The sequence below is a fragment of the Physcomitrium patens genome, chromosome 5 (assembly GCF_059467195.1).
Source record: "Physcomitrium patens ecotype Gransden chromosome 5, ASM5946719v1, whole genome shotgun sequence".
Taxonomy (NCBI): domain Eukaryota; kingdom Viridiplantae; phylum Streptophyta; class Bryopsida; order Funariales; family Funariaceae; genus Physcomitrium; species Physcomitrium patens.
In genome coordinates this window covers 19,246,551-19,310,252 of record NC_143414.1, presented here as the reverse complement: position 1 = coordinate 19,310,252, position 63,702 = coordinate 19,246,551, and the positions used below count along the sequence as shown (strand labels likewise).

Genomic DNA, 63,702 nt, shown 5'->3' with positions numbered 1-63,702 from the left:
AAACAGAAAACCATGGTTATTCTAAAATAAGTAATGGCTAATAAAGGCAAGGAGTTTTGAATCTTGAACAAATATCATATGATTATACAAAGACTTTGATTGCCTTCCATATTTTAGGCGACTAAAATTTTTTCAATATTAGCTCCTAAGTCTTGTTGTATCCAAAATATCTAGTTATTTGAAAGTCGTGATAAGTTTAAAGGAGACATAATTAAATTCCACCTTTTGGAATGTATAATCTTTCCTCAAAATAAAATAAGTTATTCTTAAACTTGAACTTAAAAGTATCATGAGACTTAGAAGAATTATTTTTAATATTATAGATAAGATGATTAAAGGACATACTTGATTGAATTTTCTTTACAAACATTGAATCAATAATCAATGTTGATTTTGCTATTCAAAAGTAAAAATATTTTGGCTCCTAAATAATTATTTTTTGTTGATCAAAAGTTTCATCTCTTTCTTTTGAAATAAGATAAGTATGTTTAAAAATGGCATCTAATAAACCTTATTTTTTTTTAGATTGATAAATGATCTTGAAATCAAATCTTGATAAGAACATGTTCAAATGAGCTTGACAATAATTTAAAATACGTGTCGACATAAAATAGTTAAGGTTCTTATGATCTATATATATATATAGTGACTCGACTTGAAGCGCTTTTTAAATAATGAGGCTATTCTTGAAATGAATCCATGATTGTAAGGAACTCTTTGTTGTGGATTTCATAATTAATCTCAGTTGTTAAAAATTATGTGGAATGAAAAGCTATTAGATGGAATTTATAATTTATTCTATTTGTGATAATATTACATCCAAGGCAAAGTGTGATGCATCTATTTCCATAAAAAATGTCTTAAAAAAATCAACATGATATAAAATTGGTACAAAAATAAATTCTTTTTTAAAAGCATCAAATGATGCTTCGGTTTCTTTATTCCACTTAAATTTGTCTTAACAAGTCAAACATATAAATAGAGCTGAAACTTGAGAAAAAATCTTGATGAAGATTTGATAATAATGAACAAAACCCAAAAAGTATTACACATCCCTTATTTTTCTTAAAATCTTCCAATCCATGATAGTCTGGACCTTTTTTAGATCTATCATTAGACCATTGGAAATGATGTATCCTAAGAGTTAACTTGAGTAGTGTGGAATACATACTTTTCTAGCTTCACATATAATTCTACATCTCTAAAGTTTTGTAATACATAATAAACATAAAATTCATGCTTTTCTAAGTTCTTAGAGTAGATTAAGATGTCTTCTAAATAACTGTCACGGACACAGAATACAGACTTGATATGTACCAAGAAGTTCAAGAAGAACAGATAAGAACTAGATTAATCAAATGAATACAAGAACAATATCAGAGAAGTGAGCTAGAGCTCCAAGAGATGTGTTGTCGAGACTGAAGAACTCTTCAGCCTCGATCCCAATATATACTCCTATTTAGGAAGCTTCTCAAGCAACTTCTACCAACTAGGAAGCTTCTAGAAGGTTCCAGAGACTTACTTCTAAAAGGTTCTAGAAACTTATCTCTAGAAGGTTCTAAGGACTATGTCCCTAACATCTTCTACTAACTAAGAAGCTTCTAGAAGGTTCCAAAGACTTGCTTGTAGAAGGTTCTAGAAGCTTGTCTCTAGAAGGTTCTAGAAACTTGTCTCTAGAAGGTTCTAGAAACTTGTCCCTAGAAGGTTCTAAGGACTATGTCCCTAACATCACCCCCTCCTTTAGCTTCGAGGTCTCTGAGAAGCAATGTTGTTGTCAATGAGTACCAACGTAAGAAAATGAAGATCTGTCGCATAACGTCTACTATGAACTCCAACTGTTGTTCACGAGGTAAGTAGTTTATCGGCCCTTGAAGCCAACGATAGTGGCCCACTCCTTCAACTTCTAACCAAGCATGAACTTCCGTATCTTCATTGTGAAATTGTCCTGCAAATATGCCTTCTGGTTGACCATCGTAAGCAGGCTCGGACTCAAATACAATTACCAGTGATCGGTTATTTGGTATCCTCCATCGTCATCGTGGTGCAGGTGGTTCTTCATCTCGGGGTCGCCTTCGTGAACTAGTTGGTTGAGATAATGTAACTGGCATAGTATCTATCTCTTGGCTATCCATATCAGAAGACCAAACTATGGCTACTGAAAAAATTCTATTTTATCTTGGAGAAAATAACTACATCAACTACGAATTTTGGTGGTGCTCTCTCCCTTTCTTATATTCTTCGATGAGCAAGCTTCAGAAAGAAGCTATTGTCAAACCGGCTTAGGTTTATGAGGATGTTGTTGATGAAACTCTTGTACCTTTTGTGGCGCATTGGTGAGATTTTCAGCTGGCTCCCACGTTCGCTCATTAATGTCATAGCCGCACCAATGAACAAGATACTCCAACTTGCCCCACCTTCGCCGAGAATCCAGCACCTTTTCAACCTCGTATTCCTCGTGGTTCTCGATCTCAATACTAGGTGGCGGACATTGCACTCTTCCAGGAAAAGATGACTCTCGATAAGGCTCCAACAAAGAAACATGAAAGATTGGATGTATCTTCATAGAAGCCGGTAATTCCAGACCGTACGCCACTGGATTGATTTGCTTTTGGATGATAAATGGTCCCAATCTTCGATAGTCCAACTTATCACATGGTCGCTTGGTCTTGATATTCCATCGAAGAAGCTATGCTTTATCTCCAATTTTGAAAGTAGGGGCTTGATTCTGAAATCTATCTGCAGACGCCTTGTAGGATTCTTGAGCGGATTGTAATTGAAGCTTCAACGTATTTTGAAGCTCTGATAGTTGTTTCGCAAATCTTTCAGCTGCTGGATTGTTAATTGTTGATGGATTCAATAAATCAAGCTTTGGATGATACCCATAGTTGGAAAAGAATGGTGTGTATTGAGTCGACGCATGGAGGGTGTTGTTATATGCAAACTCGGCTAGCGGTAGATATGTGGTCCAATCGTCTTGCTGATAGTTGATGCTGCATCGTAAGTATTGTTGCAAGACTTGGTTCACCCGTTCCGTTTGACCGTCAGTTTGAGGATGAAAAGTCGAAGAAAGTTTGATATCCACCTTCAGTATCTCAAAGAGAGATCTCCAAAACTTTGATACGAACTGGGTTCCTCGATCTGATACGATATCATCTGGTAGTCCATGATATCGATACATATTATCAAGAAAGAGCCTTCCTTTGACTTCACTGGACGATATCTTCTTATAAGGGATAAAGTGTGCCATTTTTGTAAGCCGATCTACCACGACAAAGATGCTGTCAAATGAGTTCGATGATGGCAGGTCTGTGATGAAGTCCATGGAAATTGAAGACCATGGTCGACGTAGAATCGGCAATGGCTGTAGGAGTCCATAAGGGCAATGCCAAGGATTCTTGGATCTTGAACAGATGTTGCAGGAGAGGACAAAATCTTTCACATCCTTCCACATTTGGGGCCACCAAAAATCTCGAGAAATAAGCTCCAAGGTCTTGTTGAATCCAAAATGTCCCGCAGCTGGAAAATCGTGGCGAGATTGAAGAACTCGGAGTCGTGCTGGTCCTTTTGGGATATATAACCGCTCTTCAAAGTATAAAAGTTCTCCCTCCACCTTGAACTTGTTGTCATTGGCATGCTGCTTAATATCAATGGCTACTGAATCTTCAATGGTTATGGCACGTACCTGATTCAGGAAGTCAGCATCAATTGGTATAATAGTAGCGCAAAGCTGAAATTGCTCTGGCTTCAACAATATCGTACATTGTTGATCAAACGTTGCTTTTCCAGTCTTTAGTACAAGATACGATCTCCTCGATAAGGCATCAGATAGTCCTTGCTGCTTTTCAGGTCGATAAGTGATAATAAAATCGAACCTAGATAGCAACATACTCCATCGAGCTTGACATCGATTTAGAACTCGAGCCGACATGAAATACTCCAAATTCTTGTGATCTGTATATACGGTCACTGGATGTGCAGCTCCTTCAAGAAAGTGACGCCATTCTTGGAAAGAATCCACTATAGCAAGAAGTTCCTTATCGTAGATCTCATAATTGATTTCAGTAGCAGAGAACTTTCGAGAATAGAATGCAACCGGATGGAGCTTCTTATCTTCTCTTATTTGTGAAAGTACAGCTGCCAAAGCAAAATCCAAAGCATCAGTTTCTAAATAGAAGGCCTTTGTAAAGTCTGGATGTATCAAGATTGGAGCTGTAGTAAATGCGGTCTTCAGGTTTTGAAACGCCTTCTCTGTTAGAGGTCCCCATTCCAGCTTATCCTTGCATGTCAACTGAGTGAGAGGAGCAGCAACTTGAGAGTAATTCTTGATAAAGATCCGATAGAAGTTGGCAAAACCAAGAAAGCATTGTACATCTCTAATCGTCTTCGAAACCTCCCAGGACACGATTGCTTCCACCTTCTTGGGGTCCATCTTCAAGCCTTCCGTAGTCGCAACGAACCCCAGAAACTCCATCTCTATTTGGTGAAATAAACACTTCTCCAACTTGGCATATAGTCCTCACTCACGTAGTTTCTCTAATACCAAACGAACGTGTTTTTCATACACTTCCTCATTTTTGGAGAATATCAAAATATCATCCAAATAGATGACAACAAAATCGTCAAGGTACTCTTGGAAAATGTCATTCATCATATGTTGAAAGATCGTTGGAGCATTGGTAAGACCAAAGGGCATGACATTATATTCAAAATGGCCATACCTTGTACGGAACGCTGTCTTCCACTCATCTCCTTCCTTGATTCGTACGAGGTTGTAAGCTCCCCTTAGATCAATTTTTGTAAAGATCCTTGCACGTCGAAGTTGTTCTAAGAGACCAGAAATCAAGGGTAACGGATAACGATTCTTCTTTGTTACCTTGTTGAGGCCTCGATAGTCCACCCACATCCGCAACGAGCCATCTTTCTTCTTCACAAATAAGATGGGTGTTCTAGCTGACGATTTTGAATGACGGATGAAGTTCTTGGCTAGATTCTCGTCGATGTACTTCCGTAACTCCGCCAACTCCATCTGCGATAGATTGTAGATTGGGCCAAGAGGCAGTTGTGCTCCTTCTTGTAAGTCTATGGCGCAATCATATGGTCTGTGTTCCAGTAGCATGTCGGCATTTTTCTTTTGAAACACGTCTTTAAAATCCTTATATTGCTCCGATATACTTGCTGTCGAGATCTTCTCCCCGGTAGTTGGAGCCGCATAGATGACAAACGGTGTGCCTCCCTTGGACAATCTTATAAATGCTCTTGCTCCAATAAATAAGGATTTTTCTATTTGGGGTTTTTTACTAGGCTTGCTCTTGGGTGGTTTTGTGAGAAAGGTCATCTTCCGCAACTTCCAATCTATGGATGGATTATGCTTTTTCAATCAGAAAAGACCAAGAATAACAGGATTTGATGGGGTTCTAATAATATTGAAAATAATATGACTACTATGGTCCTTAAACATCACTTCTATAGGTTCTGATTCATGGGTGACACTACTAGACAATAAAGGTCGTCCATCTATGACCTCAACGTGAATAGGTTTGGATTTTTGTACTAAAGGGATCTTATGACGCTTTGCAAATTCTTCGTCTAAAAAACAAGCAGATGCTCCTGAATCTAATAATGCTAAGGTTCTCAGTTTCTGAGATCCAATAAGCAAAGAGATTGTAAAACAAAAGGCAGGTTGAGCGGAAAGAAAGGAACCTGATTGTTGTTGCGATATTTCACTGTCCAGCCGCACAGTTCCTATTGTGGCTGGACATCCTCGTTTTCTTGAATAAACGCACCCCTAGTCTTGATAATACGTCGATTTTGCTTCTTGGGGCAGTTTCCAACTTTGTGGCCTTCTTCACCGCAATACAAGCATAGACCTTCCTCCATACGTCGCTTTTTTTCTTCTAGAGTAAGAGATTTGACACGTACCGCATCAATTTGCATGTCTTCTACCTCTAAATGTGAATTCACGCTACTTGTCGACATAGTTGGGGTGTGGCGAATCGTATGTTGTCTTGAACGTTGATCTTGGTGACGTTGGAATAAGCGGTTATCACACTTCACAGCTTGGCTAATAGCTTTGTTGAGCGTTTGCGGATCAGGAAGAGTTAATAGCAAATCCTTCACATCGTCCCTTAAATCCCAATAGAATTGACTCATCAACGCTTCTTCATCCCAATTGATGTCGCATGCTAATTGCCTGAAGTCTGATGCATAGACTGATGTAGAACGCATTCCTTGTCGTAGTGACCGAATCTTTGTTGTAGCCCATCGAACCTTATCGTGTTCACCAAATGTTTTCGCAAATGCCTCCAAAAAGGTTTCAAAGTTGTTTAGTATGGACGATCGTTTCTCAAACAAAGGAGCAAATCATGATAGAGCTTGTCTTGTAAGTAAGGTTCCAACAAGCCCAATACGTGACTCCTCCGTTGGATAGCGTTCGGGCTGTAAAACTGTTATCAACCTGATTTGGTTGACGAATCCTCAAAACTTGGAACGTATACCATCGAACTTGTCTGGAAGGCTAACTCGGGGTTCCTTATGTTGTAGAACCAGCGGTGCTTGTCGAACCTGAGGCAAAGTTGCTTCTCCAAGTGTAGAAGTTTGAGGCTGGTGCAACCTAGATTGTGCCATCCCACATGCTCCATCATTATGAAGCCTTGCCACGACTCCTTCAATCTCTGCAGTTCTTTGCGATAACGTAGCAAGGGCATTCATGATAGCATCTAACTTGGATTCTGAACTTTCCATCATATTAATGTCTTGGCCCCCGACCATTCTAAGAGAAGGACAGAAATGACTCTACAAGAAGACAATATTGGTTTAGAGGAGGGTACTCCGCAACCTCTAAAATGCCTTAAGAGCTTCAAGAAAAGGGGTAATCCACTCTCTCCAAGAAGAATAAGACTCCAATATTGTAACAAAAGAAGTATCAGTTTAGAGGAGGGTAATTCGCAACCTCTAAAGTGCTAGTACACTTCCAAGCTGAGGGGTAATCCACACTCTAACAAAGAAGAAACTAGCTCTGATATCTGAGGTGAGTGAAGTCTCGACAAACTGTCACGGACACAAAATACGAACTTGATATCTACCAAGAAGTTCAAGAAGAACTGACAAGAACTAGATTAATCAGATGAATACAAGAACAATATCAGAGAAGTGAGCTAGAGCTCCAAAAGATGTGTTGTCGAGACTGAAGAACTCTTCAGCCTCGATCCCAATATATACTCCTATTTAGGAAGCTTCTCAAGCAACTTCTACTAACTAGAAAGCTTCTAGAAGGTTCTAGAGACTTGCTTCTAAAAGGTTCTAGAAACTTATCTCTAGAAGGTTCTAAGGACTATGTCCCTAACATCTTCTACCAACTAAGAAGCTTCTAGAAGGTTCCAGAGACTTGTTTCTAGAAGGTTCTAGAAACTTGTCTCTAGAAGGTTCTAAGGACTATGTCCCTAACAATAACAGATAAAAAAAACATCAAAAAACTCTCTAAAGATATCATTCATTAAATATTCAAAATGAACTAGTATATTTGTGAGTCCAAAAGGCATGACATTATATTCAAAATATCCATATGTAATTTAAAATATAATTTTCTATTCATTTCTTTTATTTAATGCATATCAAATTATATGCTCTTCATAGATCTATTTTTATATAGATCTTTGCTTGATTCAATTGACCAAAAAATCCTAAAATTAAAGATAGTGGATACCTATTCTTGATGTTGATCTTGTTGAGTCCTCGATAGTCTACACATATCTACAGAGATCCATCTTTTTTCTTTACAAATAAGATAAGAGCTCTAGTTGGAGATTTAAAATGATGTATGAAATTCTTAGCCAAGTTCTCATCAATGTATTTCTTGAGTAGAAACAATTTTTTTTGTGATAGGCTATAGATTGGTCCAAATTATAGTTGAGCTTCTTTGTGAAGATCGATAGAACAATCATAAAGATGATATTTTATAAGAATATCTACGTTTTTTTTTCAAAAACATCCTAAAAATCTTAATATTAGTTAGAAATATCACTTGACATCTTTTTATCAATAGAAATAGACATGGCATATAAAACAAAAGATAATCATTCTTTTGCGGTATGCATAAAAGCTCTTGTATCTACTAGTAAGGATTTGGATATACTAGACTTATGTATTTCTACTTAACTAACAAAATTTTGGATTAAACTATCAAAAAAATTAAAATTATAAAAAATCCAATCTATTTGAGGATTATACTTTTTGAATTAAGATAATCCTAAAATAATTATATTAGACAATGATCTTATTATATTAAATATTATTATGCTATTATGATCTTTAATTGCTACATTTAAAGGAATAGTCTCATCTGTAACATCTCCAAAAGATAGTAAATAACCATCTATGACTTCTACATGTACATGTTTAGTTTTTTTGACTAACAATATTTCTTATTTTTTGACAAAATCTTTGTTTATAAAACAAGCTAAGGCTCCTAAATCTAACAAAACTAAGACTTTGTGATTTTTTGGTCCTAAATAAATTTCTATTATAAAACAAAGTGAAGAATCTAAAGAAGGAATAGGACCTTTATTAAGAGTTATACAAGATTCCAACTGCTTTGTCCCTATTGTAGTTGAAGAAACTTATTTTCCAATAGATTGTCTTCTTTGGCAACCATGCTTCTCATTTTGTAGTTGCATTATTTCTTTGGACAATGTTGAGAAGTGTGTTTAGCTTCTTCACAATATAAGTATAAGTCTTCTTATCATTGTCTAGTTTTTTCTTGCTTTGTGAGGGATTTAAAACGTACTATATCAATTTACATTGGTTTTGGTATTTAAAAAAAAGTTTCTGAAAACTTGACAGCTATTGTCATTATTTGATTTGTTCCTCTTTAGTCAAAAATTTATTATTATTATCTTTTAAATAATCAATTGTTGCACGTAATGGCTTGAGGAATAAATTGTTTTAAATATTCTACCTTTAGCATTGTCAATAACAATTTTTTGACATTATCCTTCAACTAATATCAAAACTGATTGATAAGGGCTTTGTCATTCTAGTCCATGTTGCAAGTAAGGTTTTGAAATTCAGCAATATATATGGTCGCTGATTGTGATTTTTATCATAAAAATAAGAGCTTGGTCTTTTTTATTCTTTTTTAATCACTTTCTTTGTATAAAGCCATAAATACTTTAAAGAATGAATTCAAATTATAAAAGAATTATAATTTTTTTTTCCATTAAAGGTACAAATTAAAAGAAAGCACTTCTTGATAGAAGTGCATCTATGAATCCGACTTGAGTAAATCCATTGAGGTATTGGAAGGGATGCAACCTTAGATAGAACTTAAGTTATTGCAAAAATCCTCAAAATTTTGATCTTGTTTCATCAAACTACTCAGGCGTACTAATTCTTGTCCCTATCATACTTATAGAAGCAAAACTCCTTGGATTTGGTTGCAAGGTTGATCTACTTGCTTCCTTCAACTACACAACTTCTTGCCATAGACTCTAAACTTCTTCCATATGCATAGGTATAGTATCTCCATGATTCACATTGAAAATACATGAGATTTCTATCCTTAGAGTATTGATAAGCTCATGAAGATCTACAATAGCTGCAAATCTATTCTCACTTTTGCTTAGAGAAGCATCCATAATCTTTCTTTCCGTAGACAATTCAAACAAATTCAAAAAAGATAAATTAGAAGAAGATAATCTACAACCTCTAATACCAAATAAATTTTTTTACAAAGAGAGCTAATCTACTCTCTTCAAGGAAAAGATCAATGTTAGAAAATAAAAAAAATTATTTAAAGATAGATAGTCCGCAACCTTCAAAAAATAATAATAGAAGTAGGATAATCCACTCACTTCTAAAACAAGATAGAAACAATAAGTTAACACTCTTGTCAAATTGTCAAGGACATGAATCTCAAAGAAAGAAAATCCTTAATACACTCTTGTATCACTGAAAAGAACTAAAAAATCACTCAAATATGATATAATATTAAACTAGAATAGCTATTGTCAAAAATAAAAAGACTAAAAAGACTTAAAATAAGATTAAGGACTAGAAAGGCATAGACAAGAGTGAAGAAGGCTTCATTCTTGCTTGCTTATATATTCTTAACTAGGAGCTATATGACGATGTCCTATAGGACCCTCAAAACATGTTGATTTTGTAAAACATGTATCTTAATTTTCAATGGAAGTTTTCTATATGTGTGCCACATAGTTATCTTATTTTGCAAGCTATTAATACATGATTAACTTGCTGACCAAGTTTCTAACCTACCAATCAACTACAAACATATGTAAAGTCAAGTAGTATCTATGAAGCTTTTAAAAAGCTTTTCTAAAAGGTTTTATAAAATTAACTTACTTTTATCTATATTTACCTACTTCTACCTAATCATATAGGTATTTGTTAGATTACCTATGTATATCTGTGATACATTCTTAGGATCTATCATGAGACCTTCATTAGAAATGATGTATCTTAGAAAGTCAACTTGAATAGTATGGAATATATACTTTTTCATCTTGACATTTTTAATACTGATCTTATTAAGCCTTTAATAGTCTATGCTTATCTACATAGATTCATCATTTTTCTTCACAAATACAATAAGAATTCTTATTGGAATTTTTGAATGGCATATATAGTTCTTGGCTAAGTTCTCATTAATATACTCTTTTAGTGCAACCAACTTGTTTTGCAATAAGCTATAGATTGACCCAAATGAAAGTTGAGTTTCTTCTTAAAGATCAATTGAACAATCATAGGATTGATGCTTTGGAAGAATATCTATGTTCTTTTCAAAAATATCATAGAAATCTTCATACTAGCTAGGAATATTACTTGATATCTTTCCACCATCAGAAATGGATGTAGCATATATATTAAAAGATGATCCTTCTTTTATTGCATGCATGAAAGCTCTTACATTTACCAGTAAGAATTTGGATGTATTAAACTTATGTATTTCTACTTGACTATAAGAATTTTGGATTAAACTACAAAAAAAAGTTAAAATTATGAAAAATCTAATCTATCTTAGGGTTGTATTTTTTTAACCACAATAATTTTAAAATAATTGGATTAAAAAGAGATCTTATTATATTAAATATTACTATGATATTATGATTTTTAATTGCTACATCTAAAAGAAGAATCTCTTGGGTAGCATCTCCAAAAAATGTCAAATGACTATCTATGACTTTTAGATGTATGAATTTAGTTTTTTTGATAAAAAATATTTCTTATTTTTTAATAAAGTCTTTGTCTATAAAACAAGCTGAGGCACTTAAATCTAATAAAATAAAAACTTTGTGATTTTCAGGTCCTAAACATATATCTATTGTAAAATAAGGTGATAAAATAAGGTGATAGATCTAAGGAGAGAACAGAACCTTTACTAAGTATTGCACATAATTCCAACCACATGATTCTTATTATAGCTAGAGAAACTCGTTTTTTAACACATTGTCTTCTCTAGCCCCTAGCATTACCAACAGATTGTTTGCAATGTTGGAAAGTATGCTATGATAGAGAACACATGGTAACATCTTGATTCTTCATCTCAAGTGACTATAAAACATGAATTGCACGACCCGGAAGCCACTAAAACTTCAAGTTTCCAACTTCATGTCGAAATGGATGGACACAATGGTCAAGAATAGTCTTTAGCTCTTTTCTGTGCCGATTTCATGGGTGAAATCTTCTGTGTTTCCAGACCCCCAAACATCCATCGCCCTCATGTGCAAGCCTAACAGGCAACAACATGGAAGAAACCCGCACCCGATATTCTACTAGAAATACACACCACTTGGGTCCCCTTTCGGAGGCGACATTTCCAAGGACAGAAAACACCGAAGCATGGAGCTGTAACATCCCAAGAGGTTTGTGCCCATCCCTCGAGGGAGATGGGCTATGGGGACACCAGCAGCAGGAGCAACCCAGTGCAGACAGCGCACGATTCTCTCACCCGTTTTCAGAGCCCCAAGTCTGCACGGGTACAAGGACTTCAGCCCAGGAGACGGCAGCGGACCAGATGACTGATGAGGCCGTGGAAACGGGGATGGTGGTGAAGTCAGAGCTGGGCTGGCCTGCTCAACGATCGGCCTCGAGTGGTACGCTTCGGAGTGGGAGTAGGAATGTGGGTTGGGTTGGGTCGGGGGATCGTAGTTGCTCTGACTGAGTGCTGCGAAGTCGTGCTGCACAATCTGCCCACGACGCCGTGAAAATTGCTGATGACGTGAGCGTAGCCAGGGTCTGCGAAGAAGGGCAGCCCTGTGATCCATCCCTTTCCGTGGTACCACTGCTGGTTCGATATTGCCTGTGAACTCCTTCCGTCACCACACCAGCGTCGTTGAAAGGGAGTATAAATCGATTTATCGAAGTAATAAAAACACAATAAAAAAACGAAATAAACCACACACGTACCCCCTCCCCCCCCCCCCCACACACACGCACTCCCATGCATACACTTTGAGGATTTGAAGTTATAAGTCAAAACAGACGCTGTCCTGCAAAAGGTCGAAAGAGTACAATGCTTTGGACTGCGGTTTGGGCCTTGGAATTGGATTGGTGGTAAATTTTTTTACACATGGATAGATAAATAGATGGCTAGATAGCTAAGTAGGTATGGAGAGAGAGAGAGAGAGAATGAGAGAGTTATGAAATATGTGACTGGGCATGAGAAAGAAGTTTGAACTGGGAAAGAATTAAGAAATTTATTCCTATAATGATGAAGTGTGTGATGGAAGAGGGTTATTTCTATGGGAAATGATGAAACTACAGTTTGGTAAGGCATATATGGTAGAGCTTGACATGGTGTTTTTAAAAGTATATCTTGAAGGGTATTTCTATTGAGTAATGTTCTTAAAACTACATTGTACAACTTTCATCAAACAACTTTAAAATCGTTCTTGTAAATTCTTTTGAATAGTTAATAAATTGCTTATATATATATATATATATATACATAGTGGTGTTAGGATGTGTTACTCTTTAGATGTTATATTAGCTATGTTATTCCCTTAAGAAAGTTTTTAAAGGTTGTGATTACATTTAGTCTTTTGGACAGATGAAATTTAAATGAAATGCAATGTTTTATGATATGTTGTGTTAACATCCTGTACAAGAGTATGTTGACATGTGTAATGCAAAAAAAAATTACTTTATAGATAACTTACACCTACAATTGTAACTGTCTTTACATGATATTGACAGTTGTGTAAGATTATTATATTTTTGACGCCCAATTTGGGATTTTAGAATAGATCCTTATCAAAGCCCATATATACATTATAACTCCCTTCAATGGTCAATTATTGAAGGGAACCAAAAGGATGTTCTCATTTAAACAAAACTTTCTTGTATGTATGCATGAGAGAATTAGAGTAAGTATAAATCTAGAAATAAATATAAGAATGGAAGAATTGCACATGAGGAATAAACAACAAAGGGTTGGAAAATGATAATTATAATACTAAAACTCACTTTGACCAAAAAATTCTTTAATTTAATCAACAAGAATATTACTTTTTTTCACACAAGAAATATCTGTGAAACACAATAGTATTAATCAGAATTCACGGGTGATTTTTGAAAGTTTAATTAATTGAAACTTTCAAAAATTAAAAGATTAATTGAAAGTTGTGTAAACTGTCTAATGTTCAATGTAGGTTTCCAAAAGTGGTTATTTATACTATAGACATAATCAAAATTTGCTCTTGAAAGCTAACTAAAAAAGGACATTGAATCTCTCAGATGAGGTGATGAGTAATATTTCAAAATAGTCATGTTTATGTCAACACTCTTGCAAAGTGTTCTTGGGATGGACATCCAAGAGTTGCTTGTGAGACCCAAGATGCTTTTAAACAAAATATATATATATATATATATATATATATATACGCAAACACATATACATACATATCAATCAATCATCCCTCACATCTTATCCCTATCAATCTCAGAAAGCCTTTTCCCACAAACCAATATGAGAGAAAATGGACCCACCTTTAGCACTCAAACTACAGGGGTCCCGTGGATCACACTGTTTATGTGAATTAGCAGGAAAACTTTGATTAAAAAGAAAGGAGTTAAAAGACCCAGAGGCTTTGTGCTTTCAGTCAATACATGACTTGCATCTCTCACCTAACCAAAGCTCATGGGGCCACACGCACTCAAGGAATCACTCTCGAGCTCATCCAGCATGACACCGGGTCACCGCTTATCCAATGCATCGGAAACGGCAATGGACCCACAAGCACAAGCACAATCCACTTGTTGAGGCGTAGTTCTAGCCTTTTTCACCATTTTTCCAGGGCAGGGGCTGGAGTCAGAAGGAATTCCAGTCTTTGTCAAAGGATTGGGACCCTATTAGAGCGCATGTTTTGAGTCTGGTTTGGTTGTTGAAGAGTGGAGTTGTGAAATCCATTCCAGGTGGAGGAGCTTATGTTATGGAATACGGTCGCCGGTCTGTGTGAATCCCTCATTATCGTCTTTTGAGGTCTAGGAGACATGTAGGACTTACAGAACTGGATCCACAGTTGGAGTGTGGAATCCTGACTGGTTGTTTCTCTGTTATCGTTCCACGGATTTGATGAAAAGAAGCATTGTCAACAAACACTTCAGAAGGTTTCCTTTGGTCACTGTAAATGAAACTACGCACTTCAGGCTGTAAAACTGTGTTGATTCTAGAGGAATTAGAGTGAAGCACGAACCGCATCACTTCAATGCTACCATGTTGAATAGCTGGCTTAGCCAATTCGGAAAAGTTGTTGGCGAACTCCCTGTGTTGTTTTTGCTTCCTCAAACACACATGCTTCTGGTATCATTCGTGATGAATTAGAGCAGACATCCAAGAATGGGTAGCCCGAGATAAAATTCCAGAGAAATTCACAAAAGGGTGTCGGATCATATGGGCACTTTCGGTTGGTCACCCGATGTAACCCCTGTTTTCATGCCTTTCTTAGGATCCAAGTAAAGCAGTACATGCTCGACACTAACATATGCACCCAACCAACCTACACCAAGATACCTGAAGCGCCTCCATCTGGGAACATCCACCAGTGCTCAATCAGTGCATAGAAAAATACAATCGATTTCCCTACAAGCTAATGCAATCAAGTAAAACCGTGCTAACGCAAGCATCAGTTAATGGAGACGAGGTTCTTACACAGAATTGTAAGGAAGGGCGATGCAATGAAGGTGGAGGTGGTCGACACTATTGAATGGAGACTTGTGGAAGCCAAACCTGCAAATAAAGTGATAATTTGGAATAAGAACTTGTTCTAGAGTAGCGTTTAATAATCAATCCTAGGAATTATAATCAAGATGAGACGGTTGGAACCTGTATTTGGATGCGTTCGGCGCATCACGTTGTAATGTTGACTTCCCTAGCTTGAACATACGGGAGACTGCAGAGAACCAAATAGCTCAGATATGTGATATACTTCGCATAGGATCTTCCAAAGTAAACATTCTCCGCCACCACGGTTCAAGTAAAAAGAAGTAGGTTAAGGATTTCTTCTGACTTTGAGGTCAATATACTCACCCAACGCATGATCTGCTTCAACAGGTCGAAGATCTTGGACAGACTTGATGTGCTTATTTGGTATCACCAAGTAATGCCTGCGGCACCGACCAGTAGAATAGGCTTCAGACAAACTGCAACAAACTCTTAAGACTCCTCGAGTATTTCAAAATAGGTAGATGCAAAGAGGAAGAATTCATAGGTCCGAAAACTGTATAATGATCAGAAAGAACCTTGAATCCATTTATCACATCACCGAAAAAGCGTTGTCACAAACAGAACTTAAAAAAAACAAGGGTCTTACCGATGCAGTCACGCACCTATAGGCAGACGGGTTCCGATCCACGAAGACAACTACATGCTTATCCTGCAGATAATGGCATCCACCATTGTAAAAAGGAAAACAACAATGTGAATGACATTCGGATGGTCTGCTAATAGAGGATGCTACAAGCGGCATCCGAGCACTCTGGTGGTACAAATCTTCGTGCGCGAATTCTCATCGACACGCTGCAACGCACATAGCAGCTGTGAATTCGACTATTCATTAACTTCAGAAGGTAACAAATATGCATGCATCATTATCACTTGTCGAGACTATAAACAGATGTATTTTACAGCTGAACATCACTGAGATGTATAAGCTCCACATGGAAGACTCGGCAACACTGCGGCATGACTGTCAGTTGCACCAGCAGTTTCTTCTTCAGAAGCATATTGACATTGCTGATCTACGAACCCTACAACATCTACAAATTAAATAAATAAATGATATGAAATAGCTGTGTATACACCCCTGGCAGAGAGTACAACCCGTGGTAAATATCGCAAATGATAAGAGGATGGATTGTAGAAAGAAATAAGTCTGAGGCTGTCTAGGATATCGTGAGCTTCCACCTGGGTCCAATTTTGGTCTACAAATTATTGCAAAAGTGCAATCCTTGCCGACTTGTAAAAATATGCTCACTGCTTGAGCATCGTTTGAGCACTAACCGGAAATCACAACGTTTAGAAGCATGAGGGTGTCATGGGACGGTCATAAGTACAACGGCGACTTCCCTTGAGTGATTATTCTCAGTCCACACAGCATCCAGAATAACCTCTTCTCCTTCGTTACACAAATCTCGTGCAAATATCAACAAGAATTAATACGGATAGCTGGAGGTGGAAAAGAGGGAATCTAGGGTTTAGAACTGCTAACCTGGTATAACACGTTGGGCGTGCGGCCTTCCACCGATCCAGACGCTAAAACACAGAAAGGGCATTCCTCGGACTTCTTCCCCTCTGGAAACATCCATCTCCACAGCGACATAGCAGAGCTGATTCCAACAACGGATCACTGGAATGTTGAATTTCCTACAATCAAGCGCTTGAGCTGTTCCGACCTACCTGGATTTGACCGCGGTGCTCCATTTGGCCAGTGAGTGCATGTATTGAGAACACCAACCCTGACGACTGGACGAAAGGGAGAATGGGGTGAGTGAGAGAGAGAGCAAGAGAGACAACCCTACGACCTTCAGCACGGTCCCGATGCCAAACCCACTGGAATGTCCACAGATGATATTTGTATGAGAATTGATAAACTTGTGATGGATGCATGGATGGAGTCCTGTGGGCCCCTACATCTTCAGCGTTTTGAGTTTTGAGTCGAAGATTGAGGAATTGTGACCGCGAGTTGACGCTGCTGATCTACTTCAAATTGTATGCTCCGAGAGAAAGAGAGCAGGGAGAGAGTAGTACTTTTTTAAAGTCATGGGCTCCGTGCATGTGGAAAAGAGTGTAACTCTTTGGCCATGCACGACTTGGGCAGACATTTTGCAGGTAACATGATCTTGGGGCTTGGATCGGAAGTGTCATTAGAGACGTGGCGGGCGTTGATAAGGAGTACCGGAAAACTGGAATATGAGCAGCAATTTTTGTTGGTAAGTTGACGGACTTTTTATTAGAGATGGAGAGATTGAAGTAACATCCAGAACATGTGTTTTGCTTGGGAATCATTTGATTTACGAATGTCTCAGCAGAGTCAGCGGAGTTAAATGGTGTCGACTGAAGCCGAACAATCTGCCAATTGAGAGATTGGAATTCGTTTCAAGTGAAAATGAAAGCTTACGGTGCAGGTAGCTGGTTACGGTTTGTGCAGCCCTGAGGAAAAGAACAAACAATGAGCCAAATTGAACCATTTACAGGTTTCTATGGGATGATCAGCGTCTAAAATACAGGCAGAAGTTGCGACAAGGAGTAATATAATGGTGAACTTGCTTGTGCTGTTGCCCGACCTTGGTGACAAGATTGCCAACAGTGACAATTGAACGCGCACTTTACCTCTTGACAATGATGCTGCGGAGTCTCGCTTTTCGTTCTGCACTTCCCAATCCTCGAAAATGTTACATGGTTCCTTCGAGTGGTACATATTCTTTGTCATCTGATCACCTGCAGCCGTCATGAAGATGGATTTAATAAGGGTTCTGGAAATATGCATACCCAATTTTTTTAATCAACAAAGAGTTCAAACTTGAGCTAGAATGGCAGACGTTCAACAGGATGAAGGCTTTTCTTTTCACACGGCAAAGATATCAATTGTCCAAAAACTGTGCAGCAGCCACTCTAGGGACTATCTGCACGTGAGGTCGTCCTTTTCGAAACTGGGTTTAGGATTTTAGGTCATTTTCAAGATTCACAATTTCAGGGAGTACTTGTGAGAGTTAGCATTTACAGCCGACGTGGTACATTCTGTCAACATCATGGTTTATTCATTGATACTTTTAAAATCGACAGTGGTGGCTGTAGGCCACAAAATGGAATTACAGTAGTAATTACAACTCTCGACACACTGAAAGCAAAGAAAGGAAACTATTTGTGGACCGCAAAAATATTTTGACCTGAGTTTTTATTTCTACGTTTATCGGCTTTGTGAGGTTCTATCTTTTGAAACAAAGTTGCTGCACAGATACCAATCTAGGTCTCAGGAAAAGGGAACTGGCAGTATACTTTCACTTAAGTGAAGGTTACTATATAATGGATTGGCATTTGGATCCTGGAAGGATTGTGATATTTGTTGCCTTCAGTGAGCCTCACAGTACCCACAATCATCTGTCTACAACGATACCGGGGAGCGTGGGCCATAATACATGCAATATCTGCAAAGGAGTTACCGCCACAACATTGTCTTCCTTCTTTCATAATTCCTTCAATTTACACAACATCAAACCTCAAGATTTGTAGATAGCAAACCGTTTGATTATCAATTGAATTTAGGTTCCACGCTGTGCTCAAATAGTGCTTGAATTCTTTAGTGCACTTTGTACACGTATTTTGAATATGTACTTTGTCAGGGATCCTAACATAGTCAACACTACAAACTAATGAGTACAGTTGAACTTAGGGATCAACTATTGCAACAGACAAAGACAATAAGTTAATTGAAAATAGTCCTCAAAAGACCAGAGTAATATTTATGCACTAACCATTCGCCCAATGCATATCACATGCGAGGTTTGAGATGCCAAATCTAGAGGAAATATTGAACTTTGAAGAGAGATGTTCATCCCAAACCCGCTTCTCTTGTCCACACCTCAGACGATCCTTTTGTACTGCAGCATTCTTGATCAGGATGAAGACAGGTAATAAAGATCTCGTGCAACTTTTAGAACAGAAGTAATCAAGTGGACGACATAACTCTGTCGGTCCAATTCAGAAAAGTTACTACACATGTAGAAATAAACATGCCAAACACTACATTTACAACACTGCAGATTACAACTTGAAGAGCCTCACGCATCCCCAACTGATCCTGAATGCAGTGGTTGAGCATCCTGCCCGGCTGGGCTATTGACGAAAAGAGAAGAGGGAGCGAGAGTACAACAACAATGCATAGGAACATTCAAATTGGAAGGATCTGGTGAAAGAAGGCGAACGCTGTGAGCTAGAAACCCTACATCACCCGATCTGACTGTAATAACCTAATCTAAGAATTACATGTGGAAGCCGCAATGCCTAAGCAGCGGCTAGTATACATTCACAAATATACACCACAGGCAACTGTTCAATCACAAGCGCTGGAAGTACAACGACAATAAAATTGAAGACACAGCTAGCATTTGACACCAGCATGGATAAGAGAAGCATTTCCACTCTTTCAATGAAATCCTCGAGAGCATAAAACAGGAATGTAATCGTCTCGAAAAAACGGAATTTTCATTTCGGTAGATGCATCTAGACACCGAACAAATGCATGGATCCCCTTCACATTTCCTGAACAGAACTCTTCTCAAGGGGCTTAGGCAGTGAGGATAACCGCACCACCAGCCTCCTTAATTTTCTTCTCCGCGAGCTTAGAGAAAAACTTAGCCTTCACAACCATCGGCTGGGACGGCAAATCGCCCTTGCCAAGCACCTTAAAGAACCCGTGCTGGGTGACGTCCAAGAGAGGCGCGCTCTTCTCCCCGTCGGCCTTCTCCTTCACGGCCTCAGGCACCAACGACCACAACTTATCAATGTTCACAATGGGACAGTGGAACTTGTTCATCGTCTTGTGAAAGTACCTCATACCGACCTTGCCGAAGTACCCAGGGTGGTACTTGTCGAACAGGATCCGATGGTGATGCATACCTCCGGCATTACCCCGACCTCCTGGATGCTTGCGGTGCTTGCCTACACGCCCATGACCGGCACTCACGTGTCCTCTCTTCTTCCTGTTCTTCTTCAGGCGGGTCGTCATGATGCCGTTCCTTCGCGCGCACTCCCCTGCAGAGAGAGAGCGGCAAGCAAACCTAAACAACCAAAGAGACTCTCATCGGCATGGACTCCAGGCTTTGTGATCTTCAAACCCTAATTCTCCCTCCAAAGGCCTAGATCCGCCCTAAGGGAACATCAGATCCTGGCCGTCGAATACCAGAATGACCTTCCCACCGCAAGATGGACATCACCATCATCATCATCGCAGCCAAGATGAATGACAAATACGAGACGTAGAACTCTTCTGTGAATGAACAATTGCCCTTGGCTGAAATATATTCATTTATTATTTGTTAACTTAACCTTTACGTGAAGGGACTGTTTTGTGAAATGGGGGCAAAGTTCCATCAATACGAATTTCCTTTACCAAAAGTTCCTAACCTTTTTTTTTATTTTTAATGAGACTTCAAAAATACTTTTGTACTTGATGGAGAAGTTTTTTTTAGACTTCATCAAGTTGTTGCACTTGAAGCAAAAGCTCTTTTTAGAACTCAACAATCTATTTATACTCTAAATTTTTTTATTATTTTAAGACCTCTTGGGCCACTAGATCTTCTTGTAGCCTGCGTAATATATTTTCTTAAATTCTATGAGCATGTAAGTTGCAATTTTATCAATAAATTTGTGAAGTTTTTTTTGGCAATTCATGTTCTAACTATTTCTCATCCAAGGCAACAAATTTACTATGTACATGTCTTAGAATAAAAATAAAAATAAAAACAAAAAAATGTCTCTACACATTAATTACAATGTTTTTATTAATAATAAAAATTTAAAATTATACTTGTAGTCTAGTTTTTGTTCTGCAATGTTTTCTTATTGAGTTGGAAATGGAGACTTAGTAGACCACTCTACTATATTTATTGTATACAGGAAGAAAACTTAATTTTTCTAAAAGATTTCTTATATTTTTGGCATTGTTTCCATAAAGCTATATAGGTTTGTTAAAAAAATATTAATAGATAAAAATAAAACGGATCTATTAAGCAAAAATATAAATAAATAAAAATAAAGTTTCATATTTTATTATGAGCCTTGGTAATTGATAAATTTGCATTAAAAAATACAATTGTTGGATGCTTTGGTCTTCCAACGTTTTATTGTGTGTCATTAAGAGTCTTTATATATTTTGGTGTATTAAAATCTTTTAGAGTGCATGTCATTTGTAGACTAAGAATATTCGTTATTTTAAATTTAATTTTATTTGTATTTATATCTTATTAAATCTTACCAAAATTTAGAAAATAAAATCAGGCCATATATTGCTATCAACTGAGTATGATATGATTTATTTAAAGATGTTGAAGGGTTTTTGCATTTAATTTTTTTTATGCATTCAAATATTTTCTTCCAATGAAATTGTATTAAAAAATATTTTAAAATTATAACTTAATTGAACTCAAACAGTTTTGTGTGTAAAATACACCACGCGTCTTTGACTGGTCTAATTATTGATTTTGATTTTGATTATTTTTTTGTCATGTGTTGAATAAGTCCATTGTGTTAGAATAATAAAAATAAATATTAAAACAAATGAGCTACAAAGTGCCTTAACATCCTTACATACAGATAGACATTAGTGCGCTTGAGTGTATAAAAAATTATACTATATTAAAATTATAGGTGTAGAGGTGCATGAATTATAACCACATTAAGTGAAATTTATTTCCATATGTTTTAACTATTAATAATTAATAAATAATAATTTAGCTACAAATAATTGCTTATACAATAATAATAAATTACAACCAATTATTGTAGCTAAATAATTGGTTGTATAAAATAATTTATAATTTTTTTCCATATATTTTAGCTATAAAATTTTGATATAAAATTTATGCAGAATTTTATAAAACCACAGTGTCATAGTTGTTTTGAAATGATTATATAGTTTGGGGAATCTAAAAAACATATTAATATGAAAGAGAGATATTTATGTAGATTTGAGCCCTTTGCACATTTAATAGAAGACTTCTATGTCAATCTAGTTAAAAAAGCATGACATCTTCATTGTTCATATATCAACTCATACATAGGGCCACAATGTGTAGGCTTTATGACCCAATATACATTAAATAACCATCTTATATTTCTTTTGATTAGTTGCATATGTTTTGTTTAAATCTCAGCAACATTAGAAGAATAGATTGTCTAAGTACAAACATATGACGAATTTACATCATTGTAATTTTTTTTAGTAGACTAAAAATTAAGATAAAATTAATTATGTATTAGATTTACTTTGACTCACTACATTCTATTAGATGTATATACAAGAGTTTTATTTATTAGTTTATAAAATCTTCCTTATAATTTTGCAAATGACTTCATAATTCTCAAGGAACAATTATGTATCAGAATTAAGAGATAACTAATGTTGGGCTTGTTGCTAGACTTTTTAAAGTCTGTATCAGAACCTCATAATTTATTTATTTATTTATTTTATGTTCTTATTAATATATGTGTTTAAAGTAAAATTTATAACTAAATTAGTTTTTTATGCTTAAAAGAGATGGTAAGAAGTTGCAATTTTTGAAACTTGTAATTGGTTAAAATTAAAGAATTTTAATGGGTTAACTATATATTTGAGAAAATCAACCAGAAATCTACAAAAGAAAAAAGAGGAAAAAAAATATAACCTGTTTTTTTTCTACATGACATGGATGGTACCTATTGTACCTTAGAATTTGATTTATTAGGTCTACTTCAAGAGTTTATTTATACAAAAACTTGGAAAAAAATGTACTAAAATCTTCTTAAAGTATATGAAATTAATTTTTAATTTTTAAAATGAAAAAATGAGCTGCCGATTTATGAACAAAATTAAAAATAATTTGAACCATGTGATACCCTTTTTCATATGTATACCATCTCCAAGAACAAAGTCTTCTAAAAAAATCTTTTCTTTACAAAGAGAAGAACTTTCCCAAAACTTTCAAACCATGATTTTCAAAAGGGACTTCTAGATTTCAAGAGTCCCAAATCATAACCATAAATTAGATGCTAAGATGCTTTGATGTGAGACGGCTCCAATGAAACCTTCTTGGAGTCTTTACTGAACATAGAATAGAATATTAGGTTTTACCCGAAACCCACATGAATTTCCTGCAAAAATTTCAGATTCATCCAATTTGAGCTCTGGATTTATGAGTGTACTACCCTCTGGTGGGTTTTATTCACAATTGGTCGTGAAAGTAGGAAATGGATTATAAAAGGATATTAAAAGATCAAAGAACTTTTCATTCAACGTTGTCACAGCTGTTCTGTAGACTGATGTTGCAGTAGATTGCAGACTTGGTCAGAGAGTAAACACTGTTATTGGTAGGAGTATTAATGCACACTTCAATGGAGGCACTTTACAAAAACCACAAAAATCTTTGCAATGGGCTCCTCATCTGAAAGCTGCTATTCAATTGGACTTCAATTGGACTCATATCATCCTTTTGCGCAAATTTAACTGTCATTTCATTCAATTTGTTTGACTAGTTATTTACAATAAAATCTCAATGAATAACTTAACTAATCTCTTTCAGTTGCATAGAATTTTGCATATAATTGAGCATGTTTTCCAAAATTGTATGCAACACAGTACAAAAAAAATGAAGACCATATGGTGAAAATTTGATCAACAACATCATCACTTAAGTGACCCTTCACATGAATGCCTTTATATATATATATATATATATATATTTTCTCTCTCTCTCTCTTTTTTTTTTTTTTTTTTTTTTTTTTTTGCATGTATACAATCACAAGGACACAAGAAAATTAGGTATATTTTGAGGTTCATTTACGAGGGTATATTTTGGGTATATTTTGAAGCATGGCAATCATGAATAGCATGAAGTTTTGTACTTTCTCTTTATATTCATTTAAATATATATATATATATATATATATATATATTATATATATATATGCACACATGAATTTTGTTCTCCATTGCACGTGCGCTCTGCCTTTTCAATATTAAGCCCATCCATGCCTGGGCCGTGTCGGTCGCCTTGGCCGCCTTTGGTCCAAAATTGCAGAGCGTTGAGGAGCTCTGCGTGACAAGTTCAACACAATTCGGTGCTGCCGTCGTCGCCTCAGCGTTGTCGTTGTAGAGCTGACTCGCAGCCGTTACGCTTGGCTGCACCAAGTCTTCCCCATGCTCCGTATGCTGTGCCAAACAAGCTATTTGTGAGGAGTTTCTGTGTGTTCAAGGAAAACCTCGGTTGTCATCCCTGTCGTTGCTGAGACATGGAGAGAGCTCGCCTGTCTTACAATGTGTGCAGCCAGGAGCACGTCAATTTAAGCGTGATTCGGAATTGACCGAAAGTCTGAAGTGACGTAAGAGAGATTGTCAGTGCTTGTGAGCGCAATAATGTGAGATAATAAATTGGTTCAGCGTGGGTACGTTAATGAAGGAATATAATTGGAAGGAAAGCCGGATGGTAACGACACAATTTTCCAGATCGTGCTATGCACGTGATTCCCCTGCCAGATGGTTGATCAGTGGCGTTACGGTGGTCGTGAGGGAAAGAAGAGTAGAAGGGATCTCCGGACTATTGCATTGTTATCGTGAACAGTCTTGTCCGTTTGAGCTTCGACTCTTCGTCGTTTTTTTGTAGACTCTCGCCGCTCTTCCTCTTGCTCAAATGAGGGCGAAGCATTACATTCTGTCGTAATAGTCGATACTCTCCTTGAAGATTTCGAATAAAGCCCGTCGGACAGGCTGAAAGCATGATGGTTGCAAAAAGCTTGGCAGGACTAAATAGTTTTATTGGTCGTTTGATTTCTGGTGGTGCTCGTGCAATGGGTGAACATCCTGCTCCGACCGATTGCACCAAGATATTACCTAGTGGGTGTCGACAGCACATCCAGGTTTTGGATTGCGCGAGGCCATTGATCTTGCTCGGTACTTAGATCCAAAGCTCACTCTAACTAAAGTAATGATTTTATTATTATTATTATTATTATTATTATTTATTGTTGAAATTTCATTTCCCAACGAGGAGAGGGAAGAAAATTTTCTCCTGAAACCTGCAGAGTGGGAATCCATTCTTCTCTGTGCGTGTGTGCACGCTAATTAGGACATTCCATTGGAAGATCTTTTTCTTGTTACAAGATGAGTTATAGAATCATGTTTACTTGCTCACAATAGGAAATCGTCTTACAATGGGAAGCAATTTACACATCAGCTGACTCTTGAATCTGGTGATGGTTGCAGCGCTCACGGTTGTGTTTCTTGCTTTGCCAACGACCTGCGGTGGCTTCTCCACCTCGACTCACCAGTGTTCAAGGAAAACAGGTTTCCGATTGGCACAACCATGGTTGAATCGCAAGCGAATCACCGAAGCAGATGAGGGTATGGTGGCAGCTGATGACGAGAGGTGCTCTCATATTGGTCGCGATGCGTTACGTGCTGGTGGAAACGCCGTGGATGCCGCCGTAGCGACATCCCTGTGCCTAGGAGTCGTCAATCCAGTGGCAAGTGGGCTTGGTGGAGGTGCATTCTTGCTGCTGCGACTGTGGAATGGAACTGCGATGGCCTATGACATGCGAGAAACTGCGCCCGCAGCAGCCCGCGAGGTAAATTGATCGGCCTTCACCCACAAAAACCCACTGCCATGATCTGATGTCATTTCGTCTATTCGTAGAAGATGTTGACATTTACATTTTAATCAATAATTCTCCATTTTATGCAGGACATGTATACTGAAGATCCTTCCCTGAAGGTTAAGGGAGGTTTATCAGCAGGCGTTCCGGGTGAGTTGGCTGGTCTTCACTTAGTTTGGTCCAGCCATGGCGTTTTACAATGGCCGGCACTCGTGGCTCCAGCTATTGTTCTTGCAGAAAAAGGGTTTGTTGTACAGCCTTACCTTGCACACTACATTAATATGTTCATAGATGGTATCCTTGCTGACCAAGGATTACGTGAAACATTCACCCTCAACGGAAAACCCCTAGTTGCCGGAGACATCTGTTACCGTAAAAACCTGGCCAACACATTGAAAGAAGTCGCAAAGCATGGATCAGCGGCATTTTATTCTGGTCCAGTTGCGGAGAATTTCATTAAAGATGTACGAGCAGCTGGTTCAATATTGACCATGGAGGACCTTCGGGATTATAAAGTGGCAATTCGAAAACCCGTGGTTGCTGATACCATGGGCTTTACTGTGATAAGCATGCCGCCTCCTTCATCCGGTGGAGCATCATTGGTTCTCGTAAGTGTCTATCGTGGTACACTGATTTGACGTTTCAGCATGACGGAGTCACTCGGAAGTCTAAGTTTATTGCAATTATGCATTGTACAGAATCTTCATGAAAAGGATCTAAATTCCAATCCTGAGAGAACTCTGTTATTGCTCTTGCGCAGATCTTAAACATCATAGCCAAATACGGGTATACTGCAGCGTTGAAAGGGCTGGTGGGATTGCACCGACTCATTGAAACTTTCAAGCACACGTATGCAGTGCGAATGAACTTGGGCGACCCGGATTTCGTCGATGTGAACTCGGTAGTGGCAGATATGCTGAACCCAAGTTTCGCTGGAAAACTTCAGAGTCGAATTGTTGATAATACCACTTTCCCGCCGGAATACTACGGAAACAGGTACAGCTCTCAGATTTGTTAGTGACGACTTCTTTGCATCAAGTCTCCCAGGAATCAGTCATGCTGAAGGCGGCAATAATGTTTTGGTTACTAGGCCAATATTGAACCAGCTGTTCTTTTAAGAAGTTTATGCTTCAAATTGACAAAACATTATCGTGTGGCTGAAGATGGCGTCAACTTGAAGATCACGGAACGAGCCACTTCAGCATAGTAGATCCGCATCGCAATGCTGTCGCCATGACCACCACTATCAACTACCCTTTTGGTGCTCTTATGTTGTCTCCGTCAACTGGAGTAATACTCAACAATGAAATGGACGATTTCGCAATCCCAACTTCTCAACCCCCCGGGTATCTGCCTCCTCCCCCGCAGAACTTTGTGAGACCGGGCAAGCGTCCTCTGTCGTCCATGACTCCGACCATTGTCCTCAAGGTACACAATCCGTGAAGCTCTAACCTCATCAGTCTTCCTCGGCAGCGCTCATAGGACTGCCTCTAAGGAAATTCCTGAGCAAAAGATTCCAATGGCTAATCTTTTACAATACAACTGTATCAAATTATGTGTACTACACATCATGAAATGCTTGGGTATGGTGTAGGATGGACGGTTATATGGGGTGTTGGGCGGAAGCGGCGGCAACAAAATCATAACAACTGTGGCACAGGTTTTTATCAACCAATTTGTGAAGAAACTGGATCCACTAACATCGGTTGCAACCACACGCGTGCACCATCAGGTTCATGATTCCTCCCTGGCTTGCTGGTTCGTCGCTTACATTCAACATCACATTACAATCCATCAACCCAGAATTTTTGACAGATCTCGTACTAAAAATTATTTAGATTGTTTACATTACAGTTAGTTCCGAACGTCATACACTATGAGAACTGGACTCTGGTGACGGGGAAGCACGTAGAGCTTGGGGAAATAACTCGACGGGGATTGGAATCCAAGGGCCACATCCTGGAAGCTCACACTTCTGGCGCTGTATGTCAACTCGTTGTTCAAGACTTGAAGACTCCCATAAGGATGTCCTTGTTCAAAATGGGCTGGTTGAGAGGACCACGATACTCCTCCCGTGGTAAACTGATTGGTGTTAGTGATGAGAGAAAAGATGGAGCACCTGCAGGTCTTTAGACTTTTCCAACAGCGATTGCCCGAAGATGAACAACACATCAAGAGTGTACAGACATGCTCAAACTTACAATCTTCATCACTCATTGGCTGCGATGCCTGGTTACGATTTATTGTCAACTACGATCAAAATTCACAAAGCAATGATTCAGAAGGCTCAGTGGTGGTAAAGAACGCCCTTATTTCCACCCAATGTAAGGGAGGGCACCAAACCAGCAGAGCAGCATTGATTTCCTGTAAACCAGGTTGGAGACATAGGTACGTATTCGTGAGAGAGAGATAGAGATAGAGACCTGACAAGTATTTATTTTCAAGGATTAAAGAACATTGAAACCGTATTGGAAAGAATTGTGGGATGGAACAAGTTGAGCATATCTGGATACTCCCAGTCTAATCCCCTTCGGTGTAATGTCATTGACAGTGTGCTGTGAAATTTTTGTTCATCATCTCCATCACGTCTTGCAATTCACAGTGCGTACATACTTGAGGTAAAAAAAAAGTATGGAAAGTCTGTGAGTCATCTCCGTGATTCAACAAGGGCAATGGCAATGTTGGTGTCCTTGTTGGTCACAGGTCTCTGTGTTATCGCCATAAAAAACAAGTATTTCTGCTGCCGAAGTGTGAAATCACTCACACAACCTATGTAACCCAACTTCGCATTCCATGTCTTACCTGTTGAAAATTTGATATTTAGAATCATCTCAAATGGGATGCAGGTCTTGGATTGTTCTAAATTTCAAGCAGGATTTGTCTACCATTTGAGTATCTATTCTATTTTGCAATTGTGAACCGTATCATAGTTGGCAAGCTAATCTGATGCCTTAGGTTATGTTGTCAAACAAGTGACATTCATCCATTCATCCACACAGACTTCATCTTATTTTGTTCATTTTTATATAATTTTAGTTACCTACATCCTTTATGACAAAGAACTTCTTGTCACTGTTGAATATTCAAGCTCTAAGCATTTGCAACATAGTTTTGTTTTATTTATTTTTTCTTATTTGTTTTTAAATAATTTTATTTAAAAACAATGCATAATTTGATCAACCTATTCTTGATGACATATCTTAAATTCAAGAAGTCTAAAATTATAAGATTTGAAGGTAATTATATAATATTTACAAGATTGTTTTACATATTATTAAATACAACCAATATCAAAAGTTAGATTCTCCAAAAGAATATTCTTTGTTAGTAGATGTTGTTCACTAACTTTAATAAATGTCAAATATATATTTTTACAAGTGCTTAGTTCTTTTTGCTAAAATTTTTTTATCAAAAAAAATAAAATAAATACTCTAATATTTAAAATTTATTTCTATATAAATTCCTCTAAATTTTATTTTTATGGATATAAGAATTAGAAAACAAATTGAAAATTTAAAAAATATAAATATTTAATGAATAATAAATTAGTGGTGTATTAGTACTTGGTTCTAATTGTAATTAGATATTTCATTTTTAATTATATTTTTAGAAGATAACATTCTATCTTGAGTTACAAATTTTTTATCAAAAAACATCATAAAAATCATTTTGATTTTCAAGAATATACATACATATATATATATATATATATATATATACACAAATTTTTTATACTGTTTCCTAATTTTTCTTCTTATATGAGCTATTTTGAATAAATTTTAGCATTTTTTATTACAACATTTTGTAGTATTAAATGAATTTGAAACAATAATTTGATGTGAGTCATTCCATCTAAATTTCTTTTTTTGCTATTTTTTAAATAATAAATTATCACATGATTATCTTGTACAAAAATATTTATCTAAACTATACTGATTCTCATTAATACTTGACATGGTAAGAAACAAAATTCTTACATCATCTTAAAGCCAAGATTAAAATAGATCAATTAGACTTTCTTTATTTAAATTCATATCACATAAAATTTGTATAATTATATTTATATACATAATCGTATCATAATTTAATTTAATTATTCAACTCTATAACATATTTTTTAATTTAAAATAATCAAATGAAAGATAAAAAGAAAAAGAAAACTAAAAAAACAATGTTATTGTTGCAATCTTATATGTGAGTTATTTTTTGTCTAATTTAATTTTTTTTTATGTTGTACAAATTAGTAAACTTGCTTCAAGATAGTTTACAAATAGTTAATTGTATTTTCTTTACACAAGTTAAAATTTCATTGTATTTTTTTATTTAAACATTCTTCTTATACAAAAGCTTCAATTATTTTTTATAATACAATTTTCATATTTAGGATGTCAATAAAAATGAAAATTATATAATGTCTTGAGATTGGAATTAATTTAATTTCTTTATGTAACTATGTATATTTCTATAAAATTAAACAAAATATAATAGAAGCTTCTTGTAATGACTTGAAGTAATAATAGTTCTATACTCAAAGATATAATATAAAAAAGATATTATTGTAGTAATTTAGCTTCTTGTGGTTATTGAGTTGGATTTTTGATAAAAATACAACAACTTAGTATAAGTTTATTCTTAAGTAACTTGAAAAAAGGAATGTGAATCTTACAACAATATTATTATTTAGTTATTTTTTAATAGAAATTTTACTATATATATTAGTATTAATTTATTAATCAAAGACATTAGTTGTCTATAATATTATATAATTTGTTCTTCCTTACAAGTAATGAACAAACATGTCATTTTATTTATTTTTTAAAAATAAAAATGTATTTTCTCCTAATAAATTTGGTACAAATTTTTGTATTATTGTCTTTAAAATATATATATATATATATATATATATATATAACAAATTATGTGAAATACTTAGAATCCTATTTTTTTACATACTTGATTTCTATTTTCTTACATAAAGATATTTTTTCTAATTTTATACCTATTAAATATATGCTACAATGCTTAAGTTATTCAAAATCGATTGTCTATCTTATATTTTGCATTATTGTCTTTAATCTCAAAATGATAGACTGAATATCTCAATATAAATGCTTAATTTTACCATTTGTGCACTTATTTAAGGAGAGCGATTTTTTTACTAAGTACCAAACTAAAGTTGTCTGCAATCAACAGTAACAATTCAAAATCATCACTCATCTTATAGCTAAGCTCGCTATCTTTTCATCTAATTGATCCATCTCTCAAACTTATTTACAATATAAAAGAATTGTTATATTGATTTCTTTCAATTGTTAAGCCTATCATTTGCCTAAGTTATATGCAATGCTTGATTTAAGTATTAGCTGATGTAACAACATTTAGATACATTTCTTATTGCAAACATAGACTAATGTAAGGAAACACGTAGATTATTCAAAGTTTGGTATTGATTTTTTTAACCTATTCAAATAGCACCTAATAAAAGCTAAGTCTACTTGACCATTAGGTCAAATATATTTGATAATAATATTGTCTATGCAAACTTTATAGGAGATTCGAGCATCACATTATGAAAGGTCTTATGACTTGTGAGATATTACTGAGATTCCAATATGTAGAAATCTCTATTTTAGAACTAAAACATTGTATTAGAGTAGTCAGTACTTTTAACAACACTGTATGGACAATTTATAGTAATGTGATCTATATACAATCAATGCTGTATTTTTATATTTTAAGACATCTTGGTTGGAGATTAGATTGTATTAAGTATTTATTGTGCATTTCTTGTCTTATTCTTTGATTGTTTACTTAGGTCAAAGAAGGTTTTATTTTCTATGTGGCTCTTATTCAAGTCAAGAAAGATTCATACACATCTTGACATGATCTTAATGTCTATAAATGGGATTGTAACAACCAAAGTATGAAAGTATTGATATACCAACACTTTTCAAACCATACCATTAAAAAGAAATTTTATGTTGTTGAGATTGGATATGAGCTTTGAAGTTCTATTAGAATTAGATGTCAGTATAAGAAAAATAACAATACAATGATGTATCAATTGTCACAATATTGTAATATATTATTTTGTTGATCAATGTGATTTTATTGATCAATGTAATTATCTTGATATGGGATACTAATGATGGCTGAGAGGACCTATTAACTACTTTCAAAAAGAACAAAGATGATAGTCTGTGGCAAATACAATTTGTTGCATTCTTGACTTCTTCAACATGTAATCATTGTTTATTATAAAACTTGACTCAAATAGAGGAAGTAATGTTATGAACATACATATTTACTTCCTCTAAAACTAAATTCACTAAAAAAATCTCCAACTCATAGCTTTATTGATGCCACACTTAAAAGTATAATATGCTCTTTTGAAGTTCATTCTTATAATACAAAATTTGTCTTACGCACTAACCTTTGATTTCAAATCTTTTAAAGACTATATTTAGTTGAACCTTTTAAATGAAAAATCCTAAACATGATTATATACTTTGGCATTTCTATCACTATGTAGCAAGTGAACTATAGTCTAAATTCCATGGAGATATTATTATTTAATAAAATATAAGCCAATATCAATAAATAATTGATAAGTTAAAAACTAAGCCAATATGTTGGCTTTGTTTCAAACATATTAGTGACTTTTGATAAAAGTTGGCCATATAGTGCACATTTAAGAAATTTGTTTTAAAATTTAGATACATGTTTTACAATTTGGACATGTATCAGAGGTCTTATATAATGTTGTTATGTATCTCCTAGTTAGATAGTATATATAAAGGCATAATTGAGACCTTCTTCACTTTTATCAATGCTTTTCTTGTTCTTAGTCTTGTTTCAACAATTTCTTATCTTCTTGTTTTTAGTAATAGCTAATTTAGTCTTAATATTATTCTATATCTAAGTGATTACCTATTCTCTGTGACACAAGAGTATATTGACTCTTTGAATTTTTGTAATTCATGTCTTTGATGTAGGTCTAGAAATACTATTTAAATGATTGAGATTGCTAATAAATGAAATATTTTCTTTTAAAATATTATAAAATTATAAAAATTTGTAATAGATACAAATATTTTTTCACTTATACTAAATATAGAATTTGTAGTTTTTTCTTTTCTATTTTAATAATAGAGAATATTAAAAAATATATAAGTCAAATTAGAGAAGAATAATCTATAATTTCTAATATAAATTAAAAATTTCAACAAAAAGAAATAGTATGAAGAATTTTTGTAAAACTTCTTGATAAATCAATTGCAAAACTTCTCTTTAAAGAAAAAATCAATAGTAGACAATACATGTGTCAATTTAAAATATACATAGTATGAAAATTTTAATAATATAATAATATCTTTAAAGAAATGAGATTAAGTTTTAATTTATTAGACAAAAAAAAAACTATAATAAGTTAGTAGTCTTGTTCAATTGTTTAAAACAAGAATCACAACCAAATCTAAAAGATAATATATTCATGAGTCACTAATGTCAAGAAAAATCAAAGAAAGAAGAAATGATTATAAAATAAAAAAGAAATAAAATGACTATTGTCAAATGCAAAGAGATTAGAGAGTCTTTAATTAAGATTAAAACACAAGAAAGGTGTTGATAAGGTTAAGGATGGTCTTAGTCTTGCCTCCATTTATATTACCTTAAAGAACAAATTTTTATAGAAGCTTCCAAAGGACCACAAGGTTTATAGCCTAAGCATTTAATTATAGGTTGCTTCCAATGCAACTTCCTAAAAACAAAAAAAGTTGTAGGACGAGTTTTAATAGCCACATAACATATTGATAAAATTCTAAATATCTAATTTTCATCTAAAAAAACGTCTTCAAAGTTTGTTAAGAATCATATTAGTTTTCCATTGTGTTTCTTCGTACTTCTATATATTTCTATTTATCCCTCTTTACTTAAATAATATAAATATCTATTTTAAGTATTTATTTTTTATTTATTAGAAAAAAAACACTTCAAGTTTTATGCTGATTATATTTAATGTTTAATATTTATATTACTATAAATAATTTTTTAATTAAATAAATAAATAATTTTATTCCTAATAAATTTTATACTTGAATCTAATTTATTTTTCTTTTAATATTTTGTAATAAAAAATATTAATGTATTTTTTCTTTATAAACTTGGTAAAACTTTCTTACTTATATTTTTTCTAGAGTTCTAATTATTTTAATATAAAATTATTAAATATTTTTAGATCTATTTTTTTATTATTATTATAGATAAGTATTATTTTTAATTGGCTTATTTACATTTGATTATTGTATTGTCTTATAATACGCTAATTTTAAAAAAATTATTCTAAATTTTCTTAAAATCAAGTACTTATTTTATTTTTGTATATTTAGTAATTCAAGAACTAGCTTCTTAAAAAAAATGCTGTAATAGAAGTTGTATAAAAACTTGTATATATATATATATATATATATATATATATATATATAGTTTTTGATAGTATTCATATACACTACAAACATAAAACTTTATAAAATCCTAGATCAATTTTTGCCTTATAAACATTTCTTTGGCTTAAAAAAATCTTAATTTGAAGTTATCTTTTTACATATTAATTTTCAATGTCAAAACCTAATTTCACTAAATAAATCATTGATAAAAAAAACTAATAACTTTACTATAAAAAATTTAAATCAAATTAAATAGTTAATTTCTTCAATTAAAATAGATTTGGTTTTACTATATTATGAAAAAGAATTTGAGTTTATTCCACAATGAATTAATTATGAACTTAGAGCAAGATTAGAAATAATCTTACAATACCATGAAAAATTCTATTAATATACTTAATAAATATGTTTTATTTATTTATTTTTTATTTCTAACAAGTTATATCTTCTATTAGATTTTGTACTTCAACTATAGCATTTAATTTTTATTTCTTCAAAAAAATTCTATCTTCTAATTCATATTTAAATCTCCTAATATATATATATATATATATATATATATATATATTTTAATCCATTTAGCATATAAACAACATTTACTTTAATCTAAACACAAATTTATTACTTTTAATACTTACAAGAAGTCAAATTGTTGAATTCAACCAAAAAGAAATGACTACTCAAATTTGTTTGACCTTTTTGCCACTATTTATGCTAATAACTCTTGGTTCCTTAATTAAAGGTTGTTAGCCTCTTCAATGATTAACTATCTTTTCTTTCAAACGTGTAATGTAGCCTTTCTTTTCGTGAGTTGGGAGCTCTCCAACAGCCCTCATTTGTTCCACTTCATCCACAAGCTCAGCAATGCCGTTTCTCCTTGCTTGTTCTTCAGCAGCCTTCACCTATAGCCATACAAAAACCATCAATTCTTCAGAACCACATGGACAAAGATATAAAAACAAAAATAAAATTAATTTAGAAAAGAAAAGAAAAAAAGAAATGAGTTTCAACAAACTGTGTTAAATTGGCCAACAGTGGAGCTCATCATCAAGAGATATAAATATAAATTAACACACACACACACACACATATATATATATATATATATATATATATAAATACCATCTCTGCAGTAGCAGTAGAATCAGCAAGAGCTCTTTCCGCCTGCTCATGGGCATGGGCTTTTAATTTTGCAGCCTCCAGATTGGCATGTTCCACTAAATTATCCGCCTTCACCTGCAGAAGGAAAGGAAAACAAAAAAGAGAAGAAAAAAACAGAAGCATGAGATTCCATGATCTGGACAGCAACTCCTCAAAACTCTCGTATTTACCTGAAATGTTTCACCATATCTAGCAACAAAAACAACAACCCACTCGATGTGTGTTAAGAAATGTGCTGTGTCAATCAAACCTCTCCATTTCTCTGAATCTGGTCGGCACGAAGCTCTTCGCGCTTCTTCAGTTCCAAAGCTTTGGCTTCTTCGTGCATTCTTTTTTTCTCTGCCAGTTCCTGCGTTGTTCCACAACGCACAAAACCACCTTCAGAAATAACAATAATATTAACCAGCATCTCAGATGTCTAAACCACCGCTGTCTACGAATTGCGAAAAATTAGCAGGATGAGACTCTACAATTCGCCAGCTCTCTTTCATAACATCAATTAAGACTTGGAAAGGAAAGTGAAGGAGCGACAGTAACCTGAGCTGTATGTGCTCGCGCATTTAGCTTGCGTATTTTGGATTGGAGGAAAGCATCGGTTTCCGCTTCCACCCTCTCTTGACGAGCCTCACGAAAGGCCCTCGCTTTCTCATGGCGACGTGGTGTGATGTTTGGGTCTGATACCAGTGATTCCGTTTCGTTGAATTCTTCGTCATTTGGGGTTTCAATTCCTTGGGATGCAGTGGCGTTACCGTTGTTTTCGTCATGCACTTCTGACTCCGGGGATGGTGACTGGAGTTTTGCTGTCGGAGAATCCGCTGACTCATCTGATTTTGTTGGCTCCTCTGCAATCGAGCGGTGCAGGTTTACGTCCTCGGGGTTAGCCACTTCCGCCGCCATGACTGATTCTCGTCACTTGTGTTCGCAGAGATACCTGCACAGAAGTGTTAAACAAAAGGGTGTAACTAAGCAAGAAACATAAACAGAAGGCACTGCGTTTTGCCCGAACTATCATTCAGAACTATTTCCCTCCAGATTCTCGCATGATGAACGGAACAAGAGTTTTTGAAAGCGGTCGCCTGTAAGAATTGGACGGAAGACAAAATGGAAAGTATTACACATATCACAACGACATGTATTGTGTTGCAAAAGCTATCCATGCATTGCCCATTAATCCGGGTATACAGCCACCACGATGAATTAATCCCGACGACAGAGATATCAAGTAAATGCAACCCAATAAAAAAAGAAAAAGAAAAAGAAAAAGAAAAGTCATACTTATTTCTAACCCAGTCGATGCGCCGACCACAATTCAGTAGACACTGCAACGTCAAGACGTCAAGAGCAGAAGAAAATTGACTCATACGAGAGCAGACTTCCAAGTGGTGTTATAATCACTCCAACCTCCAGAATCGCAGTTCGCCCAACAAGACCAGCACGCATCGTTAACCGCTTTTATCAATCAATCAGGTGGAACGTGAGCTATGAGAGAAAGGAACTAGAAACGGTTGAAGCTCGAGACTGCCGGCACCTCGCCACTTGTCATACTTACTCCTCTTAACCAAACCCATCTGTTCCTGTTTCGTAAATTAACATGATTTAGTAAAACAAAGCACAGAAAAATCTCTTAATACTACATCTAGACTGACATATGGCAGTTTATTGAGATCTCTCATCTGGCTTCCTTGCGAAGCTGAGGTAAAGTTCACCCAATCCTCACGTGATTACAATCCTCATCAAAGCAGTTTCTATTCACGCTTGTGATTTGCACCAGATGGCTCTTACCAGCTCTGCCCACAATGGAAATAAACGAGGGCTGCTCTACTGCGTCGGTAGAACTGCCACCGATCTCCTCCGGGCAGTGGGGTCCCTACTCCACCATTGACACTGCAAATAGCAAAACAACTCGGTTTCGGGTTTTTCCTGGTGAAAATGAGACTTTCGACATGATTCACTTCCACTTAGAAAAAACGAGAATTAGTTCTGTTTGTGCAGATCAGCTTCTTCTTCTTCTTCTTCTTCTTCTTCACTGGGTGTAAAAATGTGCTCAGATTTTTGTGTTATTGTCACTATTATAGAATGAATCTCATATGCATTACAAATAGAGTAGCTCACTTAATAATTTTAGAACTTATAATATAGTTTAAAAAATAATACTAATTATATTTTTGTTTCTATTATTTCAAAACTTATAGAAAAAATAAAGATTTTTGACTTTTTTATTATTAATTTATATTAAATAATATTTTATTATGACCTTTCATAAGTAAGCATAAAAATGATTTTTTTGAAACTCTAAAATAATTCAAAATTGCACATTTTGGTTGATTTATGTCATTTTTTTATTTTTTTAAATACAATATTATATAAAACAACTAATCAAATGTATATAAGTAATTAAAGTTTTTTTTTTTTTTTTTTTTTTTTTTTTTTCCCCCTAAAGGTTATGATTTCTTTGAATTTTTTTTTCTTTTTAATTATAAGTTTAAAAATATTTTGTAATCTAGAATAAAATCCTAGTTTCAAATTGTTATAAATACTTGTATAATTCAAAAAATATAAAATGAAATAGAAGTAGAAACATATTAAATAGATTATGTTTCTTCAACAAAGTATCAAAAAAATCCTAAGATAAAAATTAGATTTGTAGATGTCTTTAGATACTTTATTTGGCTAAAATAATCATTTTTAGAAATTTCTCAAAATATTATAATTATAACAAATACACTACAAACTTGTTTCTTTATCTTAATATTAAATTTTTAAATTTTAATTAATATAATTTGTTAAATTAATATTAATTATTGTCAACGACAAGAACTCAAAGAGGATATATAAACAACTAAAATAAGTATCAAAGAGAGATGACAAAATGATAATAGAAAGTACGTATATTTTAAGAAAATAAATTAGAATGACTATTGCCAAAGGCTAGAAATCTAGAGACAACTGAAATTAGAGAAGAAGTAAGAAAAGAGTTTACGAGAGTGAAGAAGGCTTCACTCTTATGCCTATATATACTATCTAACTAAGAGCTCTATAACGACATTCTATGAGATCTCTGACATGTGCTCAATTTGCAAAACACATGTCTTAACTTGCAAGGCAAGTTTCTTATATGTATACCACATGGTTAGCTTATACTACAAGCTACTAACACGTAGGACACATGGCTAACTTATTGGCCAAGTGTTCAATCTACCAATCACCTATAAACATGTATAAAGGTGATATTGTGTCTTTAAAACTTTTAGGAAGCTTTTCTATAAGATATTATCAAAATTATTTATTTTTATCTACTTCTACCTATTCATACTATCTAAGTAATTATTGGCATAAATATGTTTGTCTATGATAATTATAATAAATTAATTATATATTTATTATAATTAATATTAATTTGAAAAATACTAAAATATTATTTATACGTTTAAAAATCATATATCTATTGTAATTAATATGAATTAAAAATAATATTTTAAATTTCAAATCTTAAATATTTTAAATTTAACATATCATTTCTTAGTATAGATCATTTAAATTTTTTTAGAATCATTTTAAATCATTTAAATTTTTTAGTATAATTCATTTTAAATTTAACATATCATTTTGATGATTATATATTCTTGAATGTAAAAAAATGCTGAGAATATGAAATAGTTTGATAATTACAAAACAACAAGTCTTTTTTAATTGATTACAAATCTTTATTTTAATAATTTATTATTAAAATCTATTACTAAAAAATTTAATTACTTGCATAAAATAATCAACTAAATAATCATAACATTATATTATTCACACAATCTTGACAAAATAATTTGAGAGAAAATCCTAAACAATTGACAATAAAAATGTACTATGCAAGATACAACAAAATGAAATTACTTTCAAAATAATGAAAGAAAATAAAACTGGTCAATGGTTGCCTCTTCACCACTATGATAAATCCATCGAAGTTTCAGTAATTGCCCACGAATATTCTAACCATCATCATTAAAAAGAGGTCACACAGCTCCCAATCACAACCCAAGTGGCCTGTCCATACGGAGAAAATGATGCCGCGTGGGGTGATTTGAAACGATGGTGGGTGTTAAAATTGTTGAAGTTTTTTCTGTTCTTGTTTTTTTTTGTTCCTGAGAAATGTGTTCCACGATGCACAACCCACACGGAAACAAGCTCTGTCGATTATCCAGTGGAGTATGTTGGTGGGCTTCTGTGACAACCCAGAAGTTTGTTTAATTGAATTCCGCTATGAATGTCATGCTTGGCAGTATAAGAAACATGGACTCCGCATCCGTTTCGGTCGTGTTTCTCATGCGTGCATGCATTCATTCCAATCGCATTCATGAAACCCTAGGCATACTACTTGGGTAATGAGTCGAAGTTTTCTTGCAGACCCTTAAAGATTGGGTGCCTCTCCAAAAATCTTTTACTTGATTGCACAGAAACAAAGCACAAACTCACTCCCCACGGGGTAAACTGGATAATCTCTTGAAGTTGCAAAGTCATCGTCATTGTGAGGAACGTGAGTGTAATGGTGCTGTCATTACCTTCTCGAACCTTGCCGGGTTTCTGCCCCCTTCAACTCCAAAACGATTCTGCCTACATTCTAGAACGGAAGCCCGCGAATCCCCTGACAACAAAAAAAGAAAGAAAGAAAAAGCCTTGCTAGGATCCCTTGTTCATGCTATGGTTCTATTGACCATCTCCAGGAGATCGTAGTTGTTATATCTTACACACCAATCTTGACGCCCCTCGGGCTTTCACGAGGTCAGTGTCGCTTGTGAGAATCTCAAACTGCCGCAAAAATCCAGGGAAAAACAATCTCTTTTTAAAAATTGCAACCGTTTAATATCATACAGTCTGTATTCGTCTTACGCCTTGCGGCAGACTTGTCTATTCTAGCGTTTCAATGTACATAATGAGCCTCAAACCCATGCTTTGCTATACTTCCCAGGATGCCAATTGCGTCCGAATCCGCTGATTCTCAGATGTGCTTTTCTGCTCGTAAGAGTTGCGAGGAGATTGTATGCAGCTATCCTCGGTGGAGAATCTACGAACCTTCTCATCGAAAGACGACCTGGAGATTCGCCTGGTTATCGCTGGTAAGGGCAATTCGTAGTCCTCGTCTCCAGTTGGCACATGGTGGTGGTGGTGATGGTGGTGATGATGGTGCTCATGATGCGCCACCGCCTCGAGCACAGTACCATTAGGCAGCTCACCCCTGCGATTCTTCCCCTTTCCGTATTTGCGAAGACCAGGCTTATGATCTTTCTGGAGATGGTGCTCTTGATGAAGCCTGGCATTGAGGGAAGTCCACGCCAACTGCAAATCGACATTGTTGTGACCCTGATGCTGATGAACCTTGGCTATTTCCTCCGTGTCCGACTCCTTCTCGCTAGACATGTGGCTTGGACGAGAGAATGTCCGAGAAAAGACCGCTTTCAATCCAAATTTCCAGAAACCAGAGTCGTTGTTGTTGTTGTTGTTGTTGCGACGATGCCCATTCTTCTCAGAGGAAGGTGGATTTACATGTGTCGAGACACGCAGATTCTTAGGATCAGCCTGTTCTACTTCAAGAGGCTTCTCGCTGTGACTATGGTGGTGTTCGTGGCTATAGCTAGTGTCTATGAGTTCGGACTTCGCACGTCTTGAATCACCTTTGCGTTCCAACTTCTTGAGCGAATCGTGGGGTGCAACTTGGGAATGGAATCCTGGGAATCGATTAAACAAACCATTCGCTCCGTCGAGGTGCAGAGTGCGAAAAAGAGTTCTCCACTTGCTGCGACGTTGGTATTCAAAGGAGCCTCCCTTCCCAGACTTGCTCTGGGCCGAAGTATCAAAAGATCGACGAGCGCTTCTCCGTACATTGAATGGGCTCGGAGTGTGAGAGAAAGCGGCAAATGGATCGTCGTCTGCATCATCATGCCCACGGCCTGGCTTGAGCAATTCATCAAGATTGACGTTGTCAGCAAGTTTGTAGCTTATCGTATGCGGTACAGGCACTAGATCAAGTGATGTTTCTAGAGGCCGCGTTTCGTCCACTGTGTCCAGACGACCGATATCTTGAATGTCTCTCAGACTCACCAAGCTTCGCTGCCGAGTTAAGGTGCTGCCACGGCGTTGAGAAGAAGGCTGCGAACGAGAGAGCCACTGGTTCTGCGAGTAGGTCACTATCGCACCGGATTCAACTGCTGCGTCACTCCCGGTGTCCTGTTGCGATGCCGCTGCCGGATTCACAGCATCGTCCAGCGTCTTCAGCAAGGAGTCAAGCTCGAAAGAGTCAAAAAGAGTGCTACCAGCGTCCCAGCTTGCTGCCACAGTATCAGACATAGACCGATGCGAAATTTTACGCCTCATCTGTGCTTCAATTTTGAAACGTGAAGGCCGTCGAATGGCAATTGCAGGTGCTTGATTGAGTGTAACAACTCCTACGGTGTGATGCTGGAAAACGGCCCAGGCAGCCGCCTTCCTCGTCTCTTGGTTGCAAACGTCCGCCCTAGGGTGCTTCTCAGTGGTTGCTTGCTGATTATTCCGTATCCTGTCTTTCAAGCTGAAGTGGTGATTGAATTTCCGGCCCTTGTTGCCATTCACTGACTTCGACACGGATCCTATTTGAGTACCATTAGGACCCATGTCATGCCCAGGACACACAGCTGTCGACATTCACCAATTCCTCATGTCTTCGGCATTGACCTCCTGCTTATCCCACTTGCTCGCTCTCTCCCTATGCTATACTTCGCGGCGGCCATACCCCAAGCAATGCTAATTTCACCTCCACACCCGTTCCATTTTGCAAAAGGTTGCGCACACAAACCCCCGCACATATCACTCAACCTTGTGTGACACCATGCCGAACTTGCAAAACCAGTAATTCACAGCTACACGGTGCATTTGATGCGACCCAAACTGAACCACAGTGAAGTTGCAACGGTTGAGTCACACCAGTGACGAGCGAAAGACATGTCCAAGTCCAGGCTTCACCACGCCTTCCGATCCAACTCAGTTAAATGACAAGTATAACAAATCAGATAAGACAATCTACAACACACAGACGTTGTACATATGCCAATCTCCCCTAAGCTATCAAGGCTCGTAACTCCCACTAGGCACTCTAAGGCCAATGTGAAGCTCTTCGTGGGCCTGCCACTCCCGTGGCCTTCCGGAACAATATCGCCAGCTTCTTCATGCAAGTAGAAGCTGGCGGCAATGCGCACCCTCGCAACTCCATGAGACTTAGATAAACGAACCAACCCCTAAAGTCCTCAAAACTGATACCCTAGAGTTGCGGTGAATCAAGGCAACTGACAAGCGCTCCAAATAATTCTCGTCTCTCAAAACAAGGCAAAAGCAGCCGTGCAGGATTGCTTTTTACCTCCAAGCCCTCAATTTTACCACCAGCAGCATTTCAATACGAAAAATCTCACTGCCACATCACCACATCGTTAGTCACCACGCTCCAAAAGCACGGTTGACAGGCTCACAATTGACAAGTCCACGGACAAGTATCTTGCACCTACACGAGGGGATCCTCCCGAGGCATGATGGGTCCTTTCCTTCTCGATAAGAAGCACGTCATGGCAAGATAACTAGCGCTGGTGACCGTGTAGGTTCGGCAAGGATTGTAGATTAGGAAATGGGGAAAAGGAGTAATATGCGGAGCGCAATACCTTTGCATTCACGCATGCTTTTCCGCATACTATTCCAGCCCAATCGCATGCCTGCTAGGGCTGGACATTCGAAACGTTTTCACCAACATCGGAGGAGGAGCTCCGTTGATCGGGACGGCGGGGTCGGTGGCTTCATCGTCTGCAATCCCCACACCTTGTGTTGCACTTCGGGAACGCGGCTAGCTTAAATGTCTGTTGATTTACGCTGTGATCAGCGTTCGATTGATGTTGATTTTGTGTTTGCTTTGACACACGACCCCCGCGTGCTTTGTCCTCAGGGTAGATTGCCACCGGTTACCCACTCCTTTTGATATTCTTTGCGTCTGCTTTAGACGACCAATGGAAGAGGAAGTCGATTTAAATGGACCTGATCAACAAATCAGCAATGTAATAAAGTAGTCGGGCACTCATCAGGAAAATGATCGGATAGGGTGCCTCCTTATTTGCGCTGTTGATTTGGGATCTTAGATGCTGTTTTCTCGGGTCACTGTCGATGTCGCAATGCCATTCTTCGCAGGCTGCCGCAACGGTATCAGCCAGGCTGTTTGAGATGCCTCTGATACTATCAATGATGGGACAGGCCGCGTAAAAAACTAGGGCTCCTCTTATTTTCGGTTCTAAAATCCACATAGGCGTGCTAGAACTTTTTCTGTACAGAGGGCTCTTGCATGTGCCCAACTACCATGTACATAAGTACGTACAAGAGAAACTCCATGATTCCTGTGCTTGTTCTGATTTGGTACCCGAGAGTCAGTTTCCGACTCTGAAAAGTAATTTTTGTCGCTCTAAGTGCCATTACGGACAACGATTGCGACGACTGTTCTCTTACTTGAGGTGATGATCGTTTTGAATCATCCTTACACCATACTATTCTTTCCACATTCGTCAAAGATCGCCGTAAAGTTGAGACGGAATGTGGCTTCTCCTCAAGGGACTTTGAGATTGCACCGCTGCGCAACTATCGAAAGTAATGCTATTGCAATGCAATTCTGGAAGCGAGGGCCTTCGAAAATCCTAAGGTCACGCGTGGGAGTATAACAAAACGTTCCAAAACCTTGTCGCCCGAAATTTACTTGCTCAAGAGACGGAGTGAAGGCGATAATATGATGGAGTCCGGTGAGACAGCTTTGCACATTTGTTTCTGGTCCTGAATCTGAGCATTTATCTTGCAAACTTTTGCATCGCCTGGTCAATATTCACCAGAAACAAACAGCACAGCCGCCCCCTGACCAAGTTATTTGCATGACCCATTTGCATTCTCCTACACTGGGAGATTGCATATTTCGAATAAATTATTTTCGGCTATAATGCACAGGATGTGTGGGATGCTGTCTTGATGTTATCCTTCCCGCACGCACATTGACAAGGAAGCGGGTAGTCCAGTGACAATAAAACATTCTTTCAACCTTCAATACCCGCAATCTTGTTCTCCCACGGACTTGTTCTGTGCTAGTTTGCGAGACAAAGTGGAGATACACACAACCGTAGGGTTTGTATCAATGGCATATATCTTGGAGGAACTAACGAACCTAAGCTCAAGACTGAACCTGACCTCCTGAAACAAGACGATAAAACTTCAGAGAAAGACTTCCAACTAATCTCATTATGTCTTCGAATGTGATTGAAATTTTCTCACATGTTGCGTTCCATGCAACACGATGATGCGAGGTGGCGTTTTAAAAACAATTGAATATTCTTACACTTGCGGTGTAATCCTGTACACTCTGAAAATGGAAGATCTACGACGATTGCACGTCACCAATATTATTTGACATTCAACCTGTAGATACAATTCTTCAAAACATGACGTTAGTGCAATAAAGATCCCCATGGCTGCTACAAGTCGACCTGCTTTGAAGCAGCAGCCCACGTGTTTCCAGAGGGCTATAGCTAGAAATTAACAATGCTAGTGTAGAAATTAGCCTGATCTCTTTTCAGCGACGCCTGCATCGATTTTTGTCCTGCAATGGTGGAATGTAATCACCGAGGAAGAAGTTGAATGGTCAATGGTATGTACTTCGTTGAGGCTATTCTATTCTATTCAACAGAGTGTGGTGGTGGTGGAGTAGGAGAATAGTAAGCGGGGCAGGATCATTCTCCAAGTCTGTTAGAAACTTGTTGAAGTTTCTAGAAGGTTACAACCTTCTCAAAAAAAGACCAAATAGAGAGAGAGAGAGAGAGAAAAAAAATAAAAAAATAAAAAAATACCCTCTTTTAGTGTGTAGCACTTGTATTCTTGGACATAGTATATGAGAGCAATTATAATATAAGTATAATAAATATTGTAGATGTGTTTTGAATTGTATACATAGATGGTTAGAATAAAATTAGCATCATTGTAGCAATTAGAAAGGATAATATAGTTGGATTGGATTTAAAAGGATACCTATTTTGTTTAGAGAGATACTTCAATTATTTTGATTAAAAAATATTTAATATTAAAAATCTTATTGTGAGTCTAATTTCTTTCTAAACAATTTTAAATCACATGAATAATTTATATTAATTAAAATAAGAAAAATATTGTACATATTCCTGAAATATGCAAAAATATCAAAAATATCCATGTATTCTTGATAATAGCAAATCTATCCCTCACTTTTGAGATAATTGCAAATCTACCCTTAACCGTGATAAGTTATAACCATCTTCTATTTTTAACTACATCTGAGATCTACAGTTGCACTTTTCTTCACACTTCCCACCCCACATTAAACGTAATCAGAGACGACCCATTATGAGCTCTCATTTCACTCTTGTTTCGCAGCTGGCAACTGGTTGTGTTCCCAAAGAGCACGAGTTGCACCTGGGACGTTTCTGAGAACGTTGACAAGCACTACCAATTAGATTATTGATCTACTGATACCACCTTCACGCGCACATTACAGTCAAGGTTTTATGTTGCATTGATCACAAATCTTCAACTGAAGTTACACAATTATACTGGAGAGCTCCACCCTTATCGAACAGCTCTGCAAATACTGGAGACATCAACTTCCAACTGGTATTGCAAATAAAAATTCCTGTATCTCAACAGAACCTGACTGGCTTTGGACGATGCTGCGGTAGAAAGTACACCTGGTGATGCTACCAGAACGACACAAATGAGATGGAGAGAACAATATTGCGAGGGGAACAAGTGTGCCTGGCTGGGGCGATTCAGCCACCACATTTGTACCCTAGCGGGGGTGTTCACGATCGGGCTGGCTTACAATCTTTGTCGGATTACATTTTTTTATTTATTTTATTATATTTATTTTATTTTGAATGAAGAAAAGAATTCATGGCCGTACGTTAGTCGAATTAGTAGCAACTGAACTTTTAAGGGGTAAGCAAAAATGACTTTGCTGCCTGCTTGAGTGAATGAACAATAGGTGAGTCTTTTCAGGGATTGTAATAAAATGCGGTTGATGAGTAAGTAGGTGTCCAGAGCCAGACTGACCACTTCGCATGTCTACACTCTTGAGACTAATGTAGGCAAAAAAAATCCAAACGTACAAAAGAAAAAAATGTCTCTTAGATTGAAAGTACCTCGGTTTCTACTGTGGAGACTAATTGAAGAGATTAAGTTTTGAATGAACTCAAGGCATTGCTCCGGAGAGATTGAAAAAAAAATTCTCTACTTAGAAAATCTCATCGAATCAATCCATACCTAGGCTATTGTGGATTGTGATGAGGGAGCACTGGGAGTGTACAAACCTAGCTATATCATCATGGTTCTCTTAGCCCCAGACAAACTAGATTTCTGGTGCCTAGCCTTGTTTCTATGAAGAGAGCTAACATTATCAATAATTTTAAAAGCTTCTCCAATAAGCTTCTTAATGGGCTTAAAATCTTCCTCTATAATGTCTGTCTTCTATTTCATTCCATCAAGATCCATGAATACCTTTTTCAAATGAATGAAAACCTTGGACTTCTTCAACTTGTGATACATACGTCTTTTGAGCTTTCTTCTTAGCCTAGATAATTTTCTTGATTAGAGCTGCCACTGTTGTGTCATAATACGGCCATTAGGTGAAAGAAAAATAAAAAAGTTATATAGAAGAGCCTAATTAATAAGATATAATAAAAAAATATAGATAAAAGATAGGCAGGTAGTAAAATCTTATAGTATTAGAAATGTCTTTTATTAAAATAGATTCTATTTTCTTTGAATGACCATATATAAGGCAATATAAGATAGATTAGAAAAATAAAGAATATAGCATATGTAAGAGGGAGTTAGGAGTTGTTTTTAGCAAAAACTATTTCAAAAAAATAAAATTAATACCCAAAGAGGACCAATTGTCAACCAGGATTAAAATCAAATTTCAAAGCATATAATCAAATATCTATGCTATTTTTAGGATTCTTTTATTAATTAAAGAATATAATATGAAAGAAAATTTGAGAAGAGATTTTTGAAAGTTGATTTCATGTCATTTAAATTAATATTGGATTTTTGAGGGATTTTCAAAATTAGTGATGTATTTGGTGGATTTAGATTTTGATAAATAAAAATAAATTTACAAAGTTCACATACTTATAAGTAAAAATTTGAAAGTTTGTTGTTGTGCTTGTTTTAAATGTGTGAGAAATTTGAGATCAATCAAGGGATTAGATTAAAGAATATAAGAATTTTGTGGATTATGGTCTTCAAAATTGAGATTTAGAGGACTAATAAGAATTTGTAAGATATCTGTCAATCTACAGTTAGATTGAAATTTAATTTTTTTTCTAAGGTAGTTAGCTTGACTTTCAACATTTATAAAAAATTTGGAATCAATTGAATAGTAAAATTAAGAAATTATGATTTGGAAATATCAATATCAAGGTTAGAGAAGGATATCAATCAACACTCAAAAGGAATTTAGGAACTATCATCTATTTGGTATGTACAATCTTCTTCAAATTTATTGTGCTTCTTGCTAACTTTATTGTTACAAAGATTGAAGAACTTGAATCAAAATTGATAGTTCAAGCATTAGTTATTGAATTGTCAATCTATTGTAAGGTTTGTTAAGAGTTTGTTTAAGATTTAGGATTTGATTAAGTATTAATTATGATTTGGTTAGGATTTTCTTTGGATTTGGTTTGGAATTTGGTTAAGATTTATCTAAGTGTCAAGGACAAGAACTCGATGAAAGCTAAAGAGTAAGTGAGACTTTTCTCAAAGAAATAGGACAAAATAGAAATATGTATATTAAGAAAGAAATTAGAATGGCTATTGCCAAAATACAAGAAAACTAGAGACCCTTGAAACTAGACTAGAAGCAAGAAAGGAGTTGACAAGAGTGAAGAGGGCTTCACTCTTGCCTCTATATATACTATCTAACTAGAAGCCACATGGCAATGTTCTATAAGACCTCCAATATATGTTGACTTTCTAGGCCACATGCCTTTGCTTACAAGGCAAGTTTTCTATGGATGGACCACGTAGTTAGCTTGTTCTTTAAGCTTCCAACATGTGTGGCACATGGCTAACTTGTTGATCAAGTTTCTAGCCTAAAAGTCAACTATAGACTCCTATAAAGTCAAAGCAGTGTCTATGAAGCTTCTAAGAAGCTTCTCTAGAAGATATTACACAATTAACCTACTTTTATCTACTTTTACATACTTTTATCTATTCATATAGGTAATTATATGTATGTCCGTGACATTACCCCCCCTTCTAGGGACGAGTTCCACGAGGAGCGGTGATTATATATTGAGAAAATCTAATATGCGGCGAATTGTATTTGCTACATACTCTGATCTTTGTTCTCTTCGAAGATAGTTGATGGGTCCTCTTAGCCATCGATAGTGTCCCATTCCAGGGTGAGAAGACCACCCTGTTATTTGATCACTGTTGAGGCCTTCATAACTTCCTTCAAATAATACATTTGAAACACCATCAGGAGTCGTTCCTATCTCCAATAATATCACCAAACATCGAGAATCTCTTCCAAGGTCGTGATACCAAATGCGTTGTATCTCACCATCTATTCGAGGAAGAACATGTCGTTCTTGAGGATCTTCATCTCGGTTGCGTCGTCTTGAAGGTTGTGACAATCGCAATGTCTCATCTGGTAAGTCAGCAAACGAAGGTTCTTGAGTTGAATCCGCTGGTTGTTGGCTCTCCATCTAATTAGCGTCACAAATGCAAAGAAGTTACAAACAAGGATAGAAAATTGAATGTTATCTTGCCTCAATCTTGTCTCTTTTATAAGAGAGGTTTTCATCTTGGTTTTGATGGATGTCGTTGATGAAAAACTTTGACTTTAGCTGATGCATTTGCTAGATTCCTGGATGGCTCCCATGTGCGCTCACTAATATCATATCCGCGCCAATGAACAAGATATTCCAGCTTATTTCGGCGCCGCCTTGAGTCTAATATCTCTTCCACCTCAAATTCTTCATTATTATCTACTTCTATAGGAGGCGGTGGCATTTGTCTTCTTTCTTGTATATCCACTGTCTTATATGGTTCAAGAAGAGACACGTGGAATACATGATGGATCTTCATTGACTCCGGTAGATGTAACCGATATGCAACTGGGTTGATCTGTTCAGAAACAGAAAAGGGGCCAAGCCTACGATAGTCCAATTTGTCACAAGGTCGAGTGGTCTTGATATTGCGACGAAGTAGCCATACCTTATCACCCACGTTGAGTTGTGGTTGCTCTTTACGATATACATCTGCATTTATCTTTTGTCGTTCTTGAGCTTTCTTCAACTGCGCCTTCATTATTGCATGTAACTCTGACAACCGATTTGCCATATCTTCTGCTGCAGGATTATCAACTTTTGAAAAATCAAAAGTATCAAGTCGTGGATGATAGCCATAATTGGCAAAGAAAGGTGTTTGTTGCGTGGAAGAATGTACTATATTATTATAAGCAAACTCTGCTAATGGCAGAAGGATTGTCCAATCATCTTGTTGGTAGTTGATGGTACACCTTAAATACTGTTCCAAGACTTGGTTTACGCGCTCTGTTTGTCCATCAGTTTGAGAATGGAAAGCTGAAGATAGCTTTATGTCCACTTTTAAAATCTTGAAAAGAGTCCTCCAGAATCTCGACACAAATTGAGTTCCCCTATCCGATATGATATCTTTAGGTAATCCATGATAGCGATAGATATTATCAATGAAAAGCTTAGCTGTTTCTTCACCTGTGATAGATTTTGTACATGGCATAAAATGTGCCATCTTGGTGAAACGATCTACTATCACAAATATAGAATCATAAGATCTTGAGTTTGGAAGATCTGTGATGAAATCCATAGAAACAGAAGATCATGGTTGTTCTGGTATAGGTAATGGCTGAAGAAGTCCGTAAGGTCGATGTCGAGGAATTTTTGATCTTGAACAAATATCACATGATTGTACAAAGTCTTTGACTGATTTCCACATTTGTGGCCACCAAAAATCTCTTGATATGAGTTCCAGAGTCTTATTATATCCAAAGAGACCTGCTGCTGGAAAGTCATGACGTGCTTGAAGAACACGCAAACGTGCTTTTCCTTCTGGAACATATAGGCGTCCTTCAAAATATAATAGATTATTCTTGAACTCGAACTTAGAAGAATCATGAGACTTGGAAGAATTATTCTCGATATCATGAACAAGAGGGTCTGAGGACATACTGGACTGGATTTGCTTGAGAAAAGTTGAATCAACAGTCAGTGTTGATTTCACTGCTCGGAGATGAAATTGCTCCGGTTTCAAGAGGACTGTTCTTTGTTGCTCAAAAGCTGCATCTCCTTCTTTTGGTGCAAAATAAGAACGTCTAGACAGGGCATCAGACAAACCTTGTTGTTTTCCTGGCCAATAAGTGATAATGAAGTCGAATCTTGACAAAGACATACTCCAACGAGCTTGACGACGATTCAACACGCGTGTTGACATGAAATACTCGAGGTTCTTGTGATCTGTATACACAGTGACTGGACTAGAAGCACCTTCTAGATAATGACGCCATTCTTGAAAAGAATCCACGATTGCAAGAAGTTCTTTATCGTGGATCTCATAATTGATCTCGGCTGCTGAGAATTTTCTTGAATGAAAAGCTATTGGATGAAGTTTGTCATCTGTTCCCATTTGTGATAAAACTGCATCCAAGGCAAAATCCGATGCGTCTGTTTCCATAAAAAATACCTTGGAAAAGTCAACACGATATAAGACTGGTGCAGAGACAAATGATGTCTTCAAGGCTTCAAATGCTGCTTCCGCTTCTTGATTCCATTGGAATTTATCTTTACTAGTCAAGCGTGTAAGTGGAGCTGCAACTCGTGAGAAGTCTTTGATGAAGATCCGATAGTAATTGGCAAATCCCAAGAAACATTGGACATCTCTTACAGTCTTTGGAATCTTCCAATCCATGATTGTTTGGACTTTCTTAGAATCCATCATAAGACCATCATTTGAAATGATGTATCCTAAAAAGTCAACTTGAGTAGTGTGAAATACACACTTTTCTATCTTGGCGTACAATCCTGCATCTCTAAGTTTTTGTAATACTTGACGAACATGTATTTCATGTTCTTCAACATTCTTAGAATAAATCAGGATATCGTCTAGGTAGCAGACAACAAAATTGTCTAAGAATTCACGAAATACATCATTCATGAGATGTTGAAAAGCAGCTGGTGCATTCGTGAGTCCAAAAGGCATGACATTGTATTCAAAGTGTCCGTACCTGGTTCGAAATGCAGTCTTCCATTCATCTCCTTCTTTGATCCGTACTAGATTATATGCTCCTCTTAGATCTATTTTTGTATAGATCTTAGCTTGATTTAACTGGTCAAGGAGTCCTGATATCAAAGGTAATGGATACCTGTTCTTGATTGTGATCTTGTTGAGTCCTCGATAGTCAACACACATTCGTAAAGATCCATCTTTTTTCTTTACGAATAAAATTGGAGCTCCTGCTGGAGATTTTGAATGGCGTATGAAATTCTTCGCTAAATTCTCGTCAATATATGTCTTGAGTTCAGCCAACTCATCTTGCGATAAACTGTAAATTGGTCCAAATGGTGGCTGAGTTCCTTCCTTGAGATCGATTGAACAATCGTATGGGCGATGCTCAGGAAGAATATCTGCATTCTTTTTCTCAAAAACGTCTTGATAATCCTGATATTGACTTGGAATGCCACTTGAAGTCTTTACGCTTTCAGAAATAGGTGTAGCATAAATAGCAAAAGTTGATCCTTCTTTTGCTGCGTGTATAAATGCTTTTGCACCTATAAGTGTGGGTTTTACTATACTAGACTCATGGTTTTTTACTTGATTAATAGAACTGTTACTAATGCTCCGAGGAAAATCAAGTTTACGAGAAATCCAATCTATTCGAGGATTATACTTTTCTAACCATGATAAGCCTAAAATTACTGGATTAGAGGGAGATCTAATTATATTAAAAATTACGCAACTACTACGACCATTTATTACTACATCTACAGGAAGTGTTTCGTGAGTTACATCTCCAGAAGACAACGGACGACCATCTATGACTTCTACGTGTACAGGTTTAGTTTTTTGTATTAATGATATTCTATGACATCTAGCAAATTCTTCATCTAAAAAACAAGCTGAGGCTCCTGAATCTATCAAGGTAGAGGCTTTGTAATTATTAGGTCCTAAACGCACATCTATTATAAAACAAGGAGATGGTTCTGAGGAGAGGATAGGACCTTCATTAGAAGTTGTACAAGATTCCAGCCGCACGGTCCCTATTGTAGCTGGACGTACTCGTTTTCCGACATACTGTCTTCTTTGACAGCCGTACTCCTCATTTTGTAGTTACGTCGCTTCTTTGGACAATATTGAGCAGTGTGCTTAGGTTCTCCACAATATAAGCACAATCCTTCTTGTCGACGATGAGACTTTTCTTGCTCAGTAAGAGTTTTGAAACGTACCGCATCAATTTGCATATCCTCTACTTCTGAAGGTATGTGTTGAGGAGACGTCAGTGTTGCCATTGAATTGTAGTAACGTTGAGGCCTACTTGTGCGACTCTCGGATCGAAATTCAAAAAGTCGATTGTCGCACTTCACAACAAAGTCAATTGCTTGATTCAATGTTTGAGGATCAGGTAAATTAAGCATCAATTTCTTTACCTCATATTGTAATCCGTAGAGAAATTGACTCACAAGTGCGGCATCATCCCACTTGATATCAGTTGCAAGTTGTCGAAATTGCGAAGCATATAATGTTACTGATCGATTGCCTTGTCGCAAAATACGGATCTTGTTGGTTGCAACACGAATTGCATCATGTTCTCCAAACATGGATCGAAACTCCGTCAAAAAAGCCTCCAGATTATCCAATATTGGATCTCGTCGTTCAAGAAAAGATGAAAACCATGACAATGCTGAACCTGAAAGAAGTGTACCAATGAATCTAACTTGTGACCCTGGAGTTGGATAGCTCTGGGGTTGAAGTTCAATCACTAATTGGACCTGATTGATGAATCCTCGAAACTTGGATCTGGTACCATCAAACTTCTCGGGCAAGGCCACTCTCGGTTCTCTAACACTCGAAGGGTGTTCCATTCTGGGAGAAGGGACATGGTTTGGTGCAGATGTTGAAGCAGCCCCAATCATCTCTATATCTTCACTTCCTACCATTCTTGTTGCTCCTTGTGGTGGTAAATTGAGTTGATGCATCGCAAGCATTAACTCCCTCAATTGTTCTTGCATCTGTGCCATTGCACTCTTCATTTCAACAAGCTCTGCCATAGTAGCACTTAGAAAAGAGAAGATGTCTAATAACGCTCAAAACAAATAGAAGAGAGGAATTGATAACAAAGAAAATACTAAGAACAATATCAGTTTAAAAGAGGGTAATCCGCAACTTCTAATGCGCTTATGTCTTATCAAGAAAAAGGGGTAATTCACTCTTAATCAAGAAAAGACAAAGCTCTCATATTGTAAGTGTACTCTTGTCAATCTGTTAAGGACAAGAACTCGATGAAAGCTAAAGAGTAAGTGAGACTTTTCTCAAAGAAATAGGACAAAATAGAAATATGTATATTAAGAAAGAAATTAGAATGGCTATTGCCAAAATACAAGAAAACTAGAGACCCTTGAAACTAGACTAGAAGCAAGAAAGGAGTTGACAAGAGTGAAGAGGGCTTCACTCTTGCCTCTATATATACTATCTAACTAGAAGCCACATGGCAATGTTCTATAAGACCTCCAATATATGTTGACTTTCTAGGCCACATGCCTTTGCTTACAAGGCAAGTTTTCTATGGATGGACCACGTAGTTAGCTTGTTCTTTAAGCTTCCAACATGTGTGGCACATGGCTAACTTGTTGACCAAGTTTCTAGCCTAAAAGTCAACTATAGACTCCTATAAAGTCAAAGCAGCGTCTATGAAGCTTCTAAGAAGCTTCTCTAGAAGATATTACACAATTAACCTACTTTTATCTACTTTTATATACTTTTATCTATTCATATAGATAATTATATGTATGTCCGTGACATATTCTGGTCATTAGGCCCATTATTGAGCTTTTGCAAGCTACTCCTTACAAAGAAAAACCTACAATGGTAGAGCTCAAGAACATAGACAACCAAAGTAAAAAAGTGCACACAAACACCACTTAAGCTATAAGCAATGATGCAATGGTAGTATTGCACGAGCTCTCTACTGCCATTGCCATAGCTTTTAAACATCTGTTTTGCAAGATAAGAGTGGATGTCAAGGACAAGAACTCGATGAAAAAACAATTCAAACAAGTGAGCCTTTACTCAAAGAGAGGAAACAAAATATATATAAACAATTATATATATTGAAAGAGAAACTGGAATGGCTATTGCCAAAAGACAAAAAAACTAGAGACCCTTGAAATTAGACTAGAAGCAAGAAAGGAGTTGACAAGAGTGAAGAAGCCTTCACTCTTGTTTCTATATATATTATCTAACTAAGGGCTACGTGGCGACGTTCTATAGGACCTTCAATATATGTTGACTTTATAGGACACATGCCTTGACTTACAAGGCAAGTTTTTCTACGTGTGAGCCACATAGTTAGCTTGATCTTCAAGCTAACAACATGTGTGGCACATGGCCAACTTGTTGACCACGTTTCTAATCCAAAAAGTCAATTAAAGACACCTATGAAGTCAAAGCAGCATCTAGAAAGCTTCTAAGAAGCTTTTATATTAAATATTATAGAATTAACTTACTTATACTTACTTTTACTTACTTCTACTTATTTGTATATGTAATTATTAGCTTACATGATTATGGCCGTGATATTATCCCCCCTTCTAGAGACGAGTTCCACGAGGAGCGATCATCATATATTGAAAAAATCTATGATGCGACGAATTGTATTCACCACATACTCTGATCTTTATTCTCTTCGAAGATGATTGATAGGACCTCTCAACCATCGGTAGTGTCCCATACCAAGGCGGGAAGACCACCCAGTTATTTGATCATTGTTGAGGCCTTCGTAACTTCCTTCGAATAGAATATTTGGAATACCATCAGAAGTTGTTCCTACCTCTAGCAAAATCACCAAACATTGGGAGTCCCTTCCCAAATCGTGATACCAAATGCATTGTATCTCGCTATCTATTCGAGGAAGAACATGTCATTCTTGAAGATCTTCATCTCGATTACATCGTCTTGAAGGTTGTGACAATCGTAATGTCTCATATAGGAGGTCAGCAAATGAAGGCTCTTGAGTTGAATCCACTCGTTGTTGGTTCTCCATCTCCCGAGCGTCACTACTACAACGAAGCTACGAACAAGAATTGAAAGAAGATTGTTATCTTACCTAGATGTTGTTTCTTTTATAAAAAAGGTTTTCATCTTGATTTTGATGGATGTTGTCGATGAAAAGCCTCCACCGCCTTTGCTGCATTTGCAAGATTCTTTATTGGCTCCTATGTGCATTCACTAATACCATATCCACGCCAATGGACAAGATATTCTAATTTATTTCGGCGTCGCCTTGAATCTATGACTTCTTCTACTTCAAACTCTTCATTATTGTCCACTTCTATAAGAGGAGGTGGAGCTTGTCGTCTTCTTGGTATGTCCACTGTCTTGTATGATTCACGAAGAGACACGTGGAATACTGGATGGATTTTCATTGACTCCAATAGATGTAAACGATATGCAACTGGATTGATTTGTGCAAAAATAGAAAATGGTCTCAGCCTTCGATAGTTCAACTTGTCACAAGGATGAGTGGTCTTGATATTGCGACGAAGTAGCCATACCTTATCACCCAAGATGAATGATGGTTGTTCCTTTCGATAGACATCCGCATTGACCTTTTGTTGTTCTTGAGCCTCTTTTAACTGCGCCTTCATCGTTGCATGTAGCTCTGATAAATGAATTACCAAATCTTTCGCAGTTGGATTATCAACTTTTGAAAAGTCAAAAGAATCAAGTCGTGGATGATAACCATAATTAGCAAAGAAAGGTGTTTGTTTTGTAGAAGAAATGTAACGTGTTATTGTAAGCAAACTCTGCCAATGGCAAAAGAGTTGTTCAATCATCTGGTTGGTAATTAATGGTACATCTTAAATATTGCTCCAAAACTTGATTAACATGCTCCGTTTGTCCATCAGTTTGAGGATGGAATGCCGAAGATAGTTTTATATCCACTTTAAGAATCTTGAAAAGAGTCCGCCAAAATCTTGATACAAATTGAGTTCCCCTATCTTATATAATATCCTTGGATAATCCATGATAGCGATAGATATTGTCAAGAAAGAGCTTAGCTGTTTCTTCACCTGTGATAGATTTTGTACATGGTACAAAATGTGCCATCTTGATAAAACGATCTACTATCACGAATATAGAGTCATAAGAACCTGAGATTGGAAGATCTGTAATGAAGTCTATAGAAACAGAAGACCATGGTTGTTCTGGAATGGGTAATGGCTGAAGAAGTCCAAAAGGTCGATGACGAGGAGTATTTGATCTTGAGCAAACATCACATGATTGTACAAAATCTTTGACTGCCTTCCACATTTGAAGCCACCAAAAATCCTTAGATATCAGCTCCAAAGTCTTATTATATCCAAAATATCCTGTTGCTAGAAAGTCATGACGAGCTTGAAGAATATGTAAACGTGCTTCTCCTTCTGGAACATATAGGTGTCCTTCGAAATAGAGTAGGTTGTTCTTGAATTCAAATTTAGAGAGATCATGAGATTTAGAAGAATTATTCTTGATATCATGAACAAGAGGTTCTGAAGACATACTTAACTAGACTTGCTTAAGAAAAGTTAAATCAACAGTCAATGTTGATTTTATTGCTCGAAGATAAAATTGCTTCGGCTTCAAGAGAACTATTTTTTGTTGCTCAAAAGCTATATGTCTTTCTTTTGTTGCAAGATAAGAATGTCTAGACAAGGCATTGGACAAACCTTGTTATTTTCCTAGTCGATAAGTGATGATGAACTCCAATCTTTACAAAGACAAGATCTAATGAACTTGATGATGATTTAATATGCGTGTTGACATAAAATACTCGAGGTTCTTGTGATCCGTATATACGATGACTGGACTGGAAGTGCTTTGTAGATAATGATGCCATTCTTGAAAAGAATCCACAATTGCAAGAAGTTCTTTGTCATGGATCTCATAATTGATTTGTGCTGTTGAGAATTTTCTTGAATGAAAGGCTACTGGATGAAGTTTGTCATCTGTTCCCATTTGTGATAAAACCGCACTCAGAGCAAAGTCCGATGCATCTGTTTCCATAAAGAATGCTTTGGAAAAATCAACACGATACAAGATTGGTGCAGAAACAAAAGTTGTCTTTAAAGATTCAAAAGCAACTTCCGCTTCTTGATTCCATTAGAGTTTGTCTTTACAAGTCAAACGTGTAAGTGGAGCTGCAACTCGAGAGAAGTCTTTGATGAAGATCTGATAGTAGTTGGCAAATCCCAAAAAACATTGGACATCTCTTACCATTTTTGGGATCTTCCAATCCATAATAGTTTGAACTTTCTTAGGATCCATCATAAGTCCATCATTTGAAATGATGTAACTTAAGAAATCAACTTGAGTAGTGTGGAATATACACTTTTCTATCTTGGCATAGAGTCCTAGATCTCTTAATTTTTGTAACACACGACGAATATGAAGTTCATGTTCTTCTAGATTCTTAGAATTGATCAAGATGGCATCTAGATAACACACCACAAAATCGTCCAAAAACTCTTGAAAAACATCATTCATGAGATGTTGAAAAGCTGCTAGTACATTTGTAAATCCAAAAGGCATGACGTTGTATTCAAAATGTCCATACCTAGTTCGAAACGTAGTCTTCCATTCATCTCCTTCTTTGATGCATACTAGATTGTATGCTCTTCGAAGATCTATTTTTGTATAGATCTTAGCTTGATTCAGCTGATCAAGAAGTCCAGATATTAAAGGTAGTGGATACCCGTTGTTGATGGTAATCTTGTTGAGTCCTTGATAATCAATACACATCCACAATGATCCATCTTTTTTCTTCACAAATAGAATTGGAGCTCCTATCGGAGATTTAGAATGGCGTATGAAATTCTTGGCTAGATTTTCTTCAATATACTCCTTGAGTTCAGCCAACTCATTTTGTGATAAACTATAGATTGGTCCGAATGGCGGTTGTGCTCCTTCTGAAAGGTCAATTGAGCAATCGTAGGGACGATGTTCCGGGAGTATATCCGCTGTCGTAATGTGTGAAGTCTTGCTTGAGAATGCTCCGGGCACCTAGCTGTAGAATGAAGAATAGAAATTACGATAACAAAATCCTAAATAGAATATTAACAATGCTTTAATTAGACTATAATAATGGTAAACAAACATAATCAAATTCAAAACAACTCAAAGAAATTTCAAACAAATAATAAAATTCTTAAAGAAATATTAGAATGATCACAAATTTTACTCAAATATATGTCAATTCAACCTTAATTTAATTCTAGTTAAAACCCTATTGAATTTCACTCAACTTTAGACCAAACCTAATTAAATCTTAAACCCTAATAATTCCTAAACCCTAAGTCGAATCCTAAATAAATCTTAAATTAAACCCTATTCCAAACCCTAAATCCTAAACCAATCCTAAATCAAACCCTAAATCAAACCCCAATCCAACCCTAAATCCTAAACCAAACCCCAATCCAACCCTTAACCCTAAACCAAACCTTAAATCAAATCCTAACCAAATCCTAATCTAATCCATAAATCAAAACCTAACCAAATCCTAAACCCTAATCCAAACCCTAATCCAATCCTAAATTCTAATCCAAATCCTAAATCCTAAACCAAACTTTAAATCAAACCCTAACCAAATCCTAATCTAAATCTTAATCCAAATCCTAATTCAAATCCTAAACCCTAAATCAAACCTTAAATCAAACCCTAACCAAATCTTAATCCAAATCCTAAACCCTAAACCAAACCTTAAATCAAACTCTAATCCAAACCCTAATCCAAATTCTAAATCAAACCCTAATCCAAATCCTAAACCGAACCCTAAACAAATCCTAAGCAAACCCTAAATCCTAATCCAAACCCTAACCAAATCCTAATCCAAACCCTAATCCAAACCCTAAACCGAACCCTAGCTAAACCCTAATCCAAATCCTAGTAATTCCTATGATAGATTTAAACCTCAATATCTAATGAATAAACTGTTGATCTCAATTCAAAATTTTCATACTTCTTAAAAATCAAGTTCAAAACAAGCAAAATTTTTTTGAAAAGGATCGGAGTTACCAAATTGACAAAAACCTCAAAAATGTGTTCGGGTGTTAGCCGGCCTCCTTCTCCAATCTTATTGCCAACCTTCCAGAGCCGATTTCTCCTCTTTGCGCCGTTCGATTGGTTTCAAATTTCTTATGGACATAGGAAAACAAGTCTTATATCCTCTCACATAAGTTTTACTCCAATCCGACAAGTAGATTACATGAAATCTCAAAAACCCTCACTAGACCTAAAATTCTGCTTTCTGAGTCCTTAACTCACTTAAACCTTAATATCTCTCAATTCAATCGTTAGATCAAGTTCAAATTCACAACATGTATTCAACACAACTATAACCATGAACCCAAAAAAATTCACTTGTAGATTTCCAACAAAACTCTCGAAATCACTCAAAACATAAACCCTATTTTATTTCATAAAACCCAAGTCATCTGAAAAAAAACTCAAATTTGCAAAGCTCTTACAAATTCATAACAACTCCAAATCATCCAAAATTAATGTCCATAGAAACCCTATTCAACCTTCTCTCCAATCCCATTCTCCGATTTGCCAAAGAGTCCCGGAGTCGTCGTCGAGACTCGGTTTTGTGCCTTAGGGTCTGATTTCGACCCTGGTTCATAATCGGCCCTCTCTGGGTATCAATATCTAGTTTTTCTAAGTAATTTTTTTTTTTAGAATTTACTCTTAACTTTCTTCTAAAGATTCCTATATCGTTTATTTTTCCAATCTACTTTGATTTGCCTTACTTATGGTACTACAAAGTAAATAGAAGTCACCGTTCTAAAAGGCAGCATTGATACCTTTTAATTTTTCTACCCCTTTGGCTATTAACTATATTTCTAAGATAATTTTTTCTAATACTTTGAACTAAGATCTCTTAAATTATAATAATCTCCACACTCTTTCACCTATTAATCGTATTAAATCACGACACCACATTCTTTTTTTCAAATACATCTTGAAATTCTTGATATTGGCTTGGAATGCCACTTGAAGTCTTTTCACTAGTAGAAACGGGTGTGGCATAAATAATATATGGTGATTCTTTCATAGCATCATGCAAGAAAGCTTTTGCACCTATATATACGGGTTTAATTGAACTGGACTTATGACTCCCTACTTGATTAACTATACTGTTAGTTATACTTTTAGACAAAATAAGAGTTCGGGAAATCCAATCTATTTGAGGGTTGTATTTTTCTAACCACGATAAATCTAAAATGATTGGATTAGAGGGAGATCTAATAATATTAAATACTACAAAACTATTATGACCATTGATTATTACTTCTATAGGAAGGGTTTATGAGTAATATCTCCAGAAGACAATGGACGACCATTTATGACTTCTACATGAACAGGTTTAGTTTTCTTTACTAAAGATATGCTATGTCTTTTAGTAAATTCTTCATCTAAAAGTCATGCTGAGGCTCCTGAATCTAACAAGGTAGAGACTTTGTAATATTTAGGTCCTAAAATAATATTTAATGTAAAACAAGGAGAGGGCTCTGAGGAGAGAATAGGACCTTTACTAGATGTTGTGCAAGGTTCCAGCCGCACGGTCCCTATTGTAGCTGGACAAACTCGTTTTTCGACATATTGTCTTCTTTCACAGCCATACTCTTTATTTTGTGATTGCTTCATTTCTTTGGACAATGTTGAGAAGTGTGCTTTGGTTCTCCACAATATAAACATAATCCTTCTTGACGACGACGAGTCTTTTCTTGCTCAGTAAGAGGTTTGAAACGTACTGCATCAATTTGCATATCCTCTACTTCCGAATGTATGTATTGAAGAGGTGTTGGTGTTGCCATTGAATTATAGTAATGTTGAGGTCCACTTGTACAGTTCTTAGATCGAAATTCAAAAAGGCAATTGTCGTATTTCACAGCAAAGTCAATTGCTTGATTCAATGTTTGAGGATCAGATAAGTTGAGCATTAATTTTTTTTACCTCATATTGTAATCTGTAGAGAAATTGGCTAATAAGTGCAACATCATCCCACTTGATATCAGTTGTAAGTTGTCAAAATTGTGAAGCATATAACGTTACTGATCGATTGCCTTGTCATAAAATATGGATCTTATTGGTTGCAACACGAATTGCATCATGTTCTCCATACATGGATCAAAACTCTGCCAAAAAAGCCTCTAGGTTATCCAATATTGGATCTCATCGTTCAAGAAAAGATGAAAACCACGATAGTGCTGAACTTGAAAGAAGCGTACTAATGAATCTAACTTGCGATCTTAGAGTTGGATAGCTTTGGGGTTGAATTTCAATCACAAGTTGCACTTGATTGATAAATCCTTGAAACTTGGATCTGGTGCCATCAAACTTCTCAGGTAGGACAATTCTTGGTTCTCTAACATTTGAAGGGCGTTTCACCATAGGAAAAAGGACATGGTTTAGTGCAAATGTTGAAGCAGCTCCAACCATTTCTATATCTTCACTTCCTGCCAATCTTGTTATTCCTTGTGGTGGTAAATTGAATTGATGCATTGCAAGCATTAACTCTCTCAATTGCTCTTGCATTTGTGCCATTGCTTTCTTCATTTCAACAAGTTCTGCTATGATAACACTTAGAAGAGAGAAGATGTCTAATATCGCTCAAGACAAATAGAAGAAAGGACTTGAGAATAAAGAAAATACTAAGGACAATATCAGTTTAGAAGAGGGTAATCCGCAACTTCTAATATGCTTATATCTTATCAAGAAAAAGGGATAATCCACTCTTAATCAAGATTAGACAAAGCTCTGATATTGTAGGTGTACTCTTGTTAATCTGTCAAGGATAAGAACTCGATGAAAAAATAATTCAGACAAGTGAGCCTTCACTCAAAGAGAGGTAACAAAATATATATAAACAAGTATATATATTGAAAGAGAAACTGGAATGGCTATTACCAAAAGACAAGAAAACTAGAGACCCTTGAAACTAGACTAGAAGCAAGAAAGGAGTTGACAAGAGTGAAGAAGCCTCTATATATACTATCTAATTAGGAGCTACGTGGCGACGTTCTATAGGACCTTCAATATGTGTTGACTTTGTAGGATACATGCCTTGACTTACAAGGCAAGTTTTTCTATGTGTGGACCACATAGTTAGCTTGATCTTCAAGCTAACAACATGTGTGGTACATGGCCAACTTGTTGATCACGTCTCTAATCCAAAAAGTCAATTAAAGACACCTATAAAGTCAAAGCAGCATCTATAAAGCTTTTAGGAAGCTTCCATATTAAATACTATAGAATTAACTTACTTTTACCTACTTTTACTTACTTCTATCTATTTATATATGTAATTACTAGCTTACATGATTATGTCCGTGACAGTGAAATGGAAGTTTGAAATAGGTTTTCTTTGATTATATTTCATGAGGGACTAGAATGTTAAAAAAAATACCATAATAAGGTTATAGATATGATTAAAAATAAAAGATGGTTATAACTTATCATGGCTAAGGATAGATTTATAACTATTATGAAAATATATTTTTAGAATAAATTAAAATATTATCTCAATAACAGACAAAAAAATTCATCAAAAAATTCACAAAAGACATTATTGATTAGATATTAAAAATTATTTGATACATTTGTGAGTTCAAAAGGTATAACATTATATTTGAAATGTCCATACTTGGTTCAAATAATAGTCCTTCATTCATCTCCTTCTTTAATGCAAACCAAGTTATATGCTCTTAATAAATCTATCTTTGTATAGATGTTTGCTTGATTGAATTAATCAAGAAGTATTGAAATCAAAGATAGGAGATATCTATTCTTAATGGTGATCTTGTTAAGTCCTCAATAATCTACACACATCTGCAAAGAGCCATCTTTTTTCTTCACAAATAAGATAAGAGCTTCTACTAG

General features: G+C 36.0%; 4 protein-coding genes and 1 long non-coding RNA gene across 9 annotated transcripts; 2 read left to right on the top strand and 3 right to left on the bottom strand.

Moving 5' to 3' along the window:
• Positions 1–14,044: 14,044 nt before the first annotated feature.
• Positions 14,045–17,122, bottom strand: LOC112282521 (bifunctional adenosine 5'-phosphosulfate phosphorylase/adenylylsulfatase HINT4). Of its 3 annotated transcripts, none has more exons than XM_090250806.1 (6): positions 16,725–16,866; positions 15,844–16,033; positions 15,545–15,621; positions 15,341–15,407; positions 15,167–15,244; positions 14,045–15,043 (listed from the first exon to the last, which is right to left on the bottom strand). In XM_090250806.1, exons 2-6 carry the CDS (start codon positions 15,981–15,983, stop codon positions 14,905–14,907), a joined length of 501 nt encoding a protein of 166 aa, XP_090106932.1. In that variant the 5' UTR covers positions 15,984–16,033; positions 16,725–16,866; the 3' UTR covers positions 14,045–14,904. The 3 variants fall into 3 exon arrangements, with proteins under 3 accessions (XP_090106932.1, XP_024375965.1, XP_024375966.1); XM_024520197.3 differs by lacking the exon at positions 16,725–16,866 and adding an exon at positions 16,913–17,122 and having other exon boundaries at positions 14,848–15,043; positions 15,844–15,890; XM_024520198.3 differs by having other exon boundaries at positions 14,848–15,043; positions 15,844–15,890; positions 16,725–16,859.
• Positions 17,123–17,346: 224 nt separating this feature from the next.
• LOC141045419 (uncharacterized) lies at positions 17,347–18,423 on the top strand. Its single transcript, XR_012217564.2, has 2 exons — positions 17,347–17,445; positions 17,710–18,423. It is a non-coding gene; the product is annotated as an uncharacterized LOC141045419 (long non-coding RNA).
• Positions 18,424–19,692: 1,269 nt separating this feature from the next.
• On the bottom strand, positions 19,693–20,296 carry LOC112282522 (large ribosomal subunit protein uL15x). Its single transcript, XM_024520199.3, has one exon. It carries the CDS (start codon positions 20,238–20,240, stop codon positions 19,800–19,802), a length of 441 nt encoding a protein of 146 aa, XP_024375967.1. The 5' UTR covers positions 20,241–20,296; the 3' UTR covers positions 19,693–19,799.
• Positions 20,297–24,218: 3,922 nt separating this feature from the next.
• On the top strand, positions 24,219–28,402 carry LOC112282076 (glutathione hydrolase 2). Its single transcript, XM_024519263.3, has 7 exons — positions 24,219–25,157; positions 25,470–25,831; positions 25,948–26,466; positions 26,619–26,854; positions 27,022–27,286; positions 27,453–27,590; positions 27,713–28,402. Exons 1-7 carry the CDS (start codon positions 24,983–24,985, stop codon positions 27,989–27,991), a joined length of 1,974 nt encoding a protein of 657 aa, XP_024375031.1. The 5' UTR covers positions 24,219–24,982; the 3' UTR covers positions 27,992–28,402.
• A 6,495-nt stretch (positions 28,403–34,897) lies between these two features.
• Positions 34,898–37,187, bottom strand: LOC112282297 (uncharacterized). 3 transcript variants are annotated; one of them, XM_024519727.3, is made up of 5 exons: positions 36,827–37,187; positions 36,001–36,394; positions 35,714–35,812; positions 35,425–35,538; positions 34,898–35,204 (listed from the first exon to the last, which is right to left on the bottom strand). In XM_024519727.3, exons 2-5 carry the CDS (start codon positions 36,358–36,360, stop codon positions 35,058–35,060), a joined length of 720 nt encoding a protein of 239 aa, XP_024375495.1. In that variant the 5' UTR covers positions 36,361–36,394; positions 36,827–37,187; the 3' UTR covers positions 34,898–35,057. The 3 variants fall into 3 exon arrangements, with proteins under 3 accessions (XP_024375495.1, XP_024375496.1, XP_024375494.1); XM_024519728.3 differs by having other exon boundaries at positions 36,865–36,990; XM_024519726.3 differs by having other exon boundaries at positions 36,739–36,905.
• Between the last annotated feature and the right edge of the window lie 26,515 nt (positions 37,188–63,702).

Coding starts and splice junctions, on each gene's coding strand:
- LOC112282521 (XM_024520197.3), bottom strand. CDS start 17,122: ATGCATCCATCACAAGTTTATCAATTCTCATACAAATATCATCTGTGG. Junction 15,245..15,340: donor CCGAACGCATCCAAATACAG/GTTCCAACCGTC, acceptor CTTTATTTGCAG/GTTTGGCTTCCACAAGTCTC. Junction 15,044..15,166: donor GCCCTTCCTTACAATTCTGT/GTAAGAACCTCG, acceptor GGATGTTCCCAG/ATGGAGGCGCTTCAGGTATC.
- LOC112282076 (XM_024519263.3), top strand. CDS start 24,983: ATGATGGTTGCAAAAAGCTTGGCAGGACTAAATAGTTTTATTGGTCGT. Junction 25,158..25,469: donor GAGGCCATTGATCTTGCTCG/GTACTTAGATCC, acceptor TGATGGTTGCAG/CGCTCACGGTTGTGTTTCTT. Junction 26,467..26,618: donor GTGGAGCATCATTGGTTCTC/GTAAGTGTCTAT, acceptor GCTCTTGCGCAG/ATCTTAAACATCATAGCCAA.
- LOC112282297 (XM_024519727.3), bottom strand. CDS start 36,360: ATGGCGGCGGAAGTGGCTAACCCCGAGGACGTAAACCTGCACCGCTCG. Junction 35,813..36,000: donor CGCGAGCACATACAGCTCAG/GTTACTGTCGCT, acceptor GGAACAACGCAG/GAACTGGCAGAGAAAAAAAG. Junction 35,539..35,713: donor AGATTCAGAGAAATGGAGAG/GTTTGATTGACA, acceptor TTCCTTCTGCAG/GTGAAGGCGGATAATTTAGT.
- LOC112282522 (XM_024520199.3), bottom strand. CDS start 20,240: ATGACGACCCGCCTGAAGAAGAACAGGAAGAAGAGAGGACACGTGAGT.